This window comes from Anabrus simplex, chromosome 4 (genome assembly GCF_040414725.1).
Source record: "Anabrus simplex isolate iqAnaSimp1 chromosome 4, ASM4041472v1, whole genome shotgun sequence".
NCBI lineage: Eukaryota > Metazoa > Arthropoda > Insecta > Orthoptera > Tettigoniidae > Anabrus > Anabrus simplex.
This window is the reverse complement of record NC_090268.1, coordinates 220,007,855-220,077,540: the sequence shown is the minus strand read 5'-3', so window position 1 is coordinate 220,077,540 and position 69,686 is coordinate 220,007,855. Positions and strand designations below refer to the sequence as shown.

Below are 69,686 nucleotides of genomic sequence, written 5' to 3'. Positions count from 1 at the left end.
GCTCTGTCCAGGAGAAAAGGGGCTTTCTTTTAAATATTATTATTATTATTATTACTACTATTATTAACGTACACGCACAAATATTGGTTAACATTGCAGAGAGAATGGAAACATACTTTTATGGGTAGGAAACGACGATAGAATAAAGAATATTAAACTTACATTTGTTTTGTTTTATAGTGGGCTGATCACGACCGTACTGCAAAAGAAACATTTTGAAGCGAAGACTAGTAGAGGAAGCGAGAGCCTCCCCGGAAGTGAAGTGAATTTGGCGGGATGAACCTGATTCTTGCTAGTGAGAGAAGAGGGTTCTGGAGGCGCTAGTGGTAGTTACAAGGTCGCAGTGTTGACAGTTTGGCGGCCGAGGACAGAGGAGGAGTGCGCTCCGGCGGCCTGGGAAGGGAGGTGTCTCTTGAAGAGTTGCACAGTTTAGGCGATGTGGGCTCATTTGACGGCGTGGCGCAGACAGGCCATTTTGCGCAATCTGTTGGTGGAGCAGGGGAAACTATGAGGACGCGCGGCGAGGTTCCTCGCCCCAGTCTTAGCCGCCAGGGTAAGGAAGGAACAGTTTACGATTGGGTTGACTCCTGCGAATACGCCAATAATATTGTAGGTATCTCGGGCGGGTAATTGTTGGTAGTCGACAGTGCGTTCGCGCTGTGTGTGTGTGTGTGTGTGTGTGTGTTTCCGTGCTGAGTTCGTGCTGGCCCGTTTTTGTTGTTGTCTTCCTCCGAAAGGAAAGAGAAATAAATAAACATCGTTGTTTTTACGTAATACCGTGTTTAGTGAAAATGGAATAGCTACAAGGAAGAGCAACAACGGTGTCTTTTATAGAGACCAGGAAAACGAAATACATATCGTTGGCGGTTCAAAGTAACAGTGAGGTGGAGTGCTGCATTGGATTGTAATCTCTCGCATGCAAACAGCGTTATCACACTGTTCTTAAGGAAAATTAACTGGGCGCACCATAGGTCTGGTTTCCCTTCAAAACGAATAAATCTTTCGCCTTTTACTAAAGATTTCCGTGGAGGGGAACATTTTGATGAGTCTTTTGAACAATTTTTTGTTTGGTCCAGCCGTTAAGGCGGACCTAAGATAGTAAACAAACAAAAACTAGCGGTAGTGCAGACGATACAATACTTACAGCCCCTGCCATGACAGGAACTAAGAACAGTAGCGGAAAAGCTCTGTCCAGGAGAAAAAGGGCTTTCTTTTAAATATTATTATTATTATTATTATTATTACTACTATTATTAACGTACACGCACAAATATTGGTTAACATTGCAGAGAGAATGGAAACATACTTTTATGGGTAGGAAACGACGATAGAATAAAGAATATTAAACTTACATTTGTTTTGTTTTATAGTGGGCTGATCACGACCGTACTGCAAAAGAAACATTTTGAAGCGAAGACTAGTAGAGGAAGCGAGAGCCTCCCCGGAAGTGAAGTGAATTTGGCGGGATGAACCTGATTCTTGCTAGTGAGAGAAGAGGGTTCTGGAGGCGCTAGTGGTAGTTACAAGGTCGCAGTGTTGACAGTTTGGCGGCCGAGGACAGAGGAGGAGTGCGCTCCGGCGGCCTGGGAAGGGAGGTGTCTCTTGAAGAGTTGCACAGTTTAGGCGATGTGGGCTCATTTGACGGCGTGGCGCAGACAGGCCATTTTGCGCAATCTGTTGGTGGAGCAGGGGAAACTATGAGGACGCGCGGCGAGGTTCCTCGCCCCAGTCTTAGCCGCCAGGGTAAGGAAGGAACAGTTTACGATTGGGTTGACTCCTGCGAATACGCCAATAATATTGTAGGTATCTCGGGCGGGTAATTGTTGGTAGTCGACAGTGCGTTCGCGCTGTGTGTGTGTGTGTGTGTGTGTTTCCGTGCTGAGTTCGTGCTGGCCCGTTTTTGTTGTTGTCTTCCTCCGAAAGGAAAGAGAAATAAATAAACATCGTGGTTTTTACGTAATACCGTGTTAGTGAAAATGGAATAGCTACAAGGAAGAGCAACAACGGTGTCTTTTATAGAGACCAGGAAAACGAAATACATATCGTTGGCGGTTCAAAGTAACAGTGAGGTGGAGTGCTGCATTGGATTGTAATCTCTCGCATGCAAACAGCGTTATCACACTGTTCTTAAGGAAAATTAACTGGGCGCACCATAGCTCTGGTTTCCCTTCAAAACGAATAAATCTTTCGCCTTTTACTAAAGATTTCCGTGGAGGGGAACATTTTGATGAGTCTTTTGAACAATTTTTTGTTTGGTCCAGCCGTTAAGGCCGACCTAAGATAGTAAAGAAACAAAAACCAGCGGTAGTGCAGACGATATAATAGTTACAGCCCCTGCCATGACAGGAACTAAGAACAGTAGCGGAAAAGCTCTGTCCAGGAGAAAAAGGGTTTTCTTTTAAATATTATTATTATTATTATTATTACTACTATTATTAATGTACACGCACAAATATTGGTTAACATTGCAGAGAGAATGGAAACATACTTTTATGGGTAGGAAACGACGATAGAATAAAGAATATTAAACTTACATTTGTTTTGTTTTATAGTGGGCTGATCACGACCGTACTGCAAAAGAAACATTTTGAAGCGAAGACTAGTAGAGGAAGCGAGAGCCTCCCCGGAAGTGAAGTGAATTTGGCGGGATGAACCTGATTCTTGCTAGTGAGAGAAGAGGGTTCTGGAGGCGCTAGTGGTAGTTACAAGGTCGCAGTGTTGACAGTTTGGCGGCCGAGGACAGAGGAGGAGTGCGCTCCGGCGGCCTGGGAAGGGAGGTGTCTCTTGAAGAGTTGCACAGTTTAGGCGATGTGGGCTCATTTGACGGCGTGGCGCAGACAGGCCATTTTGCGCAATCTGTTGGTGGAGCAGGGGAAACTATGAGGACGCGCGGCGAGGTTCCTCGCCCCAGTCTTAGCCGCCAGGGTAAGGAAGGAACAGTTTACGATTGGGTTGACTCCTGCGAATACGCCAATAATATTGTAGGTATCTCGGGCGGGTAATTGTTGGTAGTCGACAGTGCGTTCGCGCTGTGTGTGTGTGTGTGTGTGTGTGTGTTTCCGTGCTGAGTTCGTGCTGGCCCGTTTTTGTTGTTGTCTTCCTCCGAAAGGAAAGAGAAATAAATAAACATCGTGGTTTTTACGTAATACCGTGTTTAGTGAAAATGGAATAGCTACAAGGAAGAGCAACAACGGTGTCTTTTATAGAGACCAGGAAAACGAAATACATATCGTTGGCGGTTCAAAGTAACAGTGAGGTGGAGTGCTGAATTGGATTGTAATCTCTCGCATGCAAACAGCGTTATCACACTGTTCTTAAGGAAAATTAACTGGGCGCACCATAGGTCTGGTTTCCCTTCAAAACGAATAAATCTTTCGCCTTTTACTAAAGATTTCCGTGGAGGGGAACATTTTGATGAGTCTTTTGAACAATTTTTTGTTCGGTCCAGCCGTTAAGGCGGACCTAAGATAGTAAAGAAACAAAAACTAGCGGTAGTGCAGACGATACAATACTTACAGCCCCCGCCATGACAGGAACTAAGAACAGTAGCGGTAAAGCTCTGTCCAGGAGAAAAAGGGCTTTCTTTTAAATATTATTATTATTATTATTATTACTACTATTATTAACGTACACGCACAAATATTGGTTAACATTGCAGAGAGAATGGAAACATACTTTTATGGGTAGGAAACGACGATAGAATAAAGAATATTAAACTTACATTTGTTTTGTTTTATAGTGGGCTGATCACGACCGTACTGCAAAAGAAACATTTTGAAGCGAAGACTAGTAGAGGAAGCGAGAGCCTCCCCGGAAGTGAAGTGAATTTGGCGGGATGAACCTGATTCTTGCTAGTGAGAGAAGAGGGTTCTGGAGGCGCTAGTGGTAGTTACAAGGTCGCAGTGTTGACAGTTTGGCGGCCGAGGACAGAGGAGGAGTGCGCTCCGGCGGCCTGGGAAGGGAGGTGTCTCTTGAAGAGTTGCACAGTTTAGGCGATGTGGGCTCATTTGACGGCGTGGCGCAGACAGGCCATTTTGCGCAATCTGTTGGTGGAGCAGGGGAAACTATGAGGACGCGCGGCGAGGTTCCTCGCCCCAGTCTTAGCCGCCAGGGTAAGGAAGGAACAGTTTACGATTGGGTTGACTCCTGCGAATACGCCAATAATATTGTAGGTATCTCGGGCGGGTAATTGTTGGTAGTCGACAGTGCGTTCGCGCTGTGTGTGTGTGTGTGTGTGTGTGTGTGTTTCCGTGCTGAGTTCGTGCTGGCCCGTTTTTGTTGTTGTCTTCCTCCGAAAGGAAAGAGAAATAAAAAAAACATCGTGGTTTTTACGTAATACCGTGTTTAGTGAAAATGGAATAGCTACAAGGAAGAGCAACAACGGTGTCTTTTATAGAGACCAGGAAAACGAAATACATATCGTTGGCGGTTCAAAGTAACAGTGAGGTGGAGTGCTGCATTGGATTGTAATCTCTCGCATGCAAACAGCGTTATCACACTGTTCTTAAGGAAAATTAACTGGGCGCACCATAGCTCTGGTTCAGGATCCCTCGTACTACGCATGTCCACGCAATTTTTCGGCTGGGTGGCGCTCTTTCTTGCTGCGGCTCAGTCGGCCCAAGAATAATCACATGGGCAGACGCCTCGTTGGCTGTCGCCCCCCCTCGCCATGCTGTCTAACTCCTGTTTAGTCAAGAACGTGGACCCTAAAAATTCTCCGGCTGACATTTGCAAATGGCTGCGTGCTGATGATGTCCCAGTTTCTGTAGTCCTCCGACTTCAAGATGCCTCCTCGGGCCAACCTTCGCCGGACGTCGTGGTGTTCTTCAGTTCTCCAACCTACACGGCGACCATCCACCGTCTGGGTTTTTTATACCTTTTTCTTACTCACTATCCCGCAATTCCAACCCCGGCCCATATTCTAGAGCAACTTACCTCCGACCCTGAATTCTTTCTACAATATCCTTCTCTGGCACCGCCTCCCACTACCTCCGTTAGTTCTACTGTGTCCACCACTCCCCCTGTCACCACTGTCGCTATTACTATCCCAGCCTCTGTTACTCCTTTCCCTTCTTCTGTCTCTTCCTGTGCCGTTACATACAGTCACCCCTCCCCTATCATGTCCACAGCCACAACCTCCTGCACTTCGACCGTAACCACTTCCCATTCGTCGTCTGCTACTCGCCTGGATGTTACTCTCGCAGCTCCGCCCGTCTCCCAAGGCAATGAAGACATCACTACATCGGTCTCTCCACCGTCCTTCTCACCGAGCTGTGTCATCCGTGGGATTGCACCCGACGTCTTGGACCAGGATATCCTCCACGAACTACAACAGGAAGGCGTCCCCGTCCGACGGGTCTTTCGCATTTTCAACAATGATGGCCCGACTTTTATGGTTCGCCTTCGCCTCGCTTCTCTTGCTGACGTAGACCATCTTATTACTACCGGCGTCCGTTTTCGCGGAAGAATCCATCGAGTGGAGCGTTCTCGCTCTCCACCGCGGCTCACCGGATCTACTCGTTTCACGTCTCCTCCTTCTCCTATGCCCTCGTCGCCACCCACCCCACCACCGCCAACCATTCCCCTTCTTAGTTCCCAACCACCGTTTTCCCTTTTACCATACCCTACTTTTGACCTTCTTCGACTTCTTGCCACCTCCATCACGAATATTACTACCACCCTATATTATCTTCTCCTCCAACATTACCCGAACCCTTCCTCCCCCTTCATACCGAACACACCTTTTGCACATGCGTCAACTATGTAACATACTTAATGTATTCTCCTTTTCTGAAAGCGCGCCCGAGATCCCCTACGTCGCTGTCTCAATAAATCTCTGTCCCTTCTTCTCTGGTATTTTTTGGGTTGGCTTGCTACGGATCCAAAAGCACTAACCGTGCTATCACACAACTTTATTGCTGTTACACTTAGGTTCCTTTTTTCTCCAGTCCTCTTATCCACCATGCCTTTTCTTTATCGCTTATCCTATATATAACTCTTCTTGCCGTTCCTTTTTCTACATATCTATATAATGTTGGTTTTTCTCTATTACAAGTCTCTGCTTACAATTATCCTTTGCGATATGCTATATTTTGTTTCCAATATGTATGTACACCACATACTTCTCTATGTTTTGTATTTCAATATATATTTTTCTTTCCTATTGGCCAAAGAGCTGCAATGTTCAGCTGGCGGCCCGCCTCCCCTCTGTGGGGAGGAATGAACCAACCTTGTGGAAAAAAAAAAAAAAAAAAAAAAAAAAGCTCTGGTTTCCCTTCAAAACGAATAAATCTTTCGCCTTTTACTAAAGATTTCCGTGGAGGGGAACATTTTGATGAGTCTTTTGAACAATTTTTTGTTTGGTCCAGCCGTTAAGGCGGACCTAAGATAGTAAAGAAACAAAAACTAGCGGTAGTGCAGACAATACAATACTTACAGCCCCTGCCATGACAGGAACTAAGAACAGTAGCGGAAAAGCTCTGTCCAGGAGAAAAAGGGCTTTCTTTTAAATATTATTATTATTATTATTATTATTACTACTATTATTAATGTACACGCACAAATATTGGTTAACATTGCAGAGAGAATGGAAACATACTTTTATGGGTAGGAAACGACGATAGAATAAAGAATATTAAACTTACATTTGTTTTGTTTTATAGTGGGCTGATCACGACCGTACTGCAAAAGAAACATTTTGAAGCGAAGACTAGTAGAGGAAGCGAGAGCCTCCCCGGAAGTGAAGTGAATTTGGCGGGATGAACCTGATTCTTGCTAGTGAGAGAAGAGGGTTCTGGAGGCGCTAGTGGTAGTTACAAGGTCGCAGTGTTGACAGTTTGGCGGCCGAGGACAGAGGAGGAGTGCGCTCCGGCGGCCTGGGAAGGGAGGTGTCTCTTGAAGAGTTGCACAGTTTAGGCGATGTGGGCTCATTTGACGGCGTGGCGCAGACAGGCCATTTTGCGCAATCTGTTGGTGGAGCAGGGGAAACTATGAGGACGCGCGGCGAGGTTCCTCGCCCCAGTCTTAGCCGCCAGGGTAAGGAAGGAACAGTTTACGATTGGGTTGACTCCTGCGAATACGCCAATAATATTGTAGGTATCTCGGGCGGGTAATTGTTGGTAGTCGACAGTGCGTTCGCGCTGTGTGTGTGTGTGTGTGTGTTTCCGTGCTGAGTTCGTGCTGGCCCGTTTTTGTTGTTGTCTTCCTCCGAAAGGAAAGAGAAATAAATAAACATCGTGGTTTTTACGTAATACCGTGTTTAGTGAAAATGGAATAGCTACAAGGAAGAGCAACAACGGTGTCTTTTATAGAGACCAGGAAAACGAAATACATATCGTTGGCGGTTCAAAGTAACAGTGAGGTGGAGTGCTGAATTGGATTGTAATCTCTCGCATGCAAACAGCGTTATCACACTGTTCTTAAGGAAAATTAACTGGGCGCACCATAGCTCTGGTTTCCCTTCAAAACGAATAAATCTTTCGCCTTTTACTAAAGATTTCCGTGGAGGGGAACATTTTGATGAGTCTTTTGAACAATTTTTTGTTTGGTCCAGCCGTTAAGGCGGACCTAAGATAGTAAAGAAACAAAAACTAGCGGTAGTGCAGACGATACAATACTTACAGCCCCTGCCATGACAGGAACTAAGAACAGTAGCGGAAAAGCTCTGTCCAGGAGAAAAAGGGCTTTCTTTTAAATATTATTATTATTATTATTATTACTACTATTATTAACGTACACGCACAAATATTGGTTAACATTGCAGAGAGAATGGAAACATACTTTTATGGGTAGGAAACGACGATAGAATAAAGAATATTAAACTTACATTTGTTTTGTTTTATAGTGGGCTGATCACGACCGTACTGCAAAAGAAACATTTTGAAGCGAAGACTAGTAGAGGAAGCGAGAGCCTCCCCGGAAGTGAAGTGAATTTGGCGGGATGAACCTGATTCTTGCTAGTGAGAGAAGAGGGTTCTGGAGGCGCTAGTGGTAGTTACAAGGTCGCAGTGTTGACAGTTTGGCGGCCGAGGACAGAGGAGGAGTGCGCTCCGGCGGCCTGGGAAGGGAGGTGTCTCTTGAAGAGTTGCACAGTTTAGGCGATGTGGGCTCATTTGACGGCGTGGCGCAGACAGGCCATTTTGCGCAATCTGTTGGTGGAGCAGGGGAAACTATGAGGACGCGCGGCGAGGTTCCTCGCCCCAGTCTTAGCCGCCAGGGTAAGGAAGGAACAGTTTACGATTGGGTTGACTCCTGCGAATACGCCAATAATATTGTAGGTATCTCGGGCGGGTAATTGTTGGTAGTCGACAGTGCGTTCGCGCTGTGTGTGTGTGTGTGTGTGTGTGTGTGTGTGTTTCCGTGCTGAGTTCGTGCTGGCCCGTTTTTGTTGTTGTCTTCCTCCGAAAGGAAAGAGAAATAAATAAACATCGTGGTTTTTACGTAATACCGTGTTAGTGAAAATGGAATAGCTACAAGGAAGAGCAACAACGGTGTCTTTTATAGAGACCAGGAAAACGAAATACATATCGTTGGCGGTTCAAAGTAACAGTGAGGTGGAGTGCTGCATTGGATTGTAATCTCTCGCATGCAAACAGCGTTATCACACTGTTCTTAAGGAAAATTAACTGGGCGCACCATAGCTCTGGTTTCCCTTCAAAACGAATAAATCTTTCGCCTTTTACTAAAGATTTCCGTGGAGGGGAACATTTTGATGAGTCTTTTGAACAATTTTTTGTTTGGTCCAGCCGTTAAGGCGGACCTAAGATAGTAAAGAAACAAAAACCAGCGGTAGTGCAGACGATATAATAGTTACAGCCCCTGCCATGACAGGAACTAAGAACAGTAGCGGAAAAGCTCTGTCCAGGAGAAAAAGGGTTTTCTTTTAAATATTATTATTATTATTATTATTACTACTATTATTAATGTACACGCACAAATATTGGTTAACATTGCAGAGAGAATGGAAACATACTTTTATGGGTAGGAAACGACGATAGAATAAAGAATATTAAACTTACATTTGTTTTGTTTTATAGTGGGCTGATCACGACCGTACTGCAAAAGAAACATTTTGAAGCGAAGACTAGTAGAGGAAGCGAGAGCCTCCCCGGAAGTGAAGTGAATTTGGCGGGATGAACCTGATTCTTGCTAGTGAGAGAAGAGGGTTCTGGAGGCGCTAGTGGTAGTTACAAGGTCGCAGTGTTGACAGTTTGGCGGCCGAGGACAGAGGAGGAGTGCGCTCCGGCGGCCTGGGAAGGGAGGTGTCTCTTGAAGAGTTGCACAGTTTAGGCGATGTGGGCTCATTTGACGGCGTGGCGCAGACAGGCCATTTTGCGCAATCTGTTGGTGGAGCAGGGGAAACTATGAGGACGCGCGGCGAGGTTCCTCGCCCCAGTCTTAGCCGCCAGGGTAAGGAAGGAACAGTTTACGATTGGGTTGACTCCTGCGAATACGCCAATAATATTGTAGGTATCTCGGGCGGGTAATTGTTGGTAGTCGACAGTGCGTTCGCGCTGTGTGTGTGTGTGTGTGTTTCCGTGCTGGGTTCGTGCTGGCCCGTTTTTGTTGTTGTCTTCCTCCGAAAGGAAAGAGAAATAAATAAACATCGTGGTTTTTACGTAATACCGTGTTTAGTGAAAATGGAATAGCTACAAGGAAGAGCAACAACGGTGTCTTTTATAGAGACCAGGAAAACGAAATACATATCGTTGGCGGTTCAAAGTAACAGTGAGGTGGAGTGCTGAATTGGATTGTAATCTCTCGCATGCAAACAGCGTTATCACACTGTTCTTAAGGAAAATTAACTGGGCGCACCATAGGTCTGGTTTCCCTTCAAAACGAATAAATCTTTCGCCTTTTACTAAAGATTTCCGTGGAGGGGAACATTTTGATGAGTCTTTTGAACAATTTTTTGGTTGGTCCAGCCGTTAAGGCGGACCTAAGATAGTAAAGAAACAAAAACTAGCGGTAGTGCAGACGATACAATACTTACAGCCCCTGCCATGACAGGAACTAAGAACAGTAGCGGAAAAGCTCTGTCCAGGAGAAAAAGGGCTTTCTTTTAAATATTATTATTATTATTATTATTACTACTATTATTAACGTACACGCACAAATATTGGTTAACATTGCAGAGAGAATGGAAACATACTTTTATGGGTAGGAAACGACGATAGAATAAAGAATATTAAACTTACATTTGTTTTGTTTTATAGTGGGCTGATCACGACCGTACTGCAAAAGAAACATTTTGAAGCGAAGACTAGTAGAGGAAGCGAGAGCCTCCCCGGAAGTGAAGTGAATTTGGCGGTATGAACCTGATTCTTGCTAGTGAGAGAAGAGGGTTCTGGAGGCGCTAGTGGTAGTTACAAGGTCGCAGTGTTGACAGTTTGGCGGCCGAGGACAGAGGAGGAGTGCGCTCCGGCGGCCTGGGAAGGGAGGTGTCTCTTGAAGAGTTGCACAGTTTAGGCGATGTGGGCTCATTTGACGGCGTGGCGCAGACAGGCCATTTTGCGCAATCTGTTGGTGGAGCAGGGGAAACTATGAGGACGCGCGGCGAGGTTCCTCGCCCCAGTCTTAGCCGCCAGGGTAAGGAAGGAACAGTTTACGATTGGGTTGACTCCTGCGAATACGCCAATAATATTGTAGGTATCTCGGGCGGGTAATTGTTGGTAGTCGACAGTGCGTTCGCGCTGTGTGTGTGTGTGTGTGTGTGTGTTTCCGTGCTGAGTTCGTGCTGGCCCGTTTTTGTTGTTGTCTTCCTCCGAAAGGAAAGAGAAATAAAAAAAACATCGTGGTTTTTACGTAATACCGTGTTTAGTGAAAATGGAATAGCTACAAGGAAGAGCAACAACGGTGTCTTTTATAGAGACCAGGAAAACGAAATACATATCGTTGGCGGTTCAAAGTAACAGTGAGGTGGAGTGCTGCATTGGATTGTAATCTCTCGCATGCAAACAGCGTTATCACACTGTTCTTAAGGAGAATTAACTGGGCGCACCATAGCTCTGGTTTCCCTTCAAAACGAATAAATCTTTCGCCTTTTACTAAAGATTTCCGTGGAGGGGAACATTTTGATGAGTCTTTTGAACAATTTTTTGTTTGGTCCAGCCGTTAAGGCGGACCTAAGATAGTAAAGAAACAAAAACTAGCGGTAGTGCAGACAATACAATACTTACAGCCCCTGCCATGACAGGAACTAAGAACAGTAGCGGAAAAGCTCTGTCCAGGAGAAAAAGGGCTTTCTTTTAAATATTATTATTATTATTATTATTACTACTATTATTAATGTACACGCACAAATATTGGTTAACATTGCAGAGAGAATGGAAACATACTTTTATGGGTAGGAAACGACGATAGAATAAAGAATATTAAACTTACATTTGTTTTGTTTTATAGTGGGCTGATCACGACCGTACTGCAAAAGAAACATTTTGAAGCGAAGACTAGTAGAGGAAGCGAGAGCCTCCCCGGAAGTGAAGTGAATTTGGCGGGATGAACCTGATTCTTGCTAGTGAGAGAAGAGGGTTCTGGAGGCGCTAGTGGTAGTTACAAGGTCGCAGTGTTGACAGTTTGGCGGCCGAGGACAGAGGAGGAGTGCGCTCCGGCGGCCTGGGAAGGGAGGTGTCTCTTGAAGAGTTGCACAGTTTAGGCGATGTGGGCTCATTTGACGGCGTGGCGCAGACAGGCCATTTTGCGCAATCTGTTGGTGGAGCAGGGGAAACTATGAGGACGCGCGGCGAGGTTCCTCGCCCCAGTCTTAGCCGCCAGGGTAAGGAAGGAACAGTTTACGATTGGGTTGACTCCTGCGAATACGCCAATAATATTGTAGGTATCTCGGGCGGGTAATTGTTGGTAGTCGACAGTGCGTTCGCGCTGTGTGTGTGTGTGTGTGTGTGTTTCCGTGCTGAGTTCGTGCTGGCCCGTTTTTGTTGTTGTCTTCCTCCGAAAGGAAAGAGAAATAAATAAACATCGTGGTTTTTACGTAATACCGTGTTTAGTGAAAATGGAATAGCTACAAGGAAGAGCAACAACGGTGTCTTTTATAGAGACCAGGAAAACGAAATACATATCGTTGGCGGTTCAAAGTAACAGTGAGGTGGAGTGCTGCATTGGATTGTAATCTCTCGCATGCAAACAGCGTTATCACACTGTTCTTAAGGAAAATTAACTGGGCGCACCATAGCTCTGGTTTCCCTTCAAAACGAATAAATCTTTCGCCTTTTACTAAAGATTTCCGTGGAGGGGAACATTTTGATGAGTCTTTTGAACAATTTTTTGTTTGGTCCAGCCGTTAAGGCGGACCTAAGATAGTAAAGAAACAAAAACTAGCGGTAGTGCAGACGATACAATACTTACAGCCCCTGCCATGACAGGAACTAAGAACAGTAGCGGAAAAGCTCTGTCCAGGAGAAAAAGGGCTTTCTTTTAAATATTATTATTATTATTATTATTATTACTATTATTAACGTACACGCACAAATATTGGTTAACATTGCAGAGAGAATGGAAACATACTTTTATGGGTAGGAAACGACGATAGAATAAAGAATATTAAACTTACATTTGTTTTGTTTTATAGTGGGCTGATCACGACCGTACTGCAAAAGAAACATTTTGAAGCGAAGACTAGTAGAGGAAGCGAGAGCCTCCCCGGAAGTGAAGTGAATTTGGCGGGATGAACCTGATTCTTGCTAGTGAGAGAAGAGGGTTCTGTAGGCGCTAGTGGTAGTTACAAGGTCGCAGTGTTGACAGTTTGGCGGCCGAGGACAGAGGAGGAGTGCGCTCCGGCGGCCTGGGAAGGGAGGTGTCTCTTGAAGAGTTGCACAGTTTAGGCGATGTGGGCTCATTTGACGGCGTGGCGCAGACAGGCCATTTTGCGCAATCTGTTGGTGGAGCAGGGGAAACTATGAGGACGCGCGGCGAGGTTCCTCGCCCCAGTCTTAGCCGCCAGGGTAAGGAAGGAACAGTTTACGATTGGGTTGACTCCTGCGAATACGCCAATAATATTGTAGGTATCTCGGGCGGGTAATTGTTGGTAGTCGACAGTGCGTTCGCGCTGTGTGTGTGTGTGTGTGTGTGTGTGTTTCCGTGCTGAGTTCGTGCTGGCCCGTTTTTGTTGTTGTCTTCCTCCGAAAGGAAAGAGAAATAAATAAACATCGTGGTTTTTACGTAATACCGTGTTTAGTGAAAATGGAATAGCTACAAGGAAGAGCAACAACGGTGTCTTTTATAGAGACCAGGAAAACGAAATACATATCGTTGGCGGTTCAAAGTAACAGTGAGGTGGAGTGCTGCATTGGATTGTAATCTCTCGCATGCAAACAGCGTTATCACACTGTTCTTAAGGAAAATTAACTGGGCGCACCATAGCTCTGGTTTCCCTTCAAAACGAATAAATCTTTCGCCTTTTACTAAAGATTTCCGTGGAGGGGAACATTTTGATGAGTCTTTTGAACAATTTTTTGTTTGGTCCAGCCGTTAAGGCGGACCTAAGATAGTAAAGAAACAAAAACTAGCGGTAGTGCAGACGATACAATACTTACAGCCCCTGCCATGACAGGAACTAAGAACAGTAGCGGAAAAGCTCTGTCCAGGAGAAAAAGGGCTTTCTTTTAAATATTATTATTATTATTATTATTACTATTATTAACGTACACGCACAAATATTGGTTAACATTGCAGAGAGAATGGAAACATACTTTTATGGGTAGGAAACGACGATAGAATAAAGAATATTAAACTTACATTTGTTTTGTTTTATAGTGGGCTGATCACGACCGTACTGCAAAAGAAACATTTTGAAGCGAAGACTAGTAGAGGAAGCGAGAGCCTCCCCGGAAGTGAAGTGAATTTGGCGGGATGAACCTGATTCTTGCTAGTGAGAGAAGAGGGTTCTGTAGGCGCTAGTGGTAGTTACAAGGTCGCAGTGTTGACAGTTTGGCGGCCGAGGACAGAGGAGGAGTGCGCTCCGGCGGCCTGGGAAGGGAGGTGTCTCTTGAAGAGTTGCACAGTTTAGGCGATGTGGGCTCATTTGACGGCGTGGCGCAGACAGGCCATTTTGCGCAATCTGTTGGTGGAGCAGGGGAAACTATGAGGACGCGCGGCGAGGTTCCTCGCCCCAGTCTTAGCCGCCAGGGTAAGGAAGGAACAGTTTACGATTGGGTTGACTCCTGCGAATACGCCAATAATATTGTAGGTATCTCGGGCGGGTAATTGTTGGTAGTCGACAGTGCGTTCGCGCTGTGTGTGTGTGTGTGTGTGTGTGTGTGTGTTTCCGTGCTGAGTTCGTGCTGGCCCGTTTTTGTTGTTGTCTTCCTCCGAAAGGAAAGAGAAATAAATAAACATCGTGGTTTTTACGTAATACCGTGTTTAGTGAAAATGGAATAGCTACAAGGAAGAGCAACAACGGTGTCTTTTATAGAGACCAGGAAAACGAAATACATATCGTTGGCGGTTCAAAGTAACAGTGAGGTGGAGTGCTGCATTGGATTGTAATCTCTCGCATGCAAACAGCGTTATCACACTGTTCTTAAGGAAAATTAACTGGGCGCACCATAGCTCTGGTTTCCCTTCAAAACGAATAAATCTTTCGCCTTTTACTAAAGATTTCCGTGGAGGGGAACATTTTGATGAGTCTTTTGAACAATTTTTTGTTTGGTCCAGCCGTTAAGGCGGACCTAAGATAGTAAAGAAACAAAAACTAGCGGTAGTGCAGACGATACAATACTTACAGCCCCTGCCATGACAGGAACTAAGAACAGTAGCGGAAAAGCTCTGTCCAGGAGAAAAAGGGCTTTCTTTTAAATATTATTATTATTATTATTATTATTACTACTATTATTAACGTACACGCACAAATATTGGTTAACATTGCAGAGAGAATAGAAACATACTTTTATGGGTAGGAAACGACGATAGAATAAAGAATATTAAACTTACATTTGTTTTGTCTTATAGTGGGCTGATCACGACCGTACTGCAAAAGAAACATTTTGAAGCGGAGACTAGTAGAGGAAGCGAGAGCCTCCCCGGAAGTGAAGTGAATTTGGCGGGATGAACCTGATTCTTGCTAGTGAGAGAAGAGGGTTCTGGAGGCGCTAGTGGTAGTTACAAGGTCGCAGTGTTGACAGTTTGGCGGCCGAGGACAGAGGAGGAGTGCGCTCCGGCGGCCTGGGAAGGGAGGTGTCTCTTTGAAGAGTTGCACAGTTTAGGCGATGTGGGCTCATTTGACGGCGTGGCGCAGACAGGCCATTTTGCGCAATCTGTTGGTGGAGCAGGGGAAACTATGAGGACGCGCGGCGAGGTTACTCGCCCCAGTCTTAGCCGCCAGGGTAAGGAAGGAACAGTTTACGATTGGGTTGACTCCTGCGAATACGCCAATAATATTGTAGGTATCTCGGGCGGGTAATTGTTGGTAGTCGACTGTGCGTTCGCGCTGTGTGTGTGTGTGTGTGTGTGTGTGTTTCCGTGCTGAGTTCGTGCTGGCCCGTTTTTGTTGTTGTCTTCCTCCGAAAGGAAAGAGAAATAAATAAACATCGTGGTTTTTACGTAATACCGTGTTTAGTGAAAATGGAATAGCTACAAGGAAGAGCAACAACGGTGTCTTTTATAGAGACCAGGAAAACGAAATACATATCGTTGGCGGTTCAAAGTAACAGTGAGGTGGAGTGCTGCATTGGATTGTAATCTCTCGCATGCAAACAGCGTTATCACACTGTTCTTAAGGAAAATTAACTGGGCGCACCATAGGTCTGGTTTCCCTTCAAAACGAATAAATCTTTCGCCTTTTACTAAAGATTTCCGTGGAGGGGAACATTTTGATGAGTCTTTTGAACAATTTTTTGGTTGGTCCAGCCGTTAAGGCGGACCTAAGATAGTAAAGAAACAAAAACTAGCGGTAGTGCAGACGATACAATACTTACAGCCCCTGCCATGACAGGAACTAAGAACAGTAGCGGAAAAGCTCTGTCCAGGCGAAAAAGGGCTTTCTTTTAAATATTATTATTATTATTATTATTATTACTACTATTATTAACGTACACGCACAAATATTGGTTAACATTGCAGAGAGAATGGAAACATACTTTTATGGGTAGGAAACAACGATAGAATAAAGAATATTAAACTTACATTTGTTTTGTTTTATAGTGGGCTGATCACGACCGTACTGCAAAAGAAACATTTTGAAGCGAAGACTAGTAGAGGAAGCGAGAGCCTCCCCGGAAGTGAAGTGAATTTGGCGGGATGAACCTGATTCTTGCTAGTGAGAGAAGAGGGTTCTGGAGGCGCTAGTGGTAGTTACAAGGTCGCAGTGTTGACAGTTTGGCGGCCGAGGACAGAGGAGGAGTGCGCTCCGGCGGCCTGGGAAGGGAGGTGTCTCTTGAAGAGTTGCACAGTTTAGGCGATGTGGGCTCATTTGACGGCGTGGCGCAGACAGGCCATTTTGCGCAATCTGTTGGTGGAGCAGGGGAAACTATGAGGACGCGCGGCGAGGTTCCTCGCCCCAGTCTTAGCCGCCAGGGTAAGGAAGGAACAGTTTACGATTGGGTTGACTCCTGCGAATACGCCAATAATATTGTAGGTATCTCGGGCGGGTAATTGTTGGTAGTCGACAGTGCGTTCGCGCTGTGTGTGTGTGTGTGTGTTTCCGTGCTGAGTTCGTGCTGGCCCGTTTTTGTTGTTGTCTTCCTCCGAAAGGAAAGAGAAATAAATAAACATCGTGGTTTTTACTTAATACCGTGTTTAGTGAAAATGGAATAGCTACAAGGAAGAGCAACAACGGTGTCTTTTATAGAGACCAGGAAAACGAAATACATATCGTTGGCGGTTCAAAGTAACAGTGAGGTGGAGTGCTGCATTGGATTGTAATCTCTCGCATGCAAACAGCGTTATCACACTGTTCTTAAGGAAAATTAACTGGGCGCACCATAGCTCTGGTTTCCCTTCAAAACGAATAAATCTTTCGCCTTTTACTAAAGATTTCCGTGGAGGGGAACATTTTGATGAGTCTTTTGAACAATTTTTTGTTTGGTCCAGCCGTTAAGGCGGACCTAAGATAGTAAAGAAACAAAAACTAGCGGTAGTGCAGACCATACAATACTTACAGCCCCTGCCATGACAGGAACTAAGAACAGTAGCGGAAAAGCTCTGTCCAGGAGAAAAAGGGCTTTCTTTTAAATATTATTATTATTATTATTATTATTATTACTGTTACCGTGTTTTAGCGGTAGGTAGAGGCGTAAGAAGGTGCGGGCGTGAATGGGTTTCAAAACTACGGAATCAAAGTTAATGTAAAAGTAATTTAAAATTTAACTAGGTTATATTTTCTTTTCAAAAACAAAGCAATAACAGACATGGCAGGTACAATGTAGCAAAACAAGGGGAGATACAATATTTACAGGTTTTGGGCTTCACGCCCTGACTTCTGCGATCAGCTCAGTTTTACCACAAACACAAGTTTTAACAGAGGGGCAGAAAACCCCATTCATCCCTAGGAGCCCCTGGCTCCGAATTACACAGAAAAGCCTCCACGAGGCATATGACACTCCATTTCAAAAGAGCGATCCGCTCTCAAAATTTAAGCCTCACAAAGGCCACACCAAACTCTACCTTCAAGCTGTCCTCTAAGGACGTCTTCACAGGGGTAGAATACCCAACCTACTGAGGTCTATTACATGAAAAGGAGGTTGATTACATGACCTCTAAAATAACAATTTGAGAGGAGGCTAACCGCACTCCTGATACACTTTGATTTTTTAAAACCTACTTTGGCACTAGGCCGTTATTACAAGGGCTAATCCCATACTACAGAGGTGACTTAATAGCAATTTACATTACATTACGGAAGAATTGGTTGAGAAAATAAGTTCACCTTAAGACGATGTGAGTGGGAGCTCGAGAGGGTTAAGCACTCTCTATCCCAATATGTCGTTTTAAAATAGAATAGCTACCGGTTGTTTTTACATTTTAGGAAAAGGTTACATGGTTGAACGCTTAGAACCCGCCCCGAAAGTTAAACTGCTGAGCAAGAAAAGAAAGAATTTATTAATCGGCCATTACCTTATTGTTGACCGCCGCCGAGGAAAGAGGCGCTCCCCGCCTCCTGCTATGTACTTAATACACTGAAAGATGGAACAGAAGTGGCCTGGAGACCCTAAAATCAGCAGTTTATATCCTCTCACGGAAGATTCTAGGCGTTAGGGGAAAGAAAACACCCTCCCAAAAAAATTTTATTGGCTAGGGAAAAGAAACCCCTACATAGAGGAAGAAGAAACACATTATTGGTGGAAAATTAATTAAAGAAATTCGGGATTGGCTAGATCCAAAATAAGGGGAAAAAGAGGGGTATACAGCCAACTTAAACAATGACAGAAAGAAATTTAACCAAGAACAAACTCTTGAAATAAAAATTTCTCCAACAAAATAGTTCTTTGACTCCGCACTAGGTCGCACTATTGTTGACCTTCAGTAGTGTCCTCTAGAAGAGAAAGTTCACACTTCTTACTTCAAGCGAAACAAAAACACATCAAAAATGACACAGTTCACAAACTCAAAAATTTCCAGGTAGTGACATCTTCTGAGAAATTAGTAGATTAATAGTGTAGATAAAGTTCAGACTTCCTCCAGAAGAGGAGTTTCAACTGGCGCAACTTTTAAATAAACAGAGTAGAGGTGTACCGCCCGGTACAGACCTCCCCCCCCCAAAAGTTCCTCCAGGGGTGACACATGAAATCAGTTTGAAACAAGTTCCAAGTTATAAAGTGAATATGAAAATAGTTTACAAGATTTTCAGAATGTTGTGTGATTCAGTTTCACAATTTGTTGTTGCAGGTGAAGTAAAGTCTTTCTGTTTTTAGAATTTGAATTTCTGAAGATAAACTTTTAGTACTTAAAGGTGAAGAAAAATTTTGCAATGTCCACCAAATATTGTTGTTGAATTCCCAAGTGTAGTTATTGCTTATGGTGACTGTCCATGTAGTTGATGTAGATTGAGTCGGATGGCCAGACCGGCCGTTGCAGCTTGCGTCCAACGGAGGCCGCTCGGACCCCTCAAGTACCCTGAGATACCGCTCGCCCGCACTATGAGGGGAGCAGAGGTGTTGAAGTACGCCGCGCCCGCGGTGAACAGATACAGGCTGCGGGCATGTAGCAGGTCGTGCGCCGCACATCAGCCTTGGCCGGGAGGAGAGCTCCGGCTCGCCGTGCACATGTCGTCCTCGCTGGAGATGAGGGGGCCCATCCCCCTCCCCAGTCGCTGCACGGCGCTGCGCGGCTGCGGGGGCGCTGAAACATTAAAGCTAGGCGGCAGAATTGTGTTGGACAATCATTTTCTTTGAGGGTACAGGCTTGTAGAGAGAGTGAGGGGCCAGCGGCGTGCAGATATTCATGGTATTCATTAAGCCACTGTGTAGAGTGGAGCAGGAGACGGGAGCGTGGTAATGGCCGTGGCAAAGACAGGATGGCAGTTTAATGGGTCGGGGCAGGTTTCACAAACATGCTTACATAAGAAACAAAATCCTATAGAAGGGGCAGAATGCCTTAAAAGTGAAACTCAAAAAAAAAATATAACCTTCATATCCTTTCAAAATAATATGAAGCAAGTTAACACAGAAATTACACCGGTTTCACCTGGGACAGGTGAACCCTAAATATCCTCTCGGTGGCTGGATTACTTAGCAATAAGGTAACCGGCGTAAGAAAATCGAGAATGATACAAGGCCCATGAAATCTGGGGGCAAGCTTGCCCGCGGGAACAAAATTTTTGACCATAACCTGGTCACCTACCTTCAAGGTGGTGGGTCTCCGTCCACGATCATACCTTTCCCTAACCTTTTCATGAGACACTTTAAGATTGGCTTTAGCCTTCTTCCAAAGATCTTTAATGTTGTCCGGATCTATTATCTCGGGTAGAATGTCATTCAGAGACCAGAGGTTAGAGAGCGGCGAGTTGGGAACAAACTTGAACATTAAAGAAGCTGGAGTAAATTTGTGTGATTCATGGACCGCCGAATTCAAAGCAAAAGCTAACCAATGCAGGGACGTGTCCCACCTAGAATGATCTTCATGATGATAGGCAATAAGTGCGGACCTGAGATTACGGTTAACCCGTTCAGCCAGAGATGGTTGAGGGTAATAAGCGGAAGTAGTTACATGAGAGATGGACAAGTCAAAACAGAATTTACGAAATAAATTAGATGTAAAAGCCTTAGCATTATCAGATACAATGTATTGGCACGGACCAAAAGAAGCGAAAATAGAATTTAGGCAAGTAATGGTGGACTGAGCGGTAGCCAGCTTAGTCGGAAATAACCAAGAAAATCTGGTAAACCCATCTACACATACAAAGATGAATTTGTTGGCATTTCCCTTCGACTGGGGGAAGGGTCCTACATAATCAATATACAGGCGTTCCATGGGGCGCGACGCTTGATGAGAAGACAAAAGGCCTATTTTAGTGGACATGGTGGGTTTACTGATCAAACAAGATTTACAAGCTTTTACAAGTTCCCGAATTTCACCGTCCATACCTTTCCAGATGAACATTTCACGAATCTTTTCACGAGTTTTAAAGATACCCAGGTGCCCCCCCAATGGGGTCTCATGATAGTATTTGAAGATCATAGGTACAAGAACCGCTGGAACAACAACTTTCATCAACTTATCATGCCTCGAAGGGCAACATAGAACACCATTCCTCAGAACATAAGGGACAGCATGTTCCCCAGAAGAAAGGGTTTCCATTATCGGAGCCAGCGTCGGATCTTCACGTTGGTATTTCTCAATATCCCTAAAAAGCATGGGAGCATCTGTTAAGATGGCATTAACACCAGATAGTATGGACTCGGAAGGTGATGAACTGTCGACCGGTTCGTGGGTCTCTACGTCGTTATGAAACATACGGCTGAGTCCATCGGCAACAACATTTTCAGTACCTCTGATATGCCGTACATCGAATTGGAAGGCAGAAATACGGATGGCCCAACGGGCTATACGACCTGTACGACGCGGCCTACCTAAGACCCAGCTTAAGGCTTGATCATCTGTCTCCAGATCGAATTTGACGTGTTCCAGATAGAGACGGAACTTTTCTAAGGCGAATAAGACTGCCAAACCTTCAAGCTCATATATGGAGTACTTTGCTTCTTGAGCTGACAATGTCCTAGACGCATAGGCGATGGGTCGCCTCCCTAGTTCAGTCTCTTGAAGAAGAACTGCAGCTACTGCTGACGACGATGCGTCGGTTTGGACGATGAATTTCTTCGAGAAATCAGGCATAGCAAGTACAGGGGCATTACAGAGAGCTAATTTTAGATCTTCAAAAGCGGCTTGTTGAGAAGGTCCCCACTCGAATTTGATGCCTTTCCTACGAAGAAGGTTTAAGGGCGCCGCTCTATTAGCAAAGTTTGGAATGAACTTCCTGAAGAAATTCACCATACCAATGAACCTGGCGATACCTTTGATGTCCTTGGGAGGTTTAAAATCACGGATGGCCTGTGTTCTAGAATGATCGACTGCTACTCCATCGGGTGATACAATATGCCCTAGGAATGACATAGAGGGCTTAGCAAAGGCAACCTTGGACAACTTAACAGTTAACCCAGCCTTACGAAGGCGATCGAGAACTTCTCGCAGATGATCTAGATGTTCTTCAAAGGTCTCTGAAAATACGACGACATCATCTAAGTAGTGATATAAGTACTCAAATTTGATGTCGGAAAAGACCCTATCTAGTAGCCTAGTGAGCACAGCTGCCCCCGTGGGGAGCCCGAAAGGCACGCGGTTGTATTCGTATAAATTCCAGTCCGTGGCAAACGCTGTAAGGTGTTTAGACTCTTCGGCAAGGGGAATTTGATTATAGGCCTGATTCAAGTCCAAGATGGTGAAGAACTTGGCCTTACGAAACCATGAAAAGCAAGAATGAAGGTCGGGAAGGGGCACAGATTGCAACACCACCTTCCGATTGAGAGCCCTGTAATCAATGACAGGCCTGAAGCCTCCTTGGGGTTTCGGGACTAGAAAAATAGGCGAAGAATACGCTGACTTAGAGGGCCTAATAATACCATCCTTCAACATCTGATCGATGATTTCTTTCAGAGCCTTCATTTTAGGTGGAGATAGCCTATACGGTGGAAAACGGACAGGAATCGAATCCGTGACCTCAATTTTGTATTCAATAAGGTCAGTAACACCAAGAGTATCAGAGAACACCTCGGGAAACGACTGACACAATTTGCGAATACTATCAGCCTGCTCCTCAGGTAGATGTCTAAGGTCTAACAACATCTCATCCTGGGTAGGCGAAATAGATGAACATGATGCAGAATTACACTTTAATAGAGGGATTTTACAATTAGAGGCAAATTTGAATGTGCACGACTTACTCTGAAGATCGAGCACCAGACCAGTGTGAGACATGAAGTCCGCTCCCAGTATGATGGGGCAAGACAAATGCTTGGCCACAAACAATTTGATTTTCCATGTAAATTTAAAAACACGAATTTTGACATGTAAGGAACCTAGAATTTCTAATGGAGATGAATTAGCCGAAACATATTTAACAGGAGATGAGTCATAGTCAGGGAGTTTACAAACAGATTTCAATTTAGAATACCAATCAGCCGAAATAATGGAACAAACGCTGCCTGAATCTAAGAGAGCTGTTATAGGCTCGTTATTCAACTCAATCCTAAGAAAAGGAACAGGTGCGGGGGTATCCGCCGCAATCCTAAGACACTCTCTGGGGCATTCAAAAAAAGAATTTGAAGATTGCTCATTCCCTGAATTCTCGACCCTTTTGCCCGGGGCTGAGCCTTGGAAAGCAGAATTAGTCGACTCAGCCGAAGCCGCTAGTCACTTTTTATTATTGGCATGGGTGGAATTTGCACCAGAGCAGGAGGGGGTGCTATTTGAGTTTGGGCAATTCTTGGCGATATGTGAGAAAGCCCCACATTTAAAGCAGCCTTGTGATGAACCAGCTCCATTCCTAGTCCCACTTGGCTTGATCAGTGGACACTTGTTGCGCAGATGGTCAGGCGACCCGCAAGCATAACATTTACGGAGATTGACTGGTCGGCGAGGTGGAGGCCGAGTGTTACTAAAGGAAGGCGGGGGTTCTTTCGCTACACGCAAAGAATCGGCGTATCTAACTCCTTCCGCTGAGACGGCCAACGCTTCAAGTTCAGAGAAAGTTTGCGGGCACGCCGCAAAACACAAGTATGATCTATAAGATGGTGAAATGCCTTCCACAATAGCTTGTACAATTTGATCCTCAGGGAAGTGAAGAGCAAACACCCTAGTGTAGAATTTGATATCTTGTATGAAATCAGCCAAGTTTTCATCCAAGCGCTGTACACGGTAATAGTACTTCTGAATCAGGGAGGACCTGGCCCTAGCCGGGATGAAGTTAGCTAGCAAATGGGCATGGAAATCCTCAATAGATGATTGCTCGGCAATGGCTCTTACGATTTTATCAGAGAGAATACCAATAGCATACGGATAGATAATTTGCAAAATTTGACATGGCGAAAGAGAAAAAACAAGAGCATGATCCTGAAATTCCACTAGAAATCTTAAAAATGAAATTACATCACTGGTGGTGTTGACGGAAAACTTAGAGATACCTCTAAGCAACATTGCCAATGGATGAGGCAAGCTACTGAACCCAGGTGACATAGTCGTTAAAGGTTTCAATGGCAAAGAAGTTAATTCAGAGCGGATGTTACCCAATGACGCACGGCGTTCAGATTCGTTATTCAATGGGGCAGAGATAGTTTGAGCAGCAACGGTTATCCTATTGACTTCTCCCTGAGGAGGCTCTTCATCACTACCTACGTTCACTGTGGCGGGTTGATCAGTTTTGGGAGGAACTTCGCCGGTTAGCAATTGAGTAACCTTATTAGACAATTCAGAAATAGTTTCAAGGAGCGTATTAGCGTCCTTCCTCTGAACGTCATTCACCTTTAGAGACAACAGATCATTAACTCTATTTGCAAAGTGATACAGCCTGCCTTGCACACGCTTAATTTGATTAGGAGACGGATCGTTCTCATCAAAAAAGCTGACTACAGATGCTAGCCCAGTAATATTCTCGACGATCGTGGAAAGAGAATCATCAATTTCTTTCTCTCCCAAATTGGGGATGGAAATGGGCAAATCAAGGGACTCTCTAAGCTTGTTGGTGTCGATTGCAACCGTGCCTCCAGATTGCACATTTCTGATAGTTAACTCGTATATCAACTCCTCTTTGCGCAAATAGTTAAGGAGGAGAACATCGCGAGGGCCGGGCATGATGACAGAACAATTTTGAAAAACTCAAAAAATTCCAGCAACTGAGACAATTGTTAGAGTTCGAGTCAAAGCAATGTTTAGCCGTCAAAAGGGGCTAAATTGAGACCCATTCAACCACGCTCTGCTACCACTTGTTACCGTGTTTTAGCGGTAGGTAGAGGCGTAAGAAGGTGCGGGCGTGAATGGGTTTCAAAACTACGGAATCAAAGTTAATGTAAAAGTAATTTAAAATTTAACTAGGTTATATTTTCTTTTCAAAAACAAAGCAATAACAGACATGGCAGGTACAATGTAGCAAAACAAGGGGAGATACAATATTTACAGGTTTTGGGCTTCACGCCCTGACTTCTGCGATCAGCTCAGTTTTACCACAAACACAAGTTTTAACAGAGGGGCAGAAAACCCCATTCATCCCTAGGAGCCCCTGGCTCCGAATTACACAGAAAAGCCTCCACGAGGCATATGACACTCCATTTCAAAAGAGCGATCCGCTCTCAAAATTTAAGCCTCACAAAGGCCACACCAAACTCTACCTTCAAGCTGTCCTCTAAGGACGTCTTCACAGGGGTAAAATACCCAACCTACTGAGGTCTATTACATGAAAAGGAGGTTGATTACATGACCTCTAAAATAACAATTTGAGAGGAGGCTAACCGCACTCCTGATACACTTTGATTTTTTAAAACCTACTTTGGCACTAGGCCGTTATTACAAGGGCTAATCCCATACTACAGAGGTGACTTAATAGCAATTTACATTACATTACGGAAGAATTGGTTGAGAAAATAAGTTCACCTTAAGACGATGTGAGTGGGAGCTCGAGAGGGTTAAGCACTCTCTATCCCAATATGTCGTTTTAAAATAGAATAGCTACCGGTTGTTTTTACATTTTAGGAAAAGGTTACATGGTTGAACGCTTAGAACCCGCCCCGAAAGTTAAACTGCTGAGCAAGAAAAGAAAGAATTTATTAATCGGCCATTACCTTATTGTTGACCGCCGCCGAGGAAAGAGGCGCTCCCCGCCTCCTGCTATGTACTTAATACACTGAAAGATGGAACAGAAGTGGCCTGGAGACCCTAAAATCAGCAGTTTATATCCTCTCACGGAAGATTCTAGGCGTTAGGGGAAAGAAAACACCCTCCCAAAAAAATTTTATTGGCTAGGGAAAAGAAACCCCTACATAGAGGAAGAAGAAACACATTATTGGTGGAAAATTAATTAAAGAAATTCGGGATTGGCTAGATCCAAAATAAGGGGAAAAAGAGGGGTATACAGCCAACTTAAACAATGACAGAAAGAAATTTAACCAAGAACAAACTCTTGAAATAAAAATTTCTCCAACAAAATAGTTCTTTGACTCCGCACTAGGTCGCACTATTGTTGACCTTCAGTAGTGTCCTCTAGAAGAGAAAGTTCACACTTCTTACTTCAAGCGAAACAAAAACACATCAAAAATGACACAGTTCACAAACTCAAAAATTTCCAGGTAGTGACATCTTCTGAGAAATTAGTAGATTAATAGTGTAGATAAAGTTCAGACTTCCTCCAGAAGAGGAGTTTCAACTGGCGCAACTTTTAAATAAACAGAGTAGAGGTGTACCGCCCGGTACAATTACTACTATTATTAACGTACACGCACAAATATTGGTTAACATTGCAGAGAGAATGGAAACATACTTTTATGGGTAGGAAACGACGATAGAATAAAGAATATTAAACTTACATTTGTTTTGTTTTATAGTGGGCTGATCACGACCGTACTGCAAAAGAAACATTTTGAAGCGAAGACTAGTAGAGGAAGCGAAAGCCTCCCCGGAAGTGAAGTGAATTTGGCGGGATGAACCTGATTCTTGCTAGTGAGAGAAGAGGGTTCTGGAGGCGCTAGTGGTAGTTACAAGGTCGCAGTGTTGACAGTTTGGCGGCCGAGGACAGAGGAGGAGTGCGCTCCGGCGGCCTGGGAAGGGAGGTGTCTCTTGAAGAGTTGCACAGTTTAGGCGATGTGGGCTCATTTGACGGCGTGGCGCAGACAGGCCATTTTGCGCAATCTGTTGGTGAAGCAGGGGAAACTATGAGGACGCGCGGCGAGGTTCCTCGCCCCAGTCTTAGCCGCCAGGGTAAGGAAGGAACAGTTTACGATTGGGTTGACTCCTGCGAATACGCCAATAATATTGTAGGTATCTCGGGCGGGTAATTGTTGGTAGTCGACAGTGCGTTCGCGCTGTGTGTGTGTGTGTGTGTGTTTCCGTGCTGAGTTCGTGCTGGCCCGTTTTTGTTGTTGTCTTCCTCCGAAAGGAAAGAGAAATAAATAAACATCGTGGTTTTTACGTAATACCGTGTTTAGTGAAAATGGAATAGCTACAAGGAAGAGCAACAACGGTGTCTTTTATAGAGACCAGGAAAACGAAATACATATCGTTGGCGGTTCAAAGTAACAGTGAGGTGGAGTGCTGAATTGGATTGTAATCTCTCGCATGCAAACAGCGTTATCACACTGTTCTTAAGGAAAATTAACTGGGCGCACCATAGCTCTGGTTTCCCTTCAAAACGAATAAATCTTTCGCCTTTTACTAAAGATTTCCGTGGAGGGGAACATTTTGATGAGTCTTTTGAACAATTTTTTGTTTGGTCCAGCCGTTAAGGCGGACCTAAGATAGTAAAGAAACAAAAACTAGCGGTAGTGCAGACGATACATTACTTACAGCCCCTGCCATGACAGGAACTAAGAACAGTAGCGGAAAAGCTCTGTCCAGGAGAAAAAGGGCTTTCTTTTAAATATTATTATTATTATTATTATTATTACTATTATTAACGTACACGCACAAATATTGGTTAACATTGCAGAGAGAATGGAAACATACTTTTATGGGTAGGAAACGACGATAGAATAAAGAATATTAAACTTACATTTGTTTTGTTTTATAGTGGGCTGATCACGACCGTACTGCAAAAGAAACATTTTGAAGCGAAGACTAGTAGAGGAAGCGAGAGCCTCCCCGGAAGTGAAGTGAATTTGGCGGGATGAACCTGATTCTTGCTAGTGAGAGAAGAGGGTTCTGGAGGCGCTAGTGGTAGTTACAAGGTCGCAGTGTTGACAGTTTGGCGGCCGAGGACAGAGGAGGAGTGCGCTCCGGCGGCCTGGGAAGGGAGGTGTCTCTTGAAGAGTTGCACAGTTTAGGCGATGTGGGCTCATTTGACGGCGTGGCGCAAACAGGCCATTTTGCGCAATCTGTTGGTGGAGCAGGGGAAACTATGAGGACGCGCGGCGAGGTTCCTCGCCCCAGTCTTAGCCGCCAGGGTAAGGAAGGAACAGTTTACGATTGGGTTGACTCCTGCGAATACGCCAATAATATTGTAGGTATCTCGGGCGGGTAATTGTTGGTAGTCGACAGTGCGTTCGCGCTGTGTGTGTGTGTGTGTGTGTGTGTTTCCGTGCTGAGTTCGTGCTGGCCCGTTTTTGTTGTTGTCTTCCTCCGAAAGGAAAGAGAAATAAATAAACATCGTGGTTTTTACGTAATACCGTGTTTAGTGAAAATGGAATAGCTACAAGGAAGAGCAACAAAGGTGTCTTTTATAGAGACCAGGAAAACGAAATACATATCGTTGGCGGTTCAAAGTAACAGTGAGGTGGAGTGCTGCATTGGATTGTAATCTCTCGCATGCAAACAGCGTTATCACACTGTTCTTAAGGAAAATTAACTGGGCGCACCATAGCTCTGGTTTCCCTTCAAAACGAATAAATCTTTCGCCTTTTACTAAAGATTTCCGTGGAGGGGAACATTTTGATGAGTCTTTTGAACAATTTTTTGTTTGGTCCAGCCGGTAAGGCGGACCTAAGATAGTAAAGAAACAAAAACTAGCGGTAGTGCAGACGATACAATACTTACAGCCCCTGCCATGACAGGAACTAAGAACAGTAGCGGAAAAGCTCTGTCGAGGAGAAAAAGGGCTTTCTTTTAAATATTATTATTATTATTATTATTACTACTATTATTAACGTACACGCACAAATATTGGTTAACATTGCAGAGAGAATGGAAACATACTTTTATGGGTAGGAAACGACGATAGAATAAAGAATATTAAACTTACATTTGTTTTGTTTTATAGTGGGCTGATCACGACCGTACTGCAAAAGAAACATTTTGAAGCGAAGACTAGTAGAGGAAGCGAGAGCCTCCCCGGAAGTGAAGTGAATTTGGCGGGATGAACCTGATTCTTGCTAGTGAGAGAAGAGGGTTCTGGAGGCGCTAGTGGTAGTTACAAGGTCGCAGTGTTGACAGTTTGGCGGCCGAGGACAGAGGAGGAGTGCGCTCCGGCGGCCTGGGAAGGGAGGTGTCTCTTGAAGAGTTGCACAGTTTAGGCGATGTGGGCTCATTTGACGGCGTGGCGCAGACAGGCCATTTTGCGCAATCTGTTGGTGGAGCAGGGGAAACTATGAGGACGCGCGGCGAGGTTCCTCGCCCCAGTCTTAGCCGCCAGGGTAAGGAAGGAACAGTTTACGATTGGGTTGACTCCTGCGAATACGCCAATAATATTGTAGGTATCTCGGGCGGGTAATTGTTGGTAGTCGACAGTGCGTTCGCGCTGTGTGTGTGTGTGTGTGTGTGTGTGTGTGTTTCCGTGCTGAGTTCGTGCTGGCCCGTTTTTGTTGTTGTCTTCCTCCGAAAGGAAAGAGAAATAAATAAACATCGTGGTTTTTACGTAATACCGTGTTTAGTGAAAATGGAATAGCTACAAGGAAGAGCAACAACGGTGTCTTTTATAGAGACCAGGAAAACGAGATACATATCGTTGGCGGTTCAAAGTAACAGTGAGGTGGAGTGCTGCATTGGATTGTAATCTCTCGCATGCAAACAGCGTTATCACACTGTTCTTAAGGAAAATTAACTGGGCGCACCATAGCTCTGGTTTCCCTTCAAAACGAATAAATCTTTCGCCTTTTACTAAAGATTTCCGTGGAGGGGAACATTTTGATGAGTCTTTTGAACAATTTTTTGTTTGGTCCAGCCGTTAAGGCGGACCTAAGATAGTAAAGAAACAAAAACTAGCGGTAGTGCAGACGATACAATACTTACAGCCCCTGCCATGACAGGAACTAAGAACAGTAGCGGAAAAGCTCTGTCCAGGAGAAAAAGGGCTTTCTTTTAAATATTATTATTATTATTATTATTACTACTATTATTAACGTACACGCACAAATATTGGTTAACATTGCAGAGAGAATGGAAACATACTTTTATGGGTAGGAAACGACGATAGAATAAAGAATATTAAACTTACATTTGTTTTGTTTTATAGTGGGCTGATCACGACCGTACTGCAAAAGAAACATTTTGAAGCGAAGACTAGTAGAGGAAGCGAGAGCCTCCCCGGAAGTGAAGTGAATTTGGCGGGATGAACCTGATTCTTGCTAGTGAGAGAAGAGGGTTCTGGAGGCGCTAGTGGTAGTTACAAGGTCGCAGTGTTGACAGTTTGGCGGCCGAGGACAGAGGAGGAGTGCGCTCCGGCGGCCTGGGAAGGGAGGTGTCTCTTGAAGAGTTGCACAGTTTAGGCGATGTGGGCTCATTTGACGGCGTGGCGCAGACAGGCCATTTTGCGCAATCTGTTGGTGGAGCAGGGGAAACTATGAGGACGCGCGGCGAGGTTCCTCGCCCCAGTCTTAGCCGCCAGGGTAAGGAAGGAACAATTTACGATTGGGTTGACTCCTGCGAATACGCCAATAATATTGTAGGTATCTCGGGCGGGTAATTGTTGGTAGTCGACAGTGCGTTCGCGCTGTGTGTGTGTGTGTGTGTGTTTCCGTGCTGAGTTCGTGCTGGCCCGTTTTTGTTGTTGTCTTCCTCCGAAAGGAAAGAGAAATAAATAAACATCGTGGTTTTTACGTAATACCGTGTTTAGTGAAAATGGAATAGCTACAAGGAAGAGCAACAACGGTGTCTTTTATAGAGACCAGGAAAACGAAATACATATCGTTGGCGGTTCAAAGTAACAGTGAGGTGGAGTGCTGAATTGGATTGTAATCTCTCGCATGCAAACAGCGTTATCACACTGTTCTTAAGGAAAATTAACTGGGCGCACCATAGGTCTGGTTTCCCTTCAAAACGAATAAATCTTTCGCCTTTTACTAAAGATTTCCGTGGAGGGGAACATTTTGATGAGTCTTTTGAACAATTTTTTGTTTGGTCCAGCCGTTAAGGCGGACCTAAGATAGTAAAGAAACAAAAACTAGCGGTAGTGCAGACGATACAATACTTACAGCCCCTGCCATGACAGGAACTAAGAACAGTAGCGGAAAAGCTCTGTCCAGGAGAAAAAGGGCTTTCTTTTAAATATTATTATTATTATTATTATTATTACTACTATTATTAACGTACACGCACAAATATTGGTTAACATTGCAGAGAGAATGGAAACATACTTTTATGGGTAGGAAACGACGATAGAATAAAGAATATTAAACTTACATTTGTTTTGTTTTATAGTGGGCTGATCACGACCGTACTGCAAAAGAAACATTTTGAAGCGAAGACTAGTAGAGGAAGCGAGAGCCTCCCCGGAAGTGAAGTGAATTTGGCGGGATGAACCTGATTCTTGCTAGTGAGAGAAGAGGGTTCTGGAGGCGCTAGTGGTAGTTACAAGGTCGCAGTGTTGACAGTTTGGCGGCCGAGGACAGAGGAGGAGTGCGCTCCGGCGGCCTGGGAAGGGAGGTGTCTCTTGAAGAGTTGCACAGTTTAGGCGATGTGGGCTCATTTGACGGCGTGGCGCAGACAGGCCATTTTGCGCAATCTGTTGGTGAAGCAGGGGAAACTATGAGGACGCGCGGCGAGGTTCCTCGCCCCAGTCTTAGCCGCCAGGGTAAGGAAGGAACAGTTTACGATTGGGTTGACTCCTGCGAATACGCCAATAATATTGTAGGTATCTCGGGCGGGTAATTGTTGGTAGTCGACAGTGCGTTCGCGCTGTGTGTGTGTGTGTGTGTGTGTGTGTTTCCGTGCTGAGTTCGTGCTGGCCCGTTTTTGTTGTTGTCTTCCTCCGAAAGGAAAGAGAAATAAATAAACATCGTGGTTTTTACGTAATACCGTGTTTAGTGAAAATGGAATAGCTACAAGGAAGAGCAACAACGGTGTCTTTTATAGAGACCAGGAAAACGAAATACATATCGTTTGCGGTTCAAAGTAACAGTGAGGTGGAGTGCTGCATTGGATTGTAATCTCTCGCATGCAAACAGCGTTATCACACTGTTCTTAAGGAAAATTAACTGGGCGCACCATAGCTCTGGTTTCCCTTCAAAACGAATAAATCTTTCGCCTTTTACTAAAGATTTCCGTGGAGGGGAACATTTTGATGAGTCTTTTGAACAATTTTTTGTTTGGTCCAGCCGTTAAGGCGGACCTAAGATAGTAAACAAACAAAAACTAGCGGTAGTGCAGACGATACAATACTTACAGCCCCTGCCATGACAGGAACTAAGAACAGTAGCGGAAAAGCTCTGTCCAGGAGAAAAAGGGCTTTCTTTTAAATATTATTATTATTATTACTACTATTATTAACGTACACGCACAAATATTGGTTAACATTGCAGAGAGAATAGAAACATACTTTTATGGGTAGGAAACGACGATAGAATAAAGAATATTAAACTTACATTTGTTTTGTCTTATAGTGGGCTGATCACGACCGTACTGCAAAAGAAACATTTTGAAGCGAAGACTAGTAGAGGAAGCGAGAGCCTCCCCGGAAGTGAAGTGAATTTGGCGGGATGAACCTGATTCTTGCTAGTGAGAGAAGAGGGTTCTGGAGGCGCTAGTGGTAGTTACAAGGTCGCAGTGTTGACAGTTTGGCGGCCGAGGACAGAGGAGGAGTGCGCTCCGGCGGCCTGGGAAGGGAGGTGTCTCTTTGAAGAGTTGCACAGTTTAGGCGATGTGGGGTCATTTGACGGCGTGGCGCAGACAGGCCATTTTGCGCAATCTGTTGGTGGAGCAGGGGAAACTATGAGGACGCGCGGCGAGGTTCCTCGCCCCAGTCTTAGCCGCCAGGGTAAGGAAGGAACAGTTTACGATTGGGTTGACTCCTGCGAATACGCCAATAATATTGTAGGTATCTCGGGCGGGTAATTGTTGGTAGTCGACAGTGCGTTCGCGCTGTGTGTGTGTGTGTGTGTGTGTGTGTGTCCGTGCTGAGTTCGTGCTGGCCCGTTTTTGTTGTTGTCTTCCTCCGAAAGGAAAGAGAAATAAATAAACATCGTGGTTTTTACGTAATACCGTGTTTAGTGAAAATGGAATAGCTACAAGGAAGAGCAACAACGGTGTCTTTTATAGAGACCAGGAAAACGAAATACATATCGTTGGCGGTTCAATGTAACAGTGAGGTGGAGTGCTGCATTGGATTGTAATCTCTCGCATGCAAACAGCGTTATCACACTGTTCTTAAGGAAAATTAACTGGGCGCACCATACATACACCCTATATATTGTCGATTAGTGGATGACTTCGCGTGTTTCTTCGGATTATTCGGATCTTCTCTCCATACTCGAATCTTTTGCAACTCCGGGGGAACGTAACTTTTTTTTCGGCCGGGTGACTGCTCATCTTTAATTTAGCACCCCGCCGAGACAATAAAGCACATAGGCTGGCACCAAGTTGGAGGTCGGCCTTCCCATCATGCTGTTCACCTGTGTTCTTCACGACGTTCCCGTTGTACTTTCTGAAGATGACCTCCTTACTGAACTTCATCCCACCGGCGCCTATTCTGTCACCAGGCTCTACGAAGGGACTCAACCAGCACCAGCTATACTTGTGTATTTTCACTCTTCAGCAGACCTCTCCACCATCTACAAGACTGGAGCCCGTATTCGTGGTCGTCTTTATCCAGCAGAACCCACTCCAGAGGATATTCAAGTTCAGCTCCAGCTACAGGACGACGAACCCTCTCAGCCTGCAACAGCCGCTCTGATCGCCGTAACCACGCTATCTTCCTCCACCTCATCACCACAACCTTCGTCTACCATTTACACCACTCCTGCCACTACTACCACTACTATCACCACCATTACCACTTCAGCCCACCTGCCTATTACTACTACTGTCATGTCTCATTCCTTCCCTCTTATGACGTCTATTCTTCCCTTCCCTCCCAACCCTGATCTAACACATCCGCAGAGCGCATCTCTTCAGTCACCTGCCGAGGGAAATTCTACTACAGATGCTCCTGGAAACATCGTACATCTTCCACCGATACCACCGCCTTCTGCCTATGCTAACACCTATAGCTGCGTGGTTTGCGGTGTAGAGCCTAGCATACCATCTGCAATCATCGCCCAGGAACTCCGCCAGGCAGGACTACCCGTGCGAAGAGCTTTCCGCATTTACAACGCCGACGGTCCAACATATCTAGTCAGACTTCTCCTTCCAACTTCTGACGACGCCGCACAATTCATCGCCACTGGGATCCACCTCAACGGCCGTCACCATCGGATCGAACCATCTCGTTCACCTCCCCAAACTTCGCCTCGTCCCACCACATCTCGTAGCCGTCCCCGGCCTGCCCCACCTCCCCAACCACCTAGTCCATATCTTCGATCTTATCCACCCCCACCTCCACCCGGTTATTTTTCACCACCACCACCTTCCTTTGACATCATTCGACTTCTCCTCACTTCTCTTGTTAACTTCTCCTCCTTCTATCATAGCGTTGCACTTCACCTATTTCCCTCCCACCTTGTCTAAACCTTCGCTACATAGCATCGCTGTCCTATCTATTCATGTCTTGTATCCAATCTCAATCTAACCCAGTATAATTACCCCACTTCGCCACCTCCACACTTTAATTACCTCACCTACTCCCATCTCCTTCTTCTAATACCCCTCCTCAACCCCGTCATCTCTCCTGGCCAGAGAGAGGGCGACACCCTCTAGGTGGCCCGCCCCACCCCTTCAGGGTGGGGAATGAAAGCATTGAAGCAAGCAAGCAAGCGGATTATTCTAGAATCTTCGAGTATCTTCTAGTGGAATCTTCGTCATCTCCTCAAGAACATTGGCGACTTCCTTTCTTCACTGGGACTCTTCCAGACCTTTCGATGGCTTCAGCTTCGTCACCGCCTCCGTCGCCTGAGATGGAATCAGAACAAATTAAACAAGCTCGTCGTCTTTCTCCTGAACCTCTGGGAGACCGAAAAAAGATCTGTGGAACCACCGTGTCTTCTAACTCTTCTGGTTCCACCTTCACTGGTTCCAGTTCGGCCGATACTCATGTCTCCGGCATTAAACGCTTGGCCCCACCGGAGAGACGTGCCACGGCACCTCTTTCTCCCACACCATCACTCCTGCAATCGCCTCCGGACTCTTATCGGCCTCCCAATGCTCGCAGTTATTCTCACGCAGCGCAGAATCCGGCTATTGCTCTCAATATTCGTCAACGGAGTTTTGAGCATCACATCCACACACCACCACCTACGTTCTACCTCGTGAAACTGCATAAACTAGATCCTGCTAAGGCCAACACCCGCTATATTTATCAGATTCTCATGGGACTCACCCCAAAGCATTTGGACTATGATATTGAAATTCAACGCACCCGTACAGGGGACTTTCATATCAAGACGAATAAACCTTACTACCAATATTTAACAGAGACTGTTGGACTGGCCCATTTTGGCACTGCCGCTCAAGCCACTAATATGACGCACCGGACACCACCTCGCCGCCCCACGCTGCCTGCCCGCCGGCCACCATCCTATTCTGTTGTGGCTTATGGCGTCGATCGAGATTGGACGGATGATGAGATCTTATCCCAACTACAACTTAGAGGCCACTTGGTGCAAAAGGCGATCCGCATCCAGAACGCCCGCGGACCTACCACCCTCGTCCGCATCATAGCCACTGACCTGGCTACCATCGACGTCCTCCTGCGAGATGGCGTCGTTCTCTATGGTCGTCGTCATCGCATCGAGCCCTCCCGTGCAGCGCCGCTGCAACGCATACGATGTAACCGGTGCCAGCGTTATGACCACCCTCCTGGCCAGCCCTGTCAGCATCCTCAGGTATGTGCAATTTGCAGCCAGGAACATTCAACTAATAGTTGTTCTAATCAGGGTTCTCCCAAGTGTCTTACGTGTTCCCAACCTCATCCTACCTTTTCCTACAAATGTAAATCCCGTCCTGCTCCCGAGTCCTCCCAACCTGAATCTGTTATTCCTGTTGTTTCCCAGGACCTCCCCACTTCTCCCCAAAACACTCGGCTTCCTGAACCCAGTTCTGAGAACATCATTCGTTTTGTAACGATGGTGCTCCAGAATATCCTTCCCTTTCACCGCCCTCTTATCCTCAGTCAGGTCCAACTTGCCGCGCGATTGATTTTCAACGCCCATTTGGATATCACATATGCGGGGAACAAGATGCATTTTGCATTTTTTCCCCTTACTGATGTTCCCTTAGTGGAATGACATCTTCACTCTTTATTTTACTAACATTTGTTCTTTGAATTCCAATCGTGCGCTTTTGAACCTTTCCCTCAACCTGTATGACCCGGACATCTTTGTCTTAAATGAAACATTTCTCAACCCCACTCATCGCCTTCATTTCCCTAAGTATCTTCTTTATCGTGCTGATCGTATATATGAAACCCGTGGTGGCGTTGCCATTGGCATACGGCGTCACATTACCACTAAACGTCATTATTATCACTTTAGTGATAATTTCAGGGAATACCTTATTCTTGAAACCTTTCTCCCGAACCACTCCCCTATTGCTATTGTAACGCTCTATTTGCCCCCTCGCACTCCTCCCCCTCTTGACTTCCTCCGTCATATTGATTCGACTTTTCCGAACTATATCTTTATTGCAGATATTAATATTCATTCTTATAATGTTACTCAATCTACTACTTTTACCACGTTACTCTCTGAAATCCTGGGCATGCAGGTTCCTTTTCCTTTCCCCACCCGCCCCATCTCCCAAACCACCCCCGACGCCCTTGTCCTGTCCCCTTCCTTGTCCCCTCTCCCTCAAATTGCTAAATGTCTCTATATTGATTCTGATCATCTTCCTGCTCTTCTTACTTTTTCTAATCTTTCATATTCCACCCATCTCCCCCTTCCCCGCCCCCCTCCTACCCGTCGTTTCACTCATGTTAACTGGTCCGCCTATCGTACTACTATTAATAACCTCCTTCTTGATTTTCCTCCTCCCACGTCCATGTCCACTTTACTTTCGCTCATTACCCAAGTCGAACATGCCCTTCAAGTTGCAGACCAGATCCATATTCCCCGCCGTTCTTTTCATCCTACTAAGCCCCCTATCCCTCCCAAAGCACTTGCCCTCTTGCAACTTGCCCATGATTACTACTTTTCCTACCTTCGAACTCGGGACCCTACCACCCTCCTTGAACACCGTCGCACACTTCGCCATGCCCGTTCGTATATCAAAGCCCTCAAACGTAAATATTGGATTACTGCCTGTTCTTCTTTCCCTGACTTGCAAAATTCCCATGCCTTTTGGACCACTTTTCATCGCCTGACAAAAACCCATAAACCTCTGCCTACTTACCCAATTCACACTCCCACTACTACTCCCCTTACTAACAAAGATAAAGCTGACACATTTGCTGACTATTATTCTCAGGTTTTTTCTCCCTCCTCTTCTCCCCAGTTCATTCACCCTGATGACCCTACGATTCTGCAACTTTTTAACTCTGACCTCCCTCATCTTCAACCCTCTTTTGTACATTTTGGTGATGTGGACTATACTCATCCCCTCAATGTCCCCATTACCCCACATGAACTCCGTTCTTACCTTCGTCATAAACGCAACACTGCCCCCGGTTCTGATCAGATTACTTATCGCCATATCCGCGAAGCCCCACTTACTCTCCACAATGCTCTTTGCACCATTTATAACACTCTCCTCTATACGGGTTTTTACCCCACCCACTGGGGGCACGCTCTTATTCTCCTGTTTCTTAAACCTCATAAACCCCCTTCCGCCCTCACATCTTACCGCCCTATTTCACTCCTCCCCGTTATTTCTAAGATCTTTGAAGGCATTCTGTGTCGTCGTCTTTCTCGTTATCTTCATTCCCTCCATCTTCTCCCTTCCTCTCAAACCGGATTCCGTCCTCACTTTTCTACTCATGATAACCTATTTCATATCACATCTTCACTCTCCGCCTATCTTCCTACCCACCGCCCGGCGGCTCTGGTTTGTCTTGATGTCAATAAGGCCTTCGATTCTGTTTGGCATGCCGGCCTTCTTTACAAACTCCGTCACCTCCCTCTTCCTGTCACGATTATTCGTCTTTTGTTTAACTACCTTCAATGTCGTACAGCACAAATTCTTATACGTGGTGCTCGATCTTATACTTTTCCTCTCACTTCCGGTGTTGCTCAAGGTTCCCCTCTTTCCCCCCTCCTCTATATTTTGTATACTTATGATCTTCCTCATCCTTCCCCTCCCCTTCGTTTATATCAATATGCGGACGACTTGGCCATCCTGGCTTTCAGCCGTACATTTACTTCCTTAACTGCTCGCCTTCAAACATACCTTAATACGTTGGTGTCTTGGTTTAATTCCTGGCACCTCACCCTTAACCCCCATAAAACTCAATTTATTGTTTTTCGTCTTAAAGATCGCCTTCGTCCCATTAGTAATCGTGTCCGCTTGACCTTGTATGATGTTCCTCTTGTCGAAACTAAATTACTTACTTATCTCGGTATTACCTTTCAAAATAATTTCCGTTGGAATCACTATCTTGATGCTATTCACCGTAAAGCCCTCTCTCGTTTTCGTGCGCTTCGTTCCTTAACTGGCCCTTCGTGGGGCTTGAAGCCTCGCCATCTCCTTACCATTTACAAATCGTTTATTCGCCCCCTTATCACATACGCTTCCCTAACATGGCTTACTGCCTCTTCTACCGATTATGCCGGTTTACACCGTTATGATCGCCATGCACTCCGTATTGCCTACCGTCTTCCATTCGATACTCCTTCTGCGCACTTTCAAACACTATATAGCTTTCCTTCTATCCTTACTCATCTTCACACTCTCCGTTTTCATTATCTCACTTCCGGTCTTTCCCAGCATAACCCTCTCATTACTGAAGCCCTTGCTCTCTCCCCTTTAGCCACTGCTATTTATAATAACACTCGTCTCCCTACTCATGATTTTCTTTTTCCTCCTGATGTTCCTTAGCTTCCACTCGCTCCACCTCGCCGCGCCTTGCTCCTAATTTTGTCTTACTCACCTGCACATATGATAAATGATGTTCCTGGCTGCGGCTGCACATTACTGTACCCACGTCGGCAATTGCGCCACAAGCGCTCTCTGTGTTGTGTACCTAGTGCTGTGTTTTGTTCGTGCTCTACAGTCATACTTTTCCCAATACTTACCTTTTAATCGTTTACCACCAACTCTGTTGTTTCGTGGTTCTCACGTTCTCTTTACGCCTCGTTCTCGTGTGCTATCGAGTGCGCGTACTTCTGTCTATATCCTCCTTACTTTTACCTGCTTTCTCTGCTGTCACTGCGTACTTGATGTCTTTTGTGTGCTGTGTATCGATCTGCGTGTCACGTGTAGTAATCTGCTTATGTCCTAAGATGCACTATTATTGTTCGTTTATATTTTTCTCCTTTTCAGCAGCTTATGTTGTTTACTTTTTTCAGTTGTGCAAAGACTTTTTCTTACCACGCACGGTACAAGGACAATCACCGGCAGATATATTCTTAACCTCTGTACATTCTGCGCGAGCTCTGGCAACACCTGCTCTGGTTGGAGAGGGGAACACACATAACACACGCCCGAAATTTTTCGGCTGGGTGGCCATCATCTTTAATAGCTCACTCAGTCGGCCCACTATAAACACAAACAGGCAGACGCCTAGTTGGCAGTCGCCTATCCTCATCATGACCTACTGCCTCATCCCTGGCGTGGAACTCCACATTCCCGAAGATCACATATTTGAAGACCTCCAAGCAGACGACGTTCCAGTTCTCAACGCCTTCAGACTACAGGACGGTCAGACCGCAGCACCATCTACTCACGTTTTAGTCCAACTAGAAGGAGAAGCAGCCCAACGCCGCCTGTTCACCACCGGAGCAAACATCCATAATAAAACCTACGCAGTGGTGCCAACCCCCCCATGCATCCTGAACCAAATAAAAGCCGACCCTTATCACATCCCCATCATCCAGGTGCCCCCATCGCCCCTACCAACCTTACCCACAACAACAACAACAACTACCCTCACAACCATAACTCCGTCAACTTGTACCCCCTCCCCAGACATATTCACCACCGTCACAACTTCCCACCCATCCTCAGTAATGTCATCATCCCAGCAGACCCCAGCCACCCCACCACTGCAATTTCCGCCGGACGCCGCAGTCTCACCACCAGCAAACCAACAACAAACGCCCCCACCAGCCGTCTTCAGCTGTGTACTACGTGGGATATCTCCAGAAGTTACCGAGCAAAACATAATCCAAGAACTACGGAAAACTGGAGTCAATGTACTTAGAGCCATCAGAATTTACAACAGCCATGGACCTACTTTCATGATGCGCCTCCAGATGCCCAGTAAAGAAGACGCCCAGCACCTCATCAGTACCGGCGCACAAGTCTATGGTCGCCGCCATCGAGTAGAACCCTCCCACTCCCCACCCCTACCCCCACGAAACCGCCAACCATCGATCAATTCACACCGCCGCCCCCAGCCAACCCTCCCCTGTGTTCCCCCATATCTACAACAAACTCCGTTCCCTCTCCCAACTGGACCCATCCCTCTACCTCTCCAAACATACGACCTTCTTCGCCTCCTCATTCTATCTCTCCATAACATCACCACCACCCTCCAGTTCCTAACCTCCCATAGCTACCCCGGACCCTACGTCCGACCGACTTAGGCACATCATACTCATCTGTAAGAATTGTATCACCTCATCCATCAGTCTGCATTGTAAAACTCACCAAAATATCAATAAAGTCTTATATACCAGCACTTAGACAAGACGCAAATCCTCTCCCATCTCCTAACTCTCCACATCCTTTACCCACCTCCTTCTTCCATCACATCTCCCCAACCCGCCCGCATCTCTTGGCCAGAGAGAGGGCGACACCCTCTAGGTGGCCCGCCCCACCCCTTCAGGGTGGGGAATGAAAGCATTGAAGCAAGCAAGCATTCTGCGATCAGGAAACACAGACTCTCTTTCAAGATCCTTCTCCTCATTATTTTTGATTCGGCCGGGTGACGTCACAACTTTACCATCGCACCCAGCCGACCCAACAAGCATATCGGCCAGACACCTAGTTGGAAGTCGGCTATAGACAATGTTCTCCTGTATTGTCCTGGACGTCCACCATTCCATCTCAGAAGAAACCATCCTCTCCGACCTCCGCAAGACAGGAGTGTACAGCGCAACCAGACTCTACGAAGCACCAGAGGTCCTACTATTTCTCACCTCTCCGACCGACCGTGACCATCTTCTCGCCACTGGTGCCCATATTCGCAGTCGTCTTCATCGCGTGGAACCCACTCCTAGCCAAGTTCTTGAACAATTACCGGACTACTCATCTGATCTTCCTACATCTGATGCTTCTACGGCTGCTTCTACGTCATCTCCCTACCCCACCCCGCCACAACCATTGTCCTCTCTCTGCATCACTTCTAACGCCACGATCACCACCACCACTATTACCACCACCAGCTCCTCTGTTCACAACCCCATCACAAACTCTCTCACCACTTCGGTTACTACCCATCCCACCCCTATAATGACAACTACTATCACCTCCCCTCCCAACCTTACCCCATCAAGCCAACAAGCAGCATCTGAACCTGACACCGACACGACGCCACCATTATCGCCAGTTTACACCTGCGTCATTCGAGGAGTGGACCCGCTCTTATCCACGGATACCATCGTCCAAGCCCTTCGCCAGACCGGAACACCAGTGCGCCGAGCAACCCGGATCTTCAATGCCTCAGGACCTACGTGCCTTGTTCGACTTTATCTACCGACTCCGGACACTGCCCAACACCTCATCGACAACGGAATTCATCTCCACGGCCGCCTTCATCAGATTGAACCCTCTCGTTCTTCTCCCCAAACTTCCACCCGACCTCCCACACCTCGTCGCCGTCCCCGGCCAGCGCCACCTTTCCTTCCACCGAGTCCACACATCCGTTTTTACCCGCCTCCACCCGATCTCTCTCCCCCACCACCAGCCCTATCAAACCCCCTCCATATCTTACTCACTTCACTGCATCATTTCTCTTGTATCTTCCACAACCTAGCCCACTCTTTCACCCCTCTCACACACCCCTCACTAGTCCCACAGCATTTGCATTATTTCTTTACCCCACCATGCTTCCCTCCATGTTTCTAATGCAGTGCATAATCTTTGTAACATGCCACAAACGAAATTGTAAATCTGTAACACCACTGTAAAAAAATTTCTGTACTTCCTATTGTAAACCCCTTGATTTAATAAAGCACCTCGCCATCTCCTACACATTCACATCCTTTCCCCACCTCCTTCTTCCGTCCCATCTCCCCAACCTGCCCGCATCTCTTGGCCAGAGAGAGGGCGACACCCTCTAGGTGGCCCGCCCCACCCCTTCAGGGTGGGGAATGAAAGCATTTGATAGATAGATAGATACATTCTGCGATCCTTCTCGCGCAACTCGAAACTTGACTGCCTTATTCTCTGCGCATCTCCAATTAGTTTTTCTTCGGCCTGGTGGCTCACCAACTCTAACTTTGCTGCCTCGCCGAACCCAAAAAAGCATATCAGGCTGACACCAAGATGGAAGTCGGCCTCCCCACTCTGTATATCTGTCTCGCCAGGAATGTCAATCCAGCTATCCCCGAAGAAGAAATTGAAGCAGAACTCCGTGCGATTGGCATCCACCATGCCATACGATCTTCCGCTGGCCCAGGACCATCAGCTGATGTGCTACTCTATACTCCATCTGCAGCTGACTTCTGGAATGCTGTTGATAATGGCGTTTATATCCAAGGCAAGCTCCATCGAGTAGAAGAAATTCCGGCAACAACTACGTCAGCCCAGCCAACTGCCTATACCACAGCCGAGCCTACAACTACGCCATCACAGAAACCACCACAACTACAGACTTCGTCAAATTTCTACATCACTCCCCTTACCACCACCTACACCACCACGACCACCACTGTCACCTCGACCACTCCAACATCTACCCTCCGTACTTCCCAGCTCGCTGTTACAACAGTTGTCCCATGCCACCCACCTTCACTAATGACCTCTTCACTCCTCACTTCGCCCTTCCCTTCACATCCCTATGTATTTCCTGGAACAACGAATACCACAGTCGACGCACCGCCTTCGCCAGCTTCACCCAGAACAGCAGCCTCCGCAACATCATCGCCCTCGCAGCCACCAACAACTTCTCACAGAATGTCCAGCTGTGTCATCCGTGGAGTGGACCCGGCTCTCTCCGAAAGGACCATATTTCAGCAACTTCAAGCTAAAGACATCCCAGTCCGCCGAGTCTTCCGCATCAAGAATGCAACAGGGCCAACATTCATGGTACGCATCCATGTCCCGAGCGCCACAGATGTTCAACACCTCATTGACCACGGAGCTTACATATATGGCCAACGTCATCGAGTAGAACCGTCCATCTCTCCCCCTAATCCTGTCAGACAACCCACCAACAATTCTCCCCGCCGCCCCCAGGCAGTCAACTTCTCACCTAGTCAATCTGTCAGTCCACCTCCTCACCCATATAGCTTCTTTCCTTACCCACCTCCGCCACTCCATCTCATCCGGTACTTAATATCTTCCCTTCATAATCTCACTACGTCCTTGCATCTCCTCACCTTTCAATGCTATCCTCACAATCTTCTCTAAATTTCAATCCTAGCGAAAATCCCCTAAAATTCGCATATCCGTAGCCCACCTCCTTAAATTTGTCACATCGCTCCTCCCATCTCACTCATTCCTTGCTCCTCACAGTTATCGTCGCTCCCCTTGGCCCGAGAGATCGCGACACGATCTAGGGGGCCCGCCCCGTCCTTCGGGCGGGGAATGAAAACTCTCAAGCAAGCAAGCACATTCTGCTTCATGTATGTCAGTGCATTTCTTATGTCTGTATATGATTTTATTCTGTCAATAAATGGGTGTTTGTTGGGGTTCGCTCCTGGGGGGTGTGATGTGGGTCTCCCTTGTGGGTCCGCCTGTTGCTCGCTTAACTCATGCGCCAATCTCTGCAAATCTTTTTTCCGGTATGTACGATACATACTCCTCTGCACTTCTCGTTTTCTATTCTTTTATTTATTCGAAGGCCGAAGAGCTCCTAGTTGAGCTGATGGCCCGCCCACCCCATGAGGGTGGGAATGAAATAACTTACTGACGACGACGACGATGGCGCACCATAGCTCTGGTTTCCCTTCAAAACGAATAAATCTTTCGCCTTTTACTAAAGATTTCCGTGGAGGGGAACATTTTGATGAGTCTTTTGAACAATTTTTTGTCTGGTCCATCCGTTAAGGCGGACCTAAGATAGTAAACAAACAAAAACTAGCGGTAGTGCAGACGATACAATACTTACAGCCCCTGCCATGACAGGAACTAAGAACAGTAGCGGAAAAGCTCTGTCCAGGAGAAAAAGGGCTTTCTTTTAAATATTATTATTATTATTATTATTATTATTATTATTATTATTATTATTATTATTACTACTATTATTAACGTACACGCACAAATATTGGTTAACATTGCAGAGAGAATGGAAACATACTTTTATGGGTAGGAAACGACGATAGAATAAAGAATATTAAACTTACATTTGTTTTGTTTTATAGTGGGCTGATCACGACCGTACTGCAAAAGAAACATTTTGAAGCGAAGACTAGTAGAGGAAGCGAGAGCCTCCCCGGAAGCGAAGTGAATTTGGCGGGATGAACCTGATTCTTGCTAGTGAGAGAAGAGGGTTCTGGAGGCGCTAGTGGTAGTTACAAGGTCGCAGTGTTGACAGTTTGGCGGCCGAGGACAGAGGAGGAGTGCGCTCCGGCGGCCTGGGAAGGGAGGTGTCTCTTTGAAGAGTTGCACAGTTTAGGCGATGTGGGCTCATTTGACGGCGTGGCGCAGACAGGCCATTTTGCGCTATCTGTTGGTGGAGCAGGGGAAACTATGAGGACGCGCGGCGAGGTTCCTCGCCCCAGTCTTAGCCGCCAGGGTTAGGAAGGAACAGTTTACGATTGGGTTGACCCCTGCGAATACGCCAATAATATTGTAGGTATCTCGGGCGGGTAATTGTTGGTAGTCGACAGTGCGTTCGCACTGTGTGTGTGTGTGTGTTTCCGTGCTGAGTTCGTGCTGGCCCGTTTTTGTTGTTGTCTTCCTCCGAAAGGAAAGAGAAATAAATAAACATCGTGGTTTTTACGTAATACCGTGTTTAGTGAAAATGGAATAGCTACAAGGAAGAGCAACAACGGTGTCTTTTATAGAGACCAGGAAAACGAAATACATATCGTTGGCGGTTCAAAGTAACAGTGAGGTGGAGTGCTGCATTGGATTGTAATCTCTCGCATGCAAACAGCGTTATCACACTGTTCTTAAGAAAAATTAACTGGGCGCACCATAGCTCTGGTTGATCGCTCTTGAACTCTTCGTACGTCTCAGAACTCCCCTTACTCCTTAATTTTTTTGTCGGCCGGGTGGCTCAGCATCTCTACTCCAGCTACTTCGCCGACTTCAAAAAAGCACATTGGCTGACGCCTTGTTGGAAGTTAGCCACCCCTATACCTCCTCTTTTCTCCTCACCATGACAACCACTACCACTCCTACCACAACAACAACCACCACGACCTGCGCACTTCGCATTCCCTACCTTCCTATCACTACGGTTACGTACTCCCATTCTTCCCCTCTTCTGACTACGACCCTTCCTCTGCCGCCATACCCTGATCCGCCCAGTTACCTGTACATCCCTCCCCGCTACTTCAACCGTTCGACCATCGCTGAAGAAACCTCTGCTATGACACCAGTCATACAGCCTTCACCTCCAGCAGACACCGTGCGTCATTCAACATCACCACTGCCAGATCGCACCACTATGCATAGTTGTGTCTTACGCGGCGTGGATCCTGACATCTCAGATCGAGAGGTTATCCAAGAACTTAATCTCGAAGGCATTCCTGTGCGTCGTGCCTTCCGAATTTGGAACAACTCCGGACCAACCTATCTCGTCCGTCTCCACCTGCCTACGGAAGAAGCAGTCCAACGTCTTCTTACCAGCGGGGCACGTATCTACGGTCGTCAACATCAAGTGGAACCTTCACGCTCCCCTCCTAGAACTCCCACCAGCCCACGTCTTCGACCCCGGCCAGCCCCCTCATATCGAACTCCCTCGCACGTTCGTCCACCAACTCAATTCTCCTTCTCACCACCCTTAACAGCCGACCTTCTCAGACTTCTCATCACCTCCTTGTACAATATCTCCGCAACCTTACACCTACTAACCTTTCATGACAGCCCTAGTACACTTCTCTGAATTTTCACCCCTTCCACACATCCCTGGTATTTACATAACATCCGAGCACACCTCCTCAACCATTAATTCCACTTACCCTCCTCCTTACAATATTGGTCCTTCCCCAATTCTTTCAACATCTCCGGCCTGGGAGACAGCGACACTGTCTAGGGGCCCGCCTCGCCCGAAAGGCGGGGAATGAAACACGTTGCAGCAGCAGCAGCTCTGGTTTCCCTTCAAAACGAATAAATCTTTCGCCTTTTACTAAAGATTTCCGTGGAGGGGAACATTTTGATGAGTCTTTTGAACAATTTTTTGTTTGGTCCAGCCGTTAAGGCGGACCTAAGATAGTAAACAAACAAAAACTAGCGGTAGTGCAGACGATACAATACTTACAGCCCCTGCCATGACAGGAACTAAGAACAGTAGCGGAAAAGCTCTGTCCAGGAGAAAAAGGGCTTTCTTTTAAATATTATTATTATTATTATTATTATTATTATTATTACTACTATTATTAACGTACACGCACAACTATTGGTTAACATTGCAGAGAGAATGGAAACATACTTTTATGGGTAGGAAACGACGATAGAATAAAGAATATTAAACTTACATTTGTTTTGTTTTATAGTGGGCTGATCACGACCGTACTGCAAAAGAAACATTTTGAAGCGAAGACTAGTAGAGGAAGCGAGAGCCTCCCCGGAAGCGAAGTGAATTTGGCGGGATGAACCTGATTCTTGCTAGTGAGAGAAGAGGGTTCTGGAGGCGCTAGTGGTAGTTACAAGGTCGCAGTGTTGACAGTTTGGCGGCCGAGGACAGAGGAGGAGTGCGCTCTGGCGGCCTGGGAAGGGAGGTGTCTCTTTGAAGAGTTGCACAGTTTAGGCGATGTGGGCTCATTTGACGGCGTGGCGCAGACAGGCCATTTTGCGCAATCTGTTGGTGGAGCAGGGGAAACTATGAGGACGCGCGGCGAGGTTCCTCGCCCCAGTCTTAGCCGCCAGGGTTAGGAAGGAACAGTTTACGATTGGGTTGACCCCTGCGAATACGCCAATAATATTGTAGGTATCTCGGGCGGGTAATTGTTGGTAGTCGACAGTGCGTTCGCACTGTGTGTGTGTGTGTGTTTCCGTGCTGAGTTCGTGCTGGCCCGTTTTTGTTGTTGTCTTCCTCCGAAAGGAAAGAGAAATAAATAAACATCGTGGTTTTTACGTAATACCGTGTTTAGTGAAAATGGAATAGCTACAAGGAAGAGCAACAACGGTGTCTTTTATAGAGACCAGGAAAACGAAATACATATCGTTGGCGGTTCAAGGTAACAGTGAGGTGGAGTGCTGCATTGGATTGTAATCTCTCGCATGCAAACAGCGTTATCACACTGTTCTTAAGGAAAATTAACTGGGCGCACCATAGCTCTGGTTTCCCTATGTTATGGCTATGGCTTCCCTCCAGCCACTCAAGAAGAAGCAACGCCCAACCAAGTAGAACCAACCAGCACAGCTCAGCCAGCCATACAAGAAGAAGCAATAGCCACACCACCAGCACCCCAGCAGCCACCAGCACCGAGTTGCGTCATTCGGGGCATTGACCCTACAATTACCACAAGTGACATCCTCGAACAACTCAAAGCAGCAGGCATCCCAGCCCTCAGAGCATTCAGAATATTCAACAGGAACGGCCCGACATACATGGTCCGCATCCATCTCCCTGCTGAAGAAGATGTACACCACCTCGTCACCACCGGCGTCCGAGTCAACTCACAGTACCACCGAGTAGAGCAATCCCGCTCCCCACCCCCACCCACCCGTATACCTTCTAACAACTCCCACCGCCGCCCACGCCCACCGCTACCCCCAACCCCTCCACCAGTCATCCATCCACCCATTCCTCAAACCAACTACTTTATACCACCCCTCCCAATACTAGACCTTCTCCGACTATTAGCCACCTCCATCACAAACATCACAACAACCCTCCACTTCCTAACATCCCAAACCTACCCGCAACCATACCACCACTTTATGTAAACTTCTTTTTTTTTTTTTTTTTTTTTGCTATGGGCTTTACGTCGCACCGACACAGATAGGTCTTATGGCGACGATGGGATAGGAAAGGCCTAGGAGTTGGAAGGAAGCGGCCGTGGCCTATATTAAGGTACAGCCCCAGCATTTGCCTGGTGTGAAAATGGGAAACCACGGAAAACCATCTTCAGGGCTGCCGATAGTGGGTATGTAAACTTCACTGTATTTGTAATCTCATTTGTATTGTAAACCTAACATGTATTGTAACTAAATGTATCATGTATTGTAACTAAATGTATCTTTAGTAAAACTCAATAAAAAGCACAAGAGCAGGTACTGCACCCTTAGCCAGGAGGCCAAACACCCCCACCTCACAAAAACCTAACACCGCCCCTCTCTAACTTCAAACCACTCCAAATCCCCGAACCCCGCCAAATCTCCTGGCCAGAGAGAAGGCGTTACCTTCTAGGTGGCCCGCCCCTTGGTCCTTGGTTTCCCTTCAAAACGAATAAATCTTTCGCCTTTTACTAAAGATTTCCGTGGAGGGGAACATTTTGATGAGTCTTTTGAACAATTTTTTGTTTGGTCCAGCCGTTAAGGCGGACCTAAGATAGTAAACAAACAAAAACTAGCGGTAGTGCAGACGATACAATATTTACAGCCCCTGCCATGACAGGAACTAAGAACAGTAGCGGAAAAGCTCTGTCCAGGAGAAAAAGGGCTTTCTTTTAAATATTATTATTATTATTATTATTATTATTACTACTATTATTAACGTACACGCACAAATATTGGTTAACATTGCAGAGAGAATGGAAACATACTTTTATGGGTAGGAAACGACGATAGAATAAAGAATATTAAACTTACATTTGTTTTGTTTTATAGTGGGCTGATCACGACCGTACTGCAAAAGAAACATTTTGAAGCGAAGACTAGTAGAGGAAGCGAGAGCCTCCCCGGATGTGAAGTGAATTTGGCGGGATGAACCTGATTCTTGCTAGTGAGAGAAGAGGGTTCTGGAGGCGCTAGTGGTAGTTACAAGGTCGCAGTGTTGACAGTTTGGCGGCCGAGGACAGAGGAGGAGTGCGCTCCGGCGGCCTGGGAAGGGAGGTGTCTCTTGAAGAGTTGCACAGTTTAGGCGATGTGGGCTCATTTGACGGCGTGGCGCAGACAGGCCATTTTGCGCAATCTGTTGGTGGAGCAGGGGAAACTATGAGGACGCGCGGCGAGGTTCCTCGCCCCAGTCTTAGCCGCCAGGGTAAGGAAGGAACAGTTTACGATTGGGTTGACTCCTGCGAATACGCCAATAATATTGTAGGTATCTCGGGCGGGTAATTGTTGGTAGTCGACAGTGCGTTCGCGCTGTGTGTGTGTGTGTGTGTGTGTGTGTGTGTGTTTCCGTGCTGAGTTCGTGCTGGCCCGTTTTTGTTGTTGTCTTCCTCCGAAAGGAAAGAGAAATAAATAAACATCGTGGTTTTTACGTAATACCGTGTTTAGTGAAAATGGAATAGCTACAAGGAAGAGCAACAACGGTGTCTTTTATAGAGACCAGGAAAACGAAATACATATCGTTGGCGGTTCAAAGTAACAGTGAGGTGGAGTGCTGCATTGGATTGTAATCTCTCGCATGCAAACAGCGTTATCACACTGTTCTTAAGGAAAATTAACTGAGAAACGATCTACACCGTTTTTATTACGGCTAGGGGACTCCACAACTCTACTATCGAGCCCTAGCCGTCCCAATAAAGCAAAATCAGGCCAGGCACCAAACAGGAAGCCGGCCTCCCCTACCATGCCAAACATCATCCTATACGGTGTAGATCTCTCCCTCAGCGATGCAGCTCTACTGGCCTACCTCAAGAACGAAGGAGTTCCAGCAATCAATCTTTCAAGAATCCAAGTTGACTTCACCCCCACTGACAGAGTGCTAATCAAGCTAGCCACAGAACGGGCAGCACACGCAGCCATCAGATATGGTATATATATCCACGGTAAACCTCACATTGCAGAGCCATGCCCACTGTACATGGATAACGATCTCGGACCGGACCCGGGAACCCAGCCACCCCAGCCACCTCGAACACCAACGAAGATACCTCCACCACCCTACACCCCCCCTCCATACCTCCCACCACACCAACCGTCAACCCATCCTTTCACCACCCCAGTAACTACCATCACCACCACCCTTGCTACTACCCCTGCCCGAACCGCTCCCCTTACTCCTGTAACTACAACAACCATGGCCCATTCCACTCCCATCATGATGTCTCCCACCACATCAACTCTCCCCAGCCCTACCCGGCCACCAACAACAGAAGAAGAAGTCCACAACAGTGCAATGGAACCAGAACGACCACCACCACCAGCTCCCGAGTCCGAGTCCGGGCCTCACCGAACTACCCAGTCACCATCAACACCAACTCAAGAAAGCACCAGCAGCTGCGTCATCCGAGGCATCAATCCAGCCATCCCACCGGAGCTCATCCTGCAGGAAATTAGAAACACAGGACTCCAACCCAAGAAAGTCACCAGAATACAAAATGCAGCCGGACCGACCTACATGGTACGACTACATCTACAGCTTCCCGAAGAGACAGAGCGCCTCATCCAACACGGAATTCAGCTCTTCGGGAAGCAACACCGTGTGGAACCATCTCGCTCCCCACCCAAAACCCAAAACCGCCCAAACCCACCTCGCAACCAACCCCGTCCCCAACACCATCTCCCGAATCCACACCATAATACGAACCTCCTCCACCTTCTACTCACGTCCCTAGCAAATATCACCGCATTTTACCAACAAATCCTTCCCATCCTACTCACTAGCAAGTAAGAAACTAATGTATAACCTTTGTATTCTATTGTAATCACATGTAACCATTGTAAGAAATTCTTAATAAAAAGCACAAGGGCACATGCTACACACTTAGCCAAGAGGTCAAACTCCCCCAATTCACTAAAACCCAACGCTCCCCCCTTCTAACTTCAAACAATTCCAAATCCCCGAAACCCCGCCAAATCTCCTGGCCAGAGAGAAGGCGTTACCTTCTAGGTGGCCCGCCCCTCCCCTTCGGGGAGGGGAATGAAAACATCCCCCTTGGTCCTTGGCGCACCATAGCTCTGGTTTCCCTTCAAAACGAATAAATCTTTCGCCTTTTACTAAAGATTTCCGTGGAGGGGAACATTTTGATGAGTCTTTTGAACAATTTTTTGTCTGGTCCAGCCGTTAAGGCGGACCTAAGATAGTAAACAAACAAAAACTAGCGGTAGTGCAGACGGTACAATACTTACAGCCCCTGCCATGACAGGAACTAAGAACAGTAGCGGAAAAGCTCTGTCCAGGAGAAAAAGGGCTTTCTTTTAAATATTATTATTATTATTATTATTATTATTATTACTACTATTATTAACGTACACGCACAAATATTGGTTAACATTGCAGAGAGAATGGAAACATACTTTTATGGGTAGGAAACGACGATAGAATAAAGAATATTAAACTTACATTTGTTTTGTTTTATAGTGGGCTGATCACGACCGTACTGCAAAAGAAACATTTTGAAGCGAAGACTAGTAGAGGAAGCGAGAGCCTCCCCGGAAGCGAAGTGAATTTGGCGGGATGAACCTGATTCTTGCTAGTGAGAGAAGAGGGTTCTGGAGGCGCTAGTGGTAGTTACAAGGTCGCAGTGTTGACAGTTTGGCGGCCGAGGACAGAGGAGGAGTGCGCTCCGGCGGCCTGGGAAGGGAGGTGTCTCTTTGAAGAGTTGCACAGTTTAGGCGATGTGGGCTCATTTGACGGCGTGGCGCAGACAGGCCATTTTGCGCAATCTGTTGGTGGAGCAGGGGAAACTATGAGGACGCGCGGCGAGGTTCCTCGCCCCAGTCTTAGCCGCCAGGGTTAGGAAGGAACAGTTTACGATTGGGTTGACCCCTGCGAATACGCCAATAATATTGTAGGTATCTCGGGCGGGTAATTGTTGGTAGTCGACAGTGCGTTCGCACTGTGTGTGTGTGTGTGTGTGTTTCCGTGCTGAGTTCGTGCTGGCCCGTTTTTGTTGTTGTCTTCCTCCGAAAGGAAAGAGAAATAAATAAACATCGTGGTTTTTACGTAATACCGTGTTTAGTGAAAATGGAATAGCTACAAGGAAGAGCAACAACGGTGTCTTTTATAGAGACCAGGAAAACGAAATACATATCGTTGGCGGTTCAAAGTAACAGTGAGGTGGAGTGCTGCATTGGATTGTAATCTCTCGCATGCAAACAGCGTTATCACACTGTTCTTAAGGAAAATTAACTGGGCGCACCATACATACTCCTGTCCACATATTTTTTCGGTTGGGTGGCGCTCTTCTCATCGCCAATTTCTGCTATCTCAACCGCCTTAACCAACAAGAATTGGGCAGACGCCTCGTTGGCTGTCGCCTCTCCACCATGACTTCCTCTTGTCTTGTGAAGAATGTGGACACTGCCTTTTCCCCTGCCGCCATTCGCAAGTGGCTTTGTGACGTCGGGACTGACGTTCGCTTGGTCCTTCGTCTTCAGGATGCCTTCTCTGGACAGCCGTCACCTGACATCGTGGTCTTCTTCAGTGATCCCAACATGGAAGCTTTGGCCCTTCTTCGTGGTGAATTAGTGATTTTTAATGTCGCGCATGCCGCTCTTCCTACCCCTGCCCATATTTTACAGCACCTGGCCTCTGATCCTGCCTTCCCTCTCTCTGTACCGTCTCCCCTCCCTACTTCTACAGCTGCTTCCCCCACTCTTACTATCACTACCACTACCGTCACCACTTCCGTTCATCTTTCCCCATCTTCTTCCACTCTCACTCTTACGTCTAGTCACTCCTCCCCGTTGCCATCTCCCACTGTATCCTCCGTCTCTACGGCTATTCTTAGTCCCCAGCGGCCCCCTGCCGATTCTGTTGCTCCTGCCAGCGCCACTCCGCCAGCCTCTGTCCGCGAGTCTGGCGCTACTACGACGCATCCTCCGTCTCTATTCAGCTGTGTTCTCCGTGGCGTTGATCCAGCCATTACTGACCACGACCTTCTGCTCGACCTCCATCAGGCAGGCGTCCCGGCGCGGCGAGTTTTCCGCATTTTCAACATCCATGGGCCGACGTACATGGTTCGTCTTCAGCTTCCCACCGCTGAAGACGTCCAACGATTGATCACCAGCGGCGTCCATCTTCATCGGCGGACTTATCGTGTGGAACCTTCTCGTTCCCCACCCCGTGCCACGAGCTCCCCTCCCCCTTCCCCCTCCGCCCGCTCACGAACAACACCGCCACCCGACCCACCGTCGCCCGCTTTGTATCCTCCTGTTCCGCACCCCCTTTCCAGCCCGCCGCCTCTTTCCTTTTTCGAACTTCTCCGTTTACTTGCCACCTCCATCACCAATATCACTACTACACTCTATTATCTTCTCCTCCAATCTTACCCCTCTTGTTCTCCTTTCACTCCTGTTCCATCGTACCCACCCCCTGCCCCACCTCACCCTCTGTAATACTTTTTGTGGCTCTCTGTACTTTTGTATAACTCACTGTAACACTTTCACTTTTCTGTAATGCGCGCCTGAGATTTTCTCTGTTAATAAATTTCTCGCCCCTCTTCTCTCTGGTGTTCGCGGGGGTTCGCTCGATCGGGTGCTTTGCGGCTCCTCCCTGGGTCCCGGCTTGTTGTCACGGCCTCCCTGCGCCACTTCACTTACATTCATCCCTTTTCGGCGTGTACGGTACATGCCTTCTACATGTCTTTTTACTCTTTATTTCTTTACCCTCTGGCCGAAGAGCTGCTTTGTTCAGCTGATGGCCCGCCTCCCCTTTGGGAGGAATGAAATGACCTCATGGACGACGGACGACGGCGCACCATAGCTCTGGTTTCCCTATGTTATGGCTATGGCTTCCCTCCAGCCACTCAAGAAGAAGCAACGCCCAACCAAGTAGAACCAACCAGCACAGCTCAGCCAGCCATACAAGAAGAAGCAATAGCCACACCACCAGCACCCCAGCAGCCACCAGCACCGAGTTGCGTCATTCGGGGCATTGACCCTACAATTACCACAAGTGACATCCTCGAACAACTCAAAGCAGCAGGCATCCCAGCCCTCAGAGCATTCAGAATATTCAACAGGAACGGCCCGACATACATGGTCCGCATCCATCTCCCTGCTGAAGAAGATGTACACCACCTCGTCACCACCGGCGTCCGAGTCAACTCACAGTACCACCGAGTAGAGCAATCCCGCTCCCCACCCCCACCCACCCGTATACCTTCTAACAACTCCCACCGCCGCCCACGCCCACCGCTACCCCCAACCCCTCCACCAGTCATCCATCCACCCATTCCTCAAACCAACTACTTTATACCACCCCTCCCAATACTAGACCTTCTCCGACTATTAGCCACCTCCATCACAAACATCACAACAACCCTCCACTTCCTAACATCCCAAACCTACCCGCAACCATACCACCACTTTATGTAAACTTCACTGTATTTGTAATCTCATTTGTATTGTAAACCTAACATGTATTGTAACTAAATGTATCATGTATTGTAACTAAATGTATCTTTAGTAAAACTCAATAAAAAGCACAAGAGCAGGTACTGCACCCTTAGCCAGGAGGCCAAACACCCCCACCTCACAAAAACCTAACACCGCCCCTCTCTAACTTCAAACCACTCCAAATCCCCGAACCCCGCCAAATCTCCTGGCCAGAGAGAAGGCGTTACCTTCTAGGTAGGGGAGGGGAATGAAAACATCCCCCTTGGTCCTTGGTTTCCCTTCAAAACGAATAAATCTTTCGCCTTTTACTAAAGATTTCCGTGGAGGGGAACATTTTGATGAGTCTTTTGAACAATTTTTTGTTTTGTCCAGCCGTTAAGGCGGACCTAAGATAGTAAACAAACAAAAACTAGCGGTAGTGCAGACGATACAATATTTACAGCCCCTGCCATGACAGGAACTAAGAACAGTAGCGGAAAAGCTCTGTCCAGGAGAAAAAGGGCTTTCTTTTAAATATTATTATTATTATTATTATTATTACTACTATTATTAACGTACACGCACAAATATTGGTTAACATTGCAGAGAGAATGGAAACATACTTTTATGGGTAGGAAACGACGATAGAATAAAGAATATTAAACTTACATTTGTTTTGTTTTATAGTGGGCTGATCACGACCGTACTGCAAAAGAAACATTTTGATGCGAAGACTAGTAGAGGAAGCGAGAGCCTCCCCGGATGTGAAGTGAATTTGGCGGGATGAACCTGATTCTTGCTAGTGAGAGAAGAGGGTTCTGGAGGCGCTAGTGGTAGTTACAAGGTCGCAGTGTTGACAGTTTGGCGGCCGAGGACAGAGGAGGAGTGCGCTCCGGCGGCCTGGGAAGGGAGGTGTCTCTTGAAGAGTTGCACAGTTTAGGCGATGTGGGCTCATTTGACGGCGTGGCGCAGACAGGCCATTTTGCGCAATCTGTTGGTGGAGCAGGGGAAACTATGAGGACGCGCGGCGAGGTTCCTCGCCCCAGTCTTAGCCGCCAGGGTAAGGAAGGAACAGTTTACGATTGGGTTGACTCCTGCGAATACGCCAATAATATTGCAGGTATCTCGGGCGGGTAATTGTTGGTAGTCGACAGTGCGTTCGCGCTGTGTGTGTGTGTGTGTGTGTCCGTGCTGAGTTCGTGCTGGCCCGTTTTTGTTGTTGTCTTCCTCCGAAAGGAAAGAGAAATAAATAAACATCGTGGTTTTTACGTAATACCGTGTTTAGTGAAAATGGAATAGCTACAAGGAAGAGCAACAACGGTGTCTTTTATAGAGACCAGGAAAACGAAATACATATCGTTGGCGGTTCAAAGTAACAGTGAGGTGGAGTGCTGCATTGGATTGTAATCTCTCGCATGCAAACAGCGTTATCACACTGTTCTTAAGGAAAATTAACTGGGCGCACCATAGCTCTGGTTTCCCTTCAAAACGAATAAATCTTTCGCCTTTTACTAAAGATTTCCGTGGAGGGGAACATTTTGATGAGTCTTTTGAACAATTTTTTGTCTGGTCCAGCCGTTAAGGCGGACCTAAGATAGTAAACAAACAAAAACTAGCGGTAGTGCAGACGGTACAATACTTACAGCCCCTGCCATGACAGGAACTAAGAACAGTAGCGGAAAAGCTCTGTCCAGGAGAAAAAGGGCTTTCTTTTAAATATTATTATTATTATTATTATTATTATTACTATTATTAACGTACACGCACAAATATTGGTTAACATTGCAGAGAGAATGGAAACATACTTTTATGGGTAGGAAACGACGATAGAATAAAGAATATTAAACTTACATTTGTTTTGTTTTATAGTGGGCTGATCACGACCGTACTGCAAAAGAAACATTTTGAAGCGAAGACTAGTAGAGGAAGCGAGAGCCTCCCCGGAAGCGAAGTGAATTTGGCGGGATGAACCTGATTCTTGCTAGTGAGAGAAGAGGGTTCTGGAGGCGCTAGTGGTAGTTACAAGGTCGCAGTGTTGACAGTTTGGCGGCCGAGGACAGAGGAGGAGTGCGCTCCGGCGGCCTGGGAAGGGAGGTGTCTCTTTGAAGAGTTGCACAGTTTAGGCGATGTGGGCTCATTTGACGGCGTGGCGCAGACAGGCCATTTTGCGCAATCTGTTGGTGGAGCAGGGGAAACTATGAGGACGCGCGGCGAGGTTCCTCGCCCCAGTCTTAGCCGCCAGGGTTAGGAAGGAACAGTTTACGATTGGGTTGACCCCTGCGAATACGCCAATAATATTGTAGGTATCTCGGGCGGGTAATTGTTGGTAGTCGACAGTGCGTTCGCACTGTGTGTGTGTGTGTGTTTCCGTGCTGAGTTCGTGCTGGCCCGTTTTTGTTGTTGTCTTCCTCCGAAAGGAAAGAGAAATAAATAAACATCGTGGTTTTTACGTAATACCGTGTTTAGTGAAAATGGAATAGCTACAAGGAAGAGCAACAACGGTGTCTTTTATAGAGACCAGGAAAACGAAATACATATCGTTGGCGGTTCAAAGTAACAGTGAGGTGGAGTGCTGCATTGGATTGTAATCTCTCGCATGCAAACAGCGTTATCACACTGTTCTTAAGGAAAATTAACTGGGCGCACCATAGCTCTGGTTTCCCTTCAAAACGAATAAATCTGAGATAACACACGCCCGAACTTTTTCGGCTGGGTGGCCATCACCTTTAATCGCCCACTCAGTCGGCCCAATATAAACACAAACGGGCAGACGCCTAGTTGGCAGTCGCCTACCCTCATCATGACCTACTGCCTCATCCCTGGCGTGGAACTCAACATTCCCGAAGACCATATATATGAAGACCTCCAAGCAGACAACGTTCCAGTTCTCAACGCCTTCAGACTACAGGACGGCCAGACCGCAGCACCATCTACTCACGTTTTAGTCCAACTAGAAGGAGAAGAAGCCCAACGCCGCCTGTTCAGCACCGGAGCAAATATCCATAATAAAACCTACGCAGTGGTGCCAACCCCCCCATGCATCCTGAACCAAATAAAAGCCGACCCTTACCACATCCCCATCATCCAGGTGCCCCCATCGCCGCTACCAACCTTACCAACAACAACAACTACCTTCACAACCATAACTCCGTCAACTTGTACCCCCTCCCCAGACAATTTCACCACCGTCACAACTTCCCACCCATCCCCAGTAATGTCATCATCCTGCCTGATATCCTCATCCCAGCAGACCCCAGCCACCCGTCCACTGCAATTTCCGCCGGACGCCGCAGTCTCACCACCCGCAAACCAACAACAGACGCCCCCACCAGCCGTCTTCAGCTGCGTACTACGTGGGATATCTCCAGTAGTCACCGAGCATGACTTAATACAAGAACTGCGGAAAACTGGAGTCAATGTACTTAGAGCCATAAGAATTTACAACAGCCATGGACCTACTTTCATGATGCGCCTCCAGATGCCCAGTAACGAAGACGCCCAGCACCTCATCAGTACCGGCGCACAAGTCTATGGTCGCCGCCATCGAGTAGAGCCCTCCCAATCCCCACACCTACCCCCACGAAACCGCCAACCATCGAACAATTCGCACCACCGCCCCCAGCCAACCCTCCCCTGTGTTCCCCCATATCCACAACAAACTCCAATCCCTCTCTCAACTGGAACCATCCCTCTACCTCTCCAAACATACGACCTTCTTCGCCTCCTCATTCTGTCTCTCCATAACATCACCACCACCCTCCAGTTCCTAACCTCCCATAGCTACCCCGGACCCTACGTCCGACCGACTTAGGCACATCATACTCATCCTTAAGAATTGTATCACCTCATCCATCAGTCTGAATTGTAAAACTCACTAAAATATCAATAAAGTCTTATATACAAGCATTTAGACAAGACGCAAATCCTCTCCCATCTCCTACTTCTTCCAGTCCTTATCCACCTCCTTCTTCCCTCACATCTACCCAACACGCCCGCATCTCTTGGCCAAAGAGAGGGCGACACCCTCTAGGTGGCCCGCCCCACCCCTTCAGGGTGGGGAATGAAAGCATTTGATAGATAGATAGACGACAACAGGGGAGCTCTGGGTAAGAGCTCTGTCGACAACACAGGAGGGCAAGAGGCGAGGAGATACACTACACAGCACGCATCGCTTCTTCGTCTCATCCTTTATTTTTGATCGGCCGAGGGGACGCCACATCTATACTTCGTCCTTCGCCGAGCCAATTAGCATATCGGCTGTCCCCAAGTTGGGTTGACGGCCATCCCCAGCCATGTATACTCTCCTAGTCAGTGATGTTGACCCAGCTCTATCGGTTGAAGACATTGCTACTGAACTACGCCCGCTCGGTGTCTTCAGTGTCACTCGTCTTTATTACGGCTCTGTTCCCGCACCGGAGATACTTCTTCACTTTCACTCTGCCAGTACATGCAACTCTGTCCAAACTATCGGCGTGGTTATCCAGCGCAGACGTCATCGAGTATCGCCTACCCCAGCAAACATCAGCGCTCAAACACCTGCTCCGCCTGCCACTCGCTTGCCTCCTCCATATACTCCACCCCCACTTCCATCGCCTTCTGGTTGCCTCACTACCATTTCTCCCAACATTTCGCCTACCGTACCGGTCCCTACCACGACAACTCCCACTATCACTGTTACTTCTACGCAACTTTATCCCATCATTTCTATTACTACTACTACCTCGTCCCATCCATCTCCTCTCCTGACCTCTCTTCCTCTCCCTCCCAACTCTGAGCAGACAAGTCACCAGGAAACGTCTCAACCACCATCTACCGAGGGAACTTCTACCGATCCTTCTGAAAATGCGGCACATCCATCTTCGCCATTACCGCCATCTGATCGTACCTCAACTTACAGCTGTGTTCTGCGCGGTATGGACCCTAACGTACCGCCTGCTGCCATCACACGTGCACTTCGCCAGGCAGGAGTACCTGTCAAGCAAGCATCCCGTATTTATAACTCCGACGGTCCCACATTTCTGGTGAGACTCCAGCTGCCGACGCACGCCGACGTTCAGCGCCTCATCGATCAAGGAATCCACATCTTTGGCCGCTATCATCGGGTTGAACCCTCCCATTCTTCTCCACTCCCATCGCACCGTATGCCCACGCCACGCGGCCGTCCCCGGCCCGTTCCATCACCCCAATCTCCTCGTCCTCATCTCACCACTCCACCACCTCTCAACTACTTTACGCCTCCCTTACCCAACCCGGACCTTTTCAACCTTATCCTCACTTCCCTTCTTAACTTCTCCTCTTTTTACAATCTTCTAGCCCTCCATCTTTTCCGTCACACCGTCATGTAAAGCTCTGTATCTAATATATTGTATCTTTGTCAATAAAGCACAGCAAATGCAAATCTGCCAATAAAGCGCTAGAGAACCTACACTTCCTTTATCCCATCTCCTTTACTTATTCAAACCACCTTTTCCCCATCTCCCTCTTTTTTCACTCCTTCTCAACCCCGTCATCTCTCCTGGCCAGAGAGAGGGCGACACCCTCTAGGTGGCCCGCCCCACCCCTTCAGGGTGGGGAATGAAAACATTGAGAAAAAAAAAAACGACAACAGGAGGCCAGGATTCTCTACTTCTCGCTAGGAGCGACATCTCCGAGTGGAACATCAAAGCTACTCCTTAATCCTAAATTTTTTTTTTCGGCCGGGTGGCTCACCATCTTTACCTCAGCTACCTCGCCGACTCTAAAGAGCATATTGGCTGACACCTAGTTGGTAGTCGGCCTCCCCGCCATGCTTACCTGCCTACTCCGTAACGTCAACCTCGCTCTCTCAGATGACGACATCGTCCAACAAATCCGCCAGGCAGGCGTTCCAGTTCATTGGGCCACAAGACTACGACACAGTTCCGGACTGTCACCAGATGTCCTTCTATATTTCCACACAGAGGAAGACGTCTGCCGCCTCATGAACAACGGCGTCCATATTCATCACATCTTCCATTGTGCGGAAGTTACTCCTGCGTCACTCATAGATCAGCTCATAGCCACTAATTATACTCCGCCTGCAACGGTCGCGCCACCACAGGAGACTTCCTACCAGCTGCCTTCGCACCAAGTGGAATCTACGCCGTCAAGCCAGCCAACATCACACGCCGTTACTACGTCGCCGATAACTACCACTACCACCACCATCTCCACTACAACATCAACCTTCCACCCCTCCCCTATTCCCACCACTGTGGTTACAACCAGTCATCCTGCGTCCATAATGATTTCTTCCCTCCCTCTTCCTTCAACACCTGAAGAACGTCATGCCTCATACATGCCTCCCGCAACGTCTGCAGCACCGTCGTCTTCGTCGTCTTTCAACGCCGCCGAAGAAGCACCACCCTCATCGCAGTCATCACCGTCCCGCCACACTATGTGTAGCTGTGTGATCCGTGGAGTGGATCCTGCTCACTCAGAACAAGCCATCCTCCAACAACTTCGAGCAGAAGGCGTACCCGTCCGTCGAGTCTTCAGGATCAAGAACACCTCCGGTCTGACGTACATGGTCCGTATCCACCTCCCTACTGCCGTCGACGTTCACCATCTCATCGCCAATGGAGTCTACATCTTTGGCCATCGCTACAAAGTCGAGCCATCTCTTTCACCACCCCAACCTGTTCTACATAACTCCAACAATGCCCGTCGTCACACCCGGCCACCCCCTCCATATCGACCCCCACCACCCGTTTACCCTCCCCTCCCATCAATCAGTTTCTTCCCCCCATCAGCTCCAACACTCGACATCTTGAGATTCCTAACTTCCTCCCTCTATAACATCACGGCGACCCTGCACCTCCTCAGTTTCCATTTACAGCCTGGTACCCTCCTCTAAACATGTCACTCCTCCCGCACACCCTCATACCTCCCTTTGTAATCTCACCGCTACCCTCAATCTTCTAACCTTTCATCTCCACCCAAGCACACCGCTCTAACCTCCACACCTCGCACATAGCCTATCTGTCCTTGTAAATCTGTCACTAAAGCCATCGATAACCGACACGTCCTTTCTTCTCATCTCCATTACTTCCTCATACCGCATTTCCCCCATCTCCCCCTTTTTCTCACTTCCTCTCAACGACGTCATCTCTCCTGGCCAGAGAGAGGGCGACACCCTCTAGGTGGCCCGCCCCACCCCTTCAGGGTGGGGAATGAAAGCATTGAAACAACAACGACAACAGGCTCCGTGGCGTTGACCCAGCTATTACTGACCACGACCTCCTGCTCGACCTCCATCAGGCAGGCGTCCCGGCGCGGCGAGTTTTCCGCATTTTCAACATCCATGGGCCGACGTACATGGTTCGCCTTCAGCTTCCTACCGCTGAAGACGTCCAACGATTGATCACCAGCGGCGTCCATCTTCATCGGCGGACTTATCGTGTGGAACCTTCTCGTTCCCCACCCCGTGCCACGAGCTCCCCTCCCCCTTCCCCCTCCGCCCGTTCACGACCACCACCGTCACCCGACCCCCCGTCGCCCGCTTTTTACCCTCCTGTTCCGCACCCACTTTCCAGCCCGCCGCCTCTTTCCTTTTTCGAACTTCTCCGTTTACTTGCCACCTCCATCACCAATATCACTACTACACTCTATTATCTTCTCCTCCAATCTTACCCCTCTTGTTCTCCTTTCACTACTGTTCCATCGTACCCACCCCCTGCCCCACCTCACTCTCTGTAATACTCTTTTGTGGCTCTCTGTACTTGTATAACTCACTGTAACACTTTCACTTTTCTGTAATGCGCGCCTGAGATTTTCTCTGTCAATAAATTTCTCGCCCCTCTTCCCTCTGGTGTTCGCGGGGGTTCGCTCGATCGGGTGCTTTGCGGCTCCTCCCTGGGTCCCGGCTTGTTGTCACGGTCTCCCTGCGCCACTTCACTTACATTTATCCCTTTTCGGTGTGTACGGTACATGCCTTCTACATGTCATTTTTACTATTTATTGCTTTACCCTCTGGCCGAAGAGCTGCTTTGTTCAGCTGATGGCCCGCCTCCCCTTTGGGAGGAATGAAATGACCTCATGGACGACGACGACGACAACAGGGATCAGCTCTTGAACTCTTCGTACGTCTCAGAACTCCCATTACTCCTTAATTTTTTTTTGTCGGCCGGGTGGCTCAGCATCTCTACTCCAGCTACTTCGCCGACTTCAAAAAAAGCAAATTGGCTGACGCCTTGTTGGAAGATAGCCACCCCTATACCTCCTCTTTTCTCCTCACCATGACAACCACTACCACTCCTACCACAACAACAACCACCACGACCTGCGCACTTCACATTCCATACCTTCCTGTCACTACGGTTACGTACTCCCATTCTTCCCCTATTCTGACTACGACCCTTCCTCTGCCGCCATACCCTGATCCGCCCAGTTACCTGTACATCCCTCCCCGCTACTTCAACCGTTCGACCATCACTGAAGAAACCTCTGCTACGACACCAGTCATACAGCCTTCACCTCCAGCAGACACCATGTGCCATTCAACACCACCACTGCCAGATCGCACCACTATGCCTAGTTGTGTCTTACGCGGCGTGGATCCTGACATCTCAGATCGAGAGGTTATCCAAGAACTTAATCTCGAAGGCATTCCTGTGCGTCGTGCCTTCCGAATTTGGAACAACTCCGGACCAACCTATCTCGTCCGTCTCCACCTGCCTACGGAAGAAGCAGTCCAACGTCTACTTACCAGCGGGGCACGTATCTACGGTCGTCAACATCAAGTGGAACCTTCACGCTCCCCTCCTAGAACTTCCAACAGCCCACGTCTTCGACCCCGGCCAGCCCCCTCATATCGAACTCCCTCGCACGTTCGTCCACCAACTCAATTCTCCTTCTCACCACCCTTACCAGCCGACCTTCTCAGACTTCTCCTCACCTCCTTGTACAATATCTCCGCAACCTTACACCTACTAACCTTTCATGGCAGTTCTAGTACTCCTCTCTGAATTTTCACCCGTCACACACATCCCTGGTACTTAAATAACATCCGTGCACACCTCCTCAACCATTAATTCCCCTTACCCTCCTCCTTACAATATTGGTCCTTCCCCAACTCCTTCAACATCTCCGGCCCGGGAGACGGCGACACTGTCTAGGGGCCCGCCTCGCCCGAAGGGCGGGGAATGAAACACGTTGCAGCAGCAGCACGACAACAGACCTACGGGATCCATCTCGTAAAAGGAAGGTTAGGTGTGGAAGGAGGACGCCGAAGAGCTACTCTGGCAGGGACACCTCATCACAATATCTACTCCCAGAATTTTTTTTCGGCCGGGCAGCCTTCACCTTTAATCGCAGCTCAGCCGACCGCAACAAAGCATAAACAGGCAGACGCCTCGTTGGCTGTCGCCTCCCCCATCCACCATGCCCTACGTATTCATCCCAGGAATAGACCTTACAATCTCAGAAAGTGACATTTACCAAGAGCTCAATGCAGCAGACCCTCAGGTGGTTAATGTATTCAGACCAGACGATTACCACACCAGGATGCCTACAGCGCACATCATAATACAAACCAGCGGAGAAGAAGCAGAGCGCCGCCTGTTCACCTCCGGAGCAACATTCCGAGGCAAGAACTATTCTGTGATACCACCTCCCCAATCAATACTGAACCAGCTACAGAAAGATCCTGGCCTCATACCCCTCCTCCATGAGCCCCCACCCCCGACAACAACAACCACTACCACCACCACAATTACTACCTCTCCCTGCAATCTGGCATCAACCGTGATCACTACCAGCGTAACCTGCCACCCCTCCCCAGTCATGTCATCATCTCTCCCGAATCCCACGTCACGCTCACCCCTGCAACCCCCCATCACTACGCAGGAACTACCTCCGCCATCGCCGTCAGTCAACACTTCGAACATTCCAACATCGATCCAACAGTCACCATCGCCCCAGCCCAGGCCCAGCTGCGTGCTACGTGGAATCTCTCCGAATATCGCCGAGCCGGACATACTCCACGAACTCCGAACTGCAGGCATCCCCGCACAACGGGCCATAAGGATACGCAACAACCACGGACCCACTTACATGGTCCGACTACAGCTGCCATCCGAACTACACGTCCAGCAACTCATCAGCTCAGGAGCTCAAGTATTTGGCCAACATCATAGAGTGGAACCTTCCTATTCCCCGCCCAACCACCGTACCCCTGACCACGCACACCCCCGTACCCGACCACCTCCCACTCCAATCCCAGCATATCCAACAGTCTACCTCACCCCTCCCAACATAGCATACATCACCCCGCGACCTCCCACACCTGACCTTCGCATCCTCATCACCTCTCTCCAACAATGCACAACTACTCTCCACCTCCTAACCTCATACCTAATTCCAGGCATATCAACCCATCTATGCTAGAGCCACTGCACCTACCCTTCCCCGCTCCATTTCAGCAACATATAACCCTCCTAATCTATATGAATGTACAATAGCTTTAAGATAACATCAATGTAAACACTCAAACTATGATATAATAAAGCACCTCGCCATCTCTCCTACACATTCACATCCTTTACCCACCTCCTTCTTCCGTCACATCTCCCCAACCTGCCCGCATCTCTTGGCCAGAGAGAGGGCGACACCCTCTAGGTGGCCCGCCCCACCCCTTCAGGGTGGGGAATGAAAGCATTTGAACAACAACAAACGACAACAGACGGGGGACGACATCTCCAAGAGGCTTTTAACATTCAAGAGCTCTGGTTGGGGACACGACGACTGCTCTCCTCTGCTTCAACGCAACGCATATTTTTTCTTCGGCCGGGTGACTGCTCAACTTTACTTATCACCCTGCCGAGACAACAAAGCATATAGGCTGGCACCACGTAGGAGGTCGGCCTTCCCACAATGCTCTACACCTGCCTTGCCCGCAACGTTCCTCTCGTCTTCTCAGACCAAGATGTCCTCGCTGCTCTTCGTCCGGCGGGTGCCTATGGTGCCTGCCGGCTAGTCGACGACGAAGCTCAACCACTATCCGATGTACTTCTCTATTTATCCACTCCAGCCGACGTCTCTACCATCATCAAGAATGGCGCACGCATCCACAACCATCTCTATGCAGTTGAACCTACTCCAGAGGATCTTTTGGCTGAGCTACCGGACACCGACGACCCTCCGCCTGGAACCATCGATCCGCCCGCTACGACCACACCACCTCCCTACTGCTCACCCCCGCCCCCTTTGTCCTTCCCTCCTGTTACCTCTGCCACTACTCTAACCACTGCTACCTCCACCATTACCACCTCAGTTCACACCACCTCTTCCCTTCCTATCACTACTACTGTTACCACTCATCCTTCCCCTCTCATGACATTTCCTTTCCCCTTACCTCCCTCCACTGACCCCACACACCCCCAGCGCTCATCACTTCCGTCATCTGAAGAGGGATATTCCCATCAAGATACTCCTGGCAACTTGGCACAGCCACCATTGGTCCCACCGCCTTCCACCAGCACTACCACCTTTAGCTGTGTCGTCTGCGGTGTGGAGCCCAGTCTTCCATCAGCATCTATCATCCAAACACTCCGCCAGGCAGGGATACCAGTGCGCCGAGCCTTTCGGATCTATAACTCCGCTGGACCCACCTATCTCGTCCGCCTTCATCTGCCGACTGCTGAAGACGTTGAACGCCTCATCGCCACCGGGATCCACCTCAACGGCCGTCATCATCGCATAGAACCATCTCGCTCACCTCCACAACCTTCATCTCATCCCTCCACACCTCGAAGTAGTCCCCGGCCGGCCCCACCTCCCCAACCACCTCCTCTATCATTTCATCCTTATCTCTTCCCGCCCCCACCTCCTTACTTTCCCCCACCTCCCTCTTTTGATATCCTTCGCCTTCTTCTAACTTCGCTTGTTAGCTTCTCCTCCTTTTATAACACCCTTGCCCTTCATTTATTTTCCTCTCACCTTGTATAACCCCTCTCCTCTTTGTTCACAGCTCATTTTGACATAATCACAACTGTATTCTCACTTCAATAAAGAATAAATACTTAGGAATAGACGCAATTCCCCTCCCATCTCCTAACTCTCCACATCCTTTACCCACCTCCTTCTTCCATCACATCTCCCAACCCGCCCGCATCTCTTGGCCAGAGAGAGGGCGACACCCTCTAGGTGGCCCGCCCCACCCCTTCAGGGTGGGGAATGAAAGCATTTAAGCAGCAGCAGCAGCAGCGACAACAGGGCATTGACGATCGAAGCTGACCGTCCAACGGATTGCGCTACACCGCAAGCAGTCACGGGAGTTTATGGCTCCTTGAAAACGTGGTCTCGCCAGGTGGACATAGTAATTCGTGAGGTTTCACCTCGGGACGTGCCATCGACGTCGAGGAATTTATTACTGTAAGGGTTTCCCCAGGCAATCTGCATTCATCATTGCATTCTTCTCTGCTACATAGTTGTGGACTCGGTAATCTCTGGGGTCCCCTCTCCACATCAGGGGGTTTTTACCCCCTAGGGAATATTCTGTCTTTAAGACAGCCATATTATCATAATGGATCTCATCGCCACCAGCACCATCGCCGCTACCACATCGACAGCCACCACCACCACTGCCGTACTGTCACCTTCATCTGTGACACTAGCACAAGCCCATGCCCCGGGCCTCATGTCTTCCGAGGAGCATCCCATTCCCTCTTCTGCACATGGAAGTCACCTCTTAGTACCACCAGCGCCGCAACGAGAGCCATCCCAGGGAGTTAAACGACGTCTCGCCACACCAAAGGAATCAGTACCACCTAAAGTCGTAGCCATCGAGACACCGCCACCGCCTCCTCCACTTTCACAGCACACTGACTCCATGGAAACAGCCAATATTCCACCAATAAATACATCATCCACCACCGAATTTCCTCCTCTCTCTGGCAGTCATCGTCCTATAACCAAACCCCGTCTCCTGCAAAAACCACCCCAATCTACCCATACTTTCCTCCTTCAGAACCCATCCCCTGATTTCCGTTCATCGCAGAAGATCTTCCGAACACTTCTCCGCTTCAATCTTCGTCGTGAAGACATCGCCGACATCAGGCCTACCAACCATGGATACCTCATCAAAGTCACCAGTGCAGAAGCCGCCAGTCATCTTTCCAATTTAGTAGGTGCTCATCAACTGGGCTCCAGCTCACCATTTAAAATTCTTTCACAACCCAAACAAAAGACCCCTCCCCCTCCACCCCGCCACAGTCTCTTCAGCTGTGTGATCAGGGGGGTCGACCCGGATATTCCAGACTCCGAGATCCTTGCGGAGCTTAACGCCGAGGGCGTTCCCGCAAGAAAAGTCTTTCGAATTAAGAACGTATCCGGGCCGACCTTCATGGTGCGGGTGCTGGTCCCCACCACCGAAGATCTTGATAGACTACTTTCCACAGGTGTCTGAATATATCGCCAGCACCACCGAGTGGAGCCTTCCAAAGCCCCTCCTCCGCAACCCCTACGCTGCGAACGGTGTCTACAGTACAACGTCCACAAAACGGCCGACTGCAAAGCACCAACACCTATTTGCGGACACTGTTCCCAGCAACATCCTACTCCAAAATGCCCCAACACCACACAACCCCCTCACTGCAACACGTGTGGTGACTCACATCCCACCTACTCCCGTCTCTGTAAGGCCCGTCCTCCTCCCCCTGACAACCGACCCGAACTTATCGCCCCCGTCCGGACCGTTGACCCACCTACAGATCTCAACCGTTCCCAGTTCTCTCCTCCTACCATCGAAGATATCATTCGCTTCACCACTCTCACTCTCCTCAACCTATTCCCATATCACCGACCATTAGTCCTCTCTCACCTGCAAGCAGCGGCCAATCAGACTTTCAACCTACATTTTGTCACCTCCCACTCAGGCCTAAACTCCCATTTTCAATTCACCCGCTTGGAGACTCTTGTTTGATGGCTTGTCGATCCAAACGTGTGAATTCCTCCCCTCCCATCTCCATTCTCTTCATCAATATCCAATCATTTTCCACCAAGCGTCTCCACCTCCTGACTCTCATCCAACAGTACCCCGTTCACACCATCTTACTGAACGAAACCATGCTCCGTCCACGAACCCCAGCTCATCTTCCTGGATACATCCTTCATCGAGCAGATCACCCCGACGACCGCGGACGAGGGGGATCAGCAATAGCTATAAAAGGTTCCCTTCCCACTCGCCTTCATGTTCCACCTCATCCCCTTCACTTTCCAGAATCCATCACCGCCACAATCTACTTTCGCTCCCGCATCCTACATCTCGCTACAATTTACACGCGTTCCACCCAACCCCTCCCACTAGATTACATCACTCACCTCAGCAGAACCTTTCCGCACTACATTCTTCTTGCCGACCTGAATCTCACCGACAGATCCGTTCGAGAAATGCACAGCCTCCACTCCCTCCTCAGTGCCATCGATTCCTCCCTTCTCCCCCTTCCTGGCCCAACACGCCCCTCCTCCCAGACCACACCTGATGCCATCATCACACATAATTCTCTTACACATCTCACCACTATTACACTTCTTCCCAGCATTGGCAGTGATCATATCCCTGTTCTATTACAAATCCCCACTCACCACCACTCCTCAAATACATCACCTCCCCAACCAGTACCCAATTTTGCTCAAGCCAATTGGAATTCATATCGCTCCGCCCTTTCCAACATGCTCCCACACTCTTCTCCACCTCTGACCGACCAGACCTCAGTTGATTCACTTCAGGATCTCCTGCACTCTTCTATCTCCTCTGCTTCCCAAGCACACATCCCCACCACTTTACATTCACCCTCCAAACCGCGCCTTCCGCCTAAATTTCTCCGTCTCCAGAAACTTTCTCAATCCTATCTCCAGGATTTCACCCGCACCCGTGACACCTATTTTCTCCGTCGGCACCGCCAACTAATCCGCACAGTACGTAACTACCTTATCTCTTATAAACGTCGTTCATGGTCTCAAACCTGTACAACACTTAACTCCTTACATGCTCATCCCTCCCAATACTGGCGTCGTCTTTCCAGCCTCCTCGGCCAACACAGCACCCCTACCTATCCTATCATTCACCAAGGAAAGTCTCCAGCTAACACCACGGAAAAGTTGGAGATCTTCTCTGAACATTTCGCCTGGCGCTTCAACAACCAAATCTCCCACCACTTCTGCTTTGCTGACACACCGCTCTATCATGATATTCAAGCTTCTCCTAAACTCATTCCCTCTGCTACACACACACCCTCCCCTCATCCTCTCAATTCTCCCATCACCCCCACCGATATTCATATCGCTCTCTCCAAAACTCGCAACACCGCACCCGGCCCCGATAATATCCGTTACCGCCATATACGTGAAGCCCCTCCCATCCT

General features: G+C 47.6%; 24 non-coding genes across 24 annotated transcripts; all 24 read left to right on the top strand.

Annotated features, from left to right (window-relative positions):
- Positions 1–968: 968 nt before the first annotated feature.
- On the top strand, positions 969–1,089 carry LOC136872928 (U5 spliceosomal RNA). Its single transcript, XR_010860085.2, has one exon. It is a non-coding gene; the product is annotated as a U5 spliceosomal RNA (small nuclear RNA).
- Positions 1,090–2,153: 1,064 nt separating this feature from the next.
- LOC137500703 (U5 spliceosomal RNA) lies at positions 2,154–2,274 on the top strand. Its single transcript, XR_011018207.1, has one exon. It is a non-coding gene; the product is annotated as a U5 spliceosomal RNA (small nuclear RNA).
- Positions 2,275–3,340: 1,066 nt separating this feature from the next.
- On the top strand, positions 3,341–3,461 carry LOC136872927 (U5 spliceosomal RNA). Its single transcript, XR_010860084.2, has one exon. It is a non-coding gene; the product is annotated as a U5 spliceosomal RNA (small nuclear RNA).
- A 2,799-nt stretch (positions 3,462–6,260) lies between these two features.
- LOC136872854 (U5 spliceosomal RNA) lies at positions 6,261–6,381 on the top strand. The gene has a single exon (XR_010860013.2). It is a non-coding gene; the product is annotated as a U5 spliceosomal RNA (small nuclear RNA).
- A 1,063-nt stretch (positions 6,382–7,444) lies between these two features.
- Positions 7,445–7,565, top strand: LOC136872958 (U5 spliceosomal RNA). Its single transcript, XR_010860112.2, has one exon. It is a non-coding gene; the product is annotated as a U5 spliceosomal RNA (small nuclear RNA).
- A 1,071-nt stretch (positions 7,566–8,636) lies between these two features.
- LOC136872949 (U5 spliceosomal RNA) lies at positions 8,637–8,757 on the top strand. Its single transcript, XR_010860103.2, has one exon. It is a non-coding gene; the product is annotated as a U5 spliceosomal RNA (small nuclear RNA).
- A 1,058-nt stretch (positions 8,758–9,815) lies between these two features.
- LOC136872937 (U5 spliceosomal RNA) lies at positions 9,816–9,937 on the top strand. The gene has a single exon (XR_010860093.2). It is a non-coding gene; the product is annotated as a U5 spliceosomal RNA (small nuclear RNA).
- A 1,064-nt stretch (positions 9,938–11,001) lies between these two features.
- Positions 11,002–11,122, top strand: LOC136872874 (U5 spliceosomal RNA). Its single transcript, XR_010860033.1, has one exon. It is a non-coding gene; the product is annotated as a U5 spliceosomal RNA (small nuclear RNA).
- A 1,062-nt stretch (positions 11,123–12,184) lies between these two features.
- Positions 12,185–12,305, top strand: LOC136872873 (U5 spliceosomal RNA). The gene has a single exon (XR_010860032.1). It is a non-coding gene; the product is annotated as a U5 spliceosomal RNA (small nuclear RNA).
- A 1,066-nt stretch (positions 12,306–13,371) lies between these two features.
- Positions 13,372–13,492, top strand: LOC136872947 (U5 spliceosomal RNA). The gene has a single exon (XR_010860102.2). It is a non-coding gene; the product is annotated as a U5 spliceosomal RNA (small nuclear RNA).
- A 1,067-nt stretch (positions 13,493–14,559) lies between these two features.
- Positions 14,560–14,680, top strand: LOC136872926 (U5 spliceosomal RNA). The gene has a single exon (XR_010860083.2). It is a non-coding gene; the product is annotated as a U5 spliceosomal RNA (small nuclear RNA).
- Positions 14,681–15,750: 1,070 nt separating this feature from the next.
- Positions 15,751–15,872, top strand: LOC136872925 (U5 spliceosomal RNA). The gene has a single exon (XR_010860082.2). It is a non-coding gene; the product is annotated as a U5 spliceosomal RNA (small nuclear RNA).
- A 1,060-nt stretch (positions 15,873–16,932) lies between these two features.
- LOC136872872 (U5 spliceosomal RNA) lies at positions 16,933–17,053 on the top strand. The gene has a single exon (XR_010860031.1). It is a non-coding gene; the product is annotated as a U5 spliceosomal RNA (small nuclear RNA).
- A 9,762-nt stretch (positions 17,054–26,815) lies between these two features.
- On the top strand, positions 26,816–26,936 carry LOC136872924 (U5 spliceosomal RNA). Its single transcript, XR_010860081.2, has one exon. It is a non-coding gene; the product is annotated as a U5 spliceosomal RNA (small nuclear RNA).
- Positions 26,937–28,000: 1,064 nt separating this feature from the next.
- Positions 28,001–28,121, top strand: LOC137500711 (U5 spliceosomal RNA). Its single transcript, XR_011018213.1, has one exon. It is a non-coding gene; the product is annotated as a U5 spliceosomal RNA (small nuclear RNA).
- A 1,070-nt stretch (positions 28,122–29,191) lies between these two features.
- On the top strand, positions 29,192–29,312 carry LOC136872871 (U5 spliceosomal RNA). Its single transcript, XR_010860030.1, has one exon. It is a non-coding gene; the product is annotated as a U5 spliceosomal RNA (small nuclear RNA).
- A 1,060-nt stretch (positions 29,313–30,372) lies between these two features.
- Positions 30,373–30,493, top strand: LOC136872870 (U5 spliceosomal RNA). Its single transcript, XR_010860029.2, has one exon. It is a non-coding gene; the product is annotated as a U5 spliceosomal RNA (small nuclear RNA).
- Positions 30,494–31,562: 1,069 nt separating this feature from the next.
- On the top strand, positions 31,563–31,683 carry LOC136872869 (U5 spliceosomal RNA). The gene has a single exon (XR_010860028.1). It is a non-coding gene; the product is annotated as a U5 spliceosomal RNA (small nuclear RNA).
- Positions 31,684–43,697: 12,014 nt separating this feature from the next.
- Positions 43,698–43,818, top strand: LOC136872916 (U5 spliceosomal RNA). Its single transcript, XR_010860073.2, has one exon. It is a non-coding gene; the product is annotated as a U5 spliceosomal RNA (small nuclear RNA).
- A 2,198-nt stretch (positions 43,819–46,016) lies between these two features.
- On the top strand, positions 46,017–46,137 carry LOC137500713 (U5 spliceosomal RNA). The gene has a single exon (XR_011018215.1). It is a non-coding gene; the product is annotated as a U5 spliceosomal RNA (small nuclear RNA).
- A 2,163-nt stretch (positions 46,138–48,300) lies between these two features.
- LOC136872867 (U5 spliceosomal RNA) lies at positions 48,301–48,421 on the top strand. The gene has a single exon (XR_010860026.2). It is a non-coding gene; the product is annotated as a U5 spliceosomal RNA (small nuclear RNA).
- A 2,517-nt stretch (positions 48,422–50,938) lies between these two features.
- Positions 50,939–51,059, top strand: LOC136872907 (U5 spliceosomal RNA). Its single transcript, XR_010860064.2, has one exon. It is a non-coding gene; the product is annotated as a U5 spliceosomal RNA (small nuclear RNA).
- A 3,532-nt stretch (positions 51,060–54,591) lies between these two features.
- LOC137500717 (U5 spliceosomal RNA) lies at positions 54,592–54,712 on the top strand. Its single transcript, XR_011018219.1, has one exon. It is a non-coding gene; the product is annotated as a U5 spliceosomal RNA (small nuclear RNA).
- A 1,061-nt stretch (positions 54,713–55,773) lies between these two features.
- On the top strand, positions 55,774–55,894 carry LOC137500712 (U5 spliceosomal RNA). The gene has a single exon (XR_011018214.1). It is a non-coding gene; the product is annotated as a U5 spliceosomal RNA (small nuclear RNA).
- The last annotated feature ends 13,792 nt before the right edge of the window (positions 55,895–69,686 follow it).